The sequence below is a fragment of the Opisthocomus hoazin genome, chromosome Z (assembly GCF_030867145.1).
Source record: "Opisthocomus hoazin isolate bOpiHoa1 chromosome Z, bOpiHoa1.hap1, whole genome shotgun sequence".
NCBI classification, from domain to species: Eukaryota; Metazoa; Chordata; class Aves; order Opisthocomiformes; family Opisthocomidae; genus Opisthocomus; species Opisthocomus hoazin.
Genome location: NC_134454.1, coordinates 32986889 through 33058651, shown reverse-complemented (window position 1 = coordinate 33058651; position 71763 = coordinate 32986889). Strand labels below are relative to the sequence as shown.

At 43.9% G+C, this 71763-nt stretch overlaps 1 protein-coding gene across 1 annotated transcript; it reads left to right on the top strand.

The window, feature by feature from the left end:
- The first annotated feature begins 19175 nt into the window (after nucleotides 1–19175).
- On the top strand, nucleotides 19176–52751 carry UGCG (UDP-glucose ceramide glucosyltransferase). Its single transcript, XM_075411445.1, has 9 exons — nucleotides 19176–19495; nucleotides 38840–38981; nucleotides 44343–44445; nucleotides 46503–46604; nucleotides 47006–47118; nucleotides 49059–49237; nucleotides 49665–49751; nucleotides 50228–50417; nucleotides 51754–52751. Exons 1-9 carry the CDS (start codon nucleotides 19398–19400, stop codon nucleotides 51922–51924), a joined length of 1185 nt encoding a protein of 394 aa, XP_075267560.1. The 5' UTR covers nucleotides 19176–19397; the 3' UTR covers nucleotides 51925–52751.
- Nucleotides 52752–71763: the final 19012 nt, after the last annotated feature.

The window sequence follows — 71763 nt, the reverse complement described above, 5'->3', positions numbered from 1 at the left end:
GTTCGCTGTGCAGGTGCTCCTACTCTCCAGTGTCAGGTGGCTTAAGAAGTCCATCACCAAGGTGATGAATGATAGACAGGAGATGGTTTTACACTGAGTCAAGATTACTGACAGAAGGCTTTGCACTGATACCATGAACTTGTTTTCAAACTAACTTGAAGTAAAGCTTGTCCTGAAAGTTGCTGTTGAGTGCTCCTCTCACAGAGAAGGATGATGGTGTTGGATCTGGAGGGAGACAGCTGGACTGTTAAGTGAAATTTAACCAAGTGCTGATCTCATTGGCTAAAATGAAAAATGTAATTTAGGCTGGGGTCAATGATCTCACTTACAGGTCTATAAAGCAGATTAACGCATTTGAGATGCATTTCTCTGAATGCAACTTTCCAAATTGTTCAAAAAACTGTAAATAAAAATAAGACCTTAATTGTCATATGGCCTTAAACTGTACATTAAACTTTGTATCTCAATTCTCCTTTCAGTAAAATGGTGATAATTGTACATACTTGCCTCACTGAAGGGTTGTGAGAATGAATTATTGTTCATAATCAGCTTGCAAGTTGAAGAATGATGCCTTTTAAACATTCAAAAAGGGAAGGGAACAGTAAATGCTAACATTCACAAAAAAAAAGGAGGGAGGGAGGAAAAAATCACAGTTAAAATTTGCTTCCTCAGGTGCACCTTCTACTGTTTCCTCAACCAGTATGATAATCACTTCAGGACAAAATAAGCCAGGCACGTGAAAACAACACTAAGACACTCCTGGCAGACCTTTCAGCGCAGGCCAGCACTGCAGCAACGTCTGCTCGTGGCTTGTCAGAGTCCCTGTGGGAAATGCATAATTACAGCACTGACAATGCTTGGCTGTTGGTACGGGTGGCGTCGGTCCAAGGCACTTCCATCTGTATGGAAGCATGTATTATTCTCTAAGTTGAGATTGCTTTTTGCATCCATACAGAAAGGTTTTCACTTCCTAAAATGTATGTCTGTTCCTCAAGCTGAGGAGCTCTGGGAATGCTGGGCCTCTGCCTACGATCAAAATCCAATAATGCCAAATAGATGTAGAATAATAGACAGAAGTTAAAATCTTAGTCAGGGCGTCTCATGTCAATGTTTTGCTCATGTACATCAGCCAAACAGTTGTCATTTCATTTTTCCCAGGCACTGAGTTAAACTGCTTGCGTCTAGCATTTCTCCTGCTTTTTTCTCCCCTCTGCTAGAGCCAGGGAATTTAATCCGCTTGTAATCAGCATTCATGGTCTCACTGACCATAAAATTCAGATTGATGTGGTCAAGTTTTGCTTACGCACCACCAAATTTCACACCATTTGGGTTCATATTCTCTGACAGTGATGCAAATTAGCTTTTTTCTAAGATCTAAGATTGCTAAATATGTTGCATAAATATGATCACCTTACTTCTAAGGTTTGTCAGAAATCGACTGTGTATATAGAAGAGCAAGGTGATGGAGTGTTAGCACTAAAATATCACCTACCATCTGGGGTGGGGCTTAGCATGCAGTGAAAAAGTAAGGTCTGGGCATATATTTGGAAGTCTTTCTTAAGATGTTTGAAGGCCTAACTCCAAAGACACACAGACCACATAATTCTAGGACTCAGCTTAATGTCTGTGGCGGGGAAAATCTTCTGTGGGGTGACAGCAGCTACAATCTTGGTGACAGAAAACCAAAGTTCTGCCCCAACAAGAGGACTGGAAACAAAACACTACTGCATTCTGTACTAACTGCAAATCAGTACAACATTTAACTCCTGTCTGTCATGTAAAAATGAGGTTTTCCTAGGTCTGGTACACTTTAAAAAGACATAATCATAGAATCACATAATCACTAAGGTTGGAAAAGACCTCTAAGCTCATCGAGTCCAACCATCCACCCAACACCACCATTCCTACTAAACCATATCCCCAAGTGCTACATCTACACATTTTTTAAACACCTCCAGGGATGGGGACTCCACCACCTCCCGGGGCAGCCCGTTCCAATGCCTGACGACTCTTTCAATAAAGAAACTGTTCCTAATATCCAGTCTAAACCTCCCCTGACACAATTTGAGGCCTTAATTAAAATGAGAAAAACATAAATGGGTATAATTTGGAAGAAAAAGTGAGAAAACCGTGTTGAACCTTGAGGAAGGAGGCAGAGGTTTGTTTTCTGCCCTTTGTATTGCTGAGGACATGGTTGGCACTGCGTGCATCGTAATCACAGCCATTAGAGATACAGAGGTGTATGCTGCAGATATTCTCAGTATATCTCTTAGCCAGTAATGACTCCTAGTGCTGCACTTCATCACATATTAGCAGAAATATGTAACTCTGTGGGCCAAACAGTCCTGCACACTGCTGTGCCAGCAAGCCGCTCATTCATGTCAGTGAGAAATCCAGCTTGCAGAGCAGTGATCAGAATTTCTCTGTTTGGTAAGCTGCACACAGAGTTGTTATTGCAAATCAGACACACACATGGGCTTTGTAAAAATGACAACATGTCCCAAATCTGTACAGTGCATGGCTATATTTCCAAACAATCTTGCCACGTATTTTTCTGAACAACATTCTTACAACACATTCCGGTGACTGTCAATGTTTATGCAGGCCTGCACCTCCCTGACTTGATGCACTTTTCCTGTTGCTTGCTCAAGCTGGTGCTGCAACAAACAAACATTTTTAGCTTCTTTGTACGTGTTTTTGTTTGTTTGGGGTTTCTTTCTGTTTCAAATCATAATATCTGCTTTTTGTTTTCATGCTATACCATCCTTTCATTTCATCTTCTATTTTGGTACAGGATTCCTCTTCTGTTCTCAGCTATATGGGGTGAGATATTGCTCATTTACATCAGATCTTAGGCAAGAGTGATAAAAAAGGGCTTGAAAAGCTCCTGCACCTAGCCAGGAGAGGATTTCTTCCATGCAGACACTTCAGAAGACAGATCTCTGAGCCACAGACCTCCTCAGAAACACTGCCCTGCAGAAGACCAATGCTGGGGATGGTGAGGAAGCTGGGACAAGCTGTATGTGCTGGGGAGGGTCTAAGTGGACCTATAGCAATGTAGGAATATGCTAGGAGGCTTTTTGGATTTCAGCTGGTCCTCCAGGGCTAGGTACCTGGCGAGTTTACAGCTGCTATGACCTTCTTTTTGCCTAGCCCACGCCTACGAGAGATAATCGCAAACCCTGCACTTTAAGTATGACTTATGAGGTGCTTAATTTTACCGTAATTTGTATCACTAAGGCCGGAGTGCCTTGGCTAGCTCTCTTTGAAAATCAAGGGCCTGCAAAGGGATCTCAAAGAGGAAAGAAGAGAGATTAAGCTGGACTGAAATGGAAAAATTTCTGGGTCATATAACTAAGTTTAGCCAGTGCGTGCTCTTGGCCATGGAACAGGAGTGCAGCACAAAGTGACTGGACTGCTGGAAATTTCAGTGTTCAGCTACAGCAAGTAGCAAAAGCACACGAGTCTATGTGCCATGCCAGTAAACACAAAAGTGACTGCTGGCAGCAAGAGAGGTTCTTAGACAGCAGGGTCTGTCGAGAGGTAGGTCTTGAGGTCCTGCAGGCTCTGAAGGTCGTCAGCTCTTTGAAAGCTTTCCTCCTTTTTCTGATATCACTGCTCAAGGTATCTGTATGAAACACATCAAACAAATTACACCAAATCTCTCTCGCTGACTTTTGGAGTACTCAGTCTCATGTTTTAAACCCAGTATCTCCTTCCCTCTTATTTCAAGCTCACTTCTGCCCATTTCTCCAGGAACAGATCTCCTTCAGCTGTGACATGGGAGTGATCTGAGGGCAGAGACAGAGGAGCAGATTCAGAGCACGGTGTCCACTGCAGGGCAGATGTGGGGCAGCATGGCTAAGGGGTAGGAGGGCCCTTGCAAGTCAGATGGGCACCTTCCTCTTATATCCACAAATGAAAGGATTGATGTTCATGCAAAAGAGAATTAGGAGGAGTACACACACAGTATAGCATACAAAAAAGTCTTTGGGGAGCCCTTACTTTGCTCAGGGACATCTCCGATATTAAGGGTAGGGAAGGCAAAAGTTGAATCCATAGACTGTAATCTACGCATGGCACAGAAAAAGGTGTGTTGCATTTGTGATATCAGTATCTCCTTTCATATCGCCTCTCTACTTCGGGGATGTTCTCCTGGTGTCCCTTTGGCACTGAATATGAGGACAGTTCTTGTATGGAAGTTTTTTTTAAATGTTTCCTTTGCAGTTCCAAAGAAGACACATAGGGCCTCTGAATCTCTGTACACTAGATAGATGTGGTGCTTCATGAGAACGGGAAAGCTGGCTGTCATACGGATTCCCATTCAGTAAAATGGGTGATTTAGAAAGGTAAGAGAAGCACGGCAAGTTTCGGGACTAAAGGGGGAAAGCGCTTGAGATCTCATAGGTATATCAGAAAATAACTGCAGTATTTAGATACTAAACTAAGAAGCAGACCTCAATAAAATAGAAGAAAATTATTCTTCATTTTGTTTCTTAAAAAAAGGCTCAGTTCATTGGAGCTGGCAGGTAGGAACCATGCAATGTTAGCAACTTTCTTCGAAAGTATAACAAAGAGATTCTCTTTTAATGAACATATTTTGCAAAACACTCGAATAACCTTCAGAATCAGTAAGCAGCTTAAGTCTGTTGTAACAAATATTTAATATTCCCCATGTCCTGAAACTGTTGTTTTGCTGTTTACAAAGCTCTGAGAAGCTGCTGAGAATCATTTCACTGGTCAACCAATACATCTACTGTAACTGCATTTGCTTTTCAGTTGGGAAAAAACAGAGAGAATCCAATAATGTGCCAAGTGCTAACGAACACAGAGGTTGCTTTCTTAAGAAGGGCATGATTTAAAATTAAGCCCTAATTCAATGGAAAGTGATTTTGTACCTCTAATACAAAAATACTTTTATTGTTTTTTATGGTTTGTATTTCTGAGTACACTGCTACTACTTGCATTCTCATTTGGCTTACTCCAGAACTATCACAAAAAAATATATTCTGCTACTGTGCTTAAACAGGTGTTTTAAGATATGCTCTCGTATTTTATATATGTTACATTGCTGTAGAGAGATTATGAAATGGATTTCTGATGGCACATCTACACTCCACTGTATTAAAACAAACTGTAAGTTAGTGGTAACCTTAATTTCCCCTATTTATCTCCCCCTCTTTGTTTATTGTCTTTGTAGCATCATGGCTAAAATCTAACCAGAAGCTCCTTGAGGAGCAGTCTGGTGTCTCTGCAGTACCACAAAGTATGCAACGTACTTAAGAGTAGAAGCGAAATGAAATGATAATAAATAATCCAGAAGATTTTGCATATAAGTAGCTATGTGAATTATAACATGATTAGATCACATTGCACGTGTATAAATTGTGTTAATTGAAATAGTATCCTTGGGATTGATTTTCCTAGACCTCAGAAATGTGAATAAAAACTAGGAATAGTATATATAAGGAAGGCTGTTGGTGTTCATTGTGTTTAAGGAAATAATAATCTTTTGAGCAAAGGTTTTTTTCCATATGTATAGGTAAAATGGGAAAAGATTACAAACATAAATTAATTCAGCATGATCACATGTGAAACATCCTATATTTCAGATACCACAGTGAGATTCATGGCAGCATAATATGGTTTTGTTCTGTTTCTCTCTTTGCACAAGAAGGTGCGCTGAGGTTTCATTAAAACGTTGGAAAATCTCTAGGACAAATTACGAAAATCTCAGTAACACCTTGGACATGCAGCATGGACTTTAATATCAGGGTTGGTTGTTTTTTTTTAATATTGGTCTAGCTTTAGGCTGGTATAGCTGAACACAGCTTCACTGCAGTCAGGGTTCAATATTCCTCAACAACTGATGGTGCATTGCTATTGTCTGGAATCACCTTTTGGCACACCAATTACAACTGTTGCTGACATGCTGCTTACTCTTTTGGTTTAGTGACACTTGGTCATGTACTACTCTATATTTAATGCATAATAGCACATATGAACTTATAATAGCATCCTATCCACCCCTGAACCCAGGACCTAGTTAACTGTGCTGATATCTGCCCTTTAAATCAGAGGATATTAATAGATATGGTAAAACATACCAGTCATTTATTTTGCTTTTCCCAGAATTAGGTAAATGCTGCAAATGTATTCAGAACCATAACTGAATGTTCCTTGACCAACTGACTTTGACTGTTACCACTTTTTCACACTGTCTTGATATTTAACTGTCCTCATACAAGGCAGAATACCTGCAGGCAACAGATCCAGAAGAATAGTTGGGAGTTCTCTTGCTGCAGCCTTGATTCTAACACAGCTACAACCTGCCGGTCCTTTAGAGGGTAGACTAATACGGCTGTGCCAAACCCTGCCTGTAGGACATCAGCGGCCTCTGCTCTCACCCCTTCCTAACAGGTTTCCTTAACAGTGCTCAGAGAGGTTGCACTCAGACCTTAGGTGGTGTGCCTGCTCCCCATGAATCACGGAATCACAGAATCACAGAAGGGTAGCTGTTGGAAAGGACCTCTAGAGATCATCCAGTCCAACCCCCCTGTCAAAGCAGGGTCACCTACAGCAGGTTGCACAGGACCTTCTCCAGGTGAGTTCTGAATATCTCCAGAGAAGGACACTCCACAACCTCCCTGGGCAGCCTGCTCCAGTGCTCCATCACCCTCAGAGGGAAGAAGTTTTCCTCATGTTCAGATGGAACTTCCTATGCTTCAGTTTGTGCCCATTGCCCCTTGTCCTGTCACTGGGCACCACTGAAAAGAGTCTGGTCCCATCCTCTTGACACCCACCCTTAAGACATTTATGAGCATTTCTAAGGTCCCTTCTCAGCCTTCTCTTCTTCAGGCAAAACAAGCCCAGCTCCCTCAGCCTCTCCTCGTAGGAGAGATGCTCCAGCACCCTCATCACCTTTGTAGTCCTCCACTGGACTCTCTCCAGTAGTTCCTCATCTCTCTTGAACTGGGGAGCCCAGAAACGGACACAGTACTCCAGACGGGGTCTCACTAGGGCAGAGTAGAGGCGGAGGAGAACCTCCCTCGACCTGCTGGTCACAATCCTCCTAATGCAGCCCAGCACACCACTGGCCTTCTTGGCAACCAGGGCACACTGCTAGCTCATGGTCAACTTGTCATCCACCAGCACCCCCAGGTCTCTCTCCCTGCAGAACTGTTCTCCAGCAGGTCCGCCCCAAGCCAGTACTGGTGCATGGGGTTGTTCCTCCCCAGGTGCAGGCCCCTGCACTTGCCCTTGTTGAACTTCATCAGGTTCCTCTGCACCCAAGTCTCCAGCCTGTCCAGGTCTTGCTGAATGGCAGCACAGCCTGCCGGGGTATCAGCCACTCCTCCCAGTTTTGTGTCATCAGCAAACTTACTGAGGGTATACTGTGTCCCTTCACAGAATCACAGAATCACAGAATAATAGGGGTTGGAAGGGACCTTCATCCGGGTCATTGACGAATAAGTACTGCGGTCAATCCATCCCAACTTCTTCAGCCACACAACTCTTTCACCAAAGGGTAAGTTGCCATCTGAATATCTGAACCAGCCAGAGAAGTCTGAGCTTTTCTTCTTGGTTTTGGGAAAACTGATTACTTCGCACCACGCACAGCTTTATTGCCCAATGAGAGTTTGTTTACCAGCTCCACTCTCACAAGTAGGTAACAGTGAAAAGACTCTGTGGTGAGTAAGTTCCTGTTCGAAATAGTCTGGAGTTTCTTTTGAAGCCACACCTGTTCGTATGATATAAGCCTCTTAGGCAAGCCTCCTGCTCTCTCATGGCATTGAGAAACAGAGTATGTCGCACCCCAATGAAAAGCAATGTACGGCTGTATTGAGCACACAAAGACACGTGCAAGAAAACTGATGTCTCTAGATTGCCAAGCAACCTTGTCCATTTAGCCATACCTAATGTTTGCACTCACACACAGACACACAAAATATTTGTTGCCTGAGTAATATTTCTTTTTGCTTGAGATGACAAAAGAAAGAAAGGACAAAAGCAAGGTTTCCAGGAGTGGGTACATAAAATGTTTTTGATTCAACTGTGTTGGAGTCAGATGAAGACAAAATGCCTACTGGTCTCTACAGATGCCCAGGTCCTTAAGGGTGTGATACACAGAAACAGAATATAGTATTTCCATATCCAAACTTACCACAATTACATGCCTGAAGAGAACCTTTAACTGTAATAAAAACCACTGTAAAACCATAAAACTATAATAAAAAGTCACTAAGAAGTGCATAAGACGATACCCCCTTTCGGAGCATGCAGTATTTTGTAGACACTTGCTTTCTACTTATCGAAATTAACTGTCACACCTTACACTGACACCACAGGGTTGGAATACATGACGCAATGCAACCATGACTCATGATGATGAGTACGCATCCTGTATTTCAGGTAATCCACCCAGTTATGATTTACTGGTGAAGGACTGAACCTGTTGTCCTTAGGCAAAGGGCACAGCAGCTGTGTCTCCCAGACACGGAGCCAATGCTTCCATGACATCTCCAAGCTCACTCAAGGGAAGACTCATTCAAGGGCAGTTTTGTCTACCATAGGGCTTTTTGGCACAGACAGGCAAGCAGAAGGACACAATCAAGTGCTACCCCTGTGGCTTTCACTTTCACACTCCGGGCTAAGGTCTCAAATTTAAAAGTGGGGGAAATTGTTCAGCCATCTGTTCATTCACTTTTTTCAATATACAAAACAGATCTTGCTCCTGAACAATTCAAAATTTTGATGGATCCTGCAGCTGTTCACACTGTTTCTTCCTTGATGTCCAGGATGGTATCACCAACATTGACACAGCAGAAACAAGCTGCTTCTACTTCTGTTCCTGGCAAGAGTCTGCTCTTACTAATGTAGGTGTGCCTGATGGCAGACACTGATGGTTGCTAAGGGCAGTTGATTCCATAAGCAGGTAGTATATATTCCATTTCAGGGGCATAATTTTGGACACCATTCTACCATTCATCCATACCAAATCAAAGTCATTCCTGTCTGTACATCTCTATATAACAGTCAATCTCTGCTTCAATGTCAAGAACTTCACTGGGAAAAAAACTCCTGAGTAAAAGCAGAAGTTACTGCATGAAAAGACCACGATGCTAAGAGCTCTGGTAATCCCACCATGTCTTCTAACTAGTACTCCTCAGTATGCACCCAGTTCACACAACATCTAAGAACTTAATATTACAATAAAGAAACAAAAATTTTATAAACTCACTGCTTAAAAGGCAGGAGTTCTCAGACTTTTGTCTGAGCTGTGTCCTTTGTAATACATCAATGCTCAGCCTTGCTTCTCACCTGCTGTGTGCTTAACTATAAGAATATTCTATCGCAACAAAATTTAGAAGAGCATTAAACTGTGGGGCTTTTGTAATGGGCTTAAATGGTAACTGAAACTTGTTAATTTCCCCATGACTTTCTTAAGGACTAACTCATGTCAAGTAGGATGTAATAACACAACTGAGGATGATCTTTCTTTTGCAAAGCACCTAAAAAAGCTATGGAAATGTTGAATATTTTTAGAAACAGAAACTCAGATAGCATCGGTTATCTAGAGAGAAACTGAAAACTCTGGTTTCAAACTGTGCCTGTCTAGACTCAATGTATATTAGTTTTCTGAGCCACTTAACAGCTGCTTCACTGTGAGACTGGTAATTAAATAACCACAGCAGAAATACAAAGGCCCACAAAGACATCACAGGGAACTTGCCAGCTCAGACACGTCAGGTCACTATGTTAATTACCTGTTGTCATTGCTTCTAACTGGATGCTCATCCCTGTGCAAAGCCAGAGGCTGTAACTACTGTGGAAAATGGGCATAGCTCAGAACAGATGATCGCTGTCATCTGGGTGAGCATGGTGAGAACATCTGAGGTGCCGGTCTGAAACTCTTGGCGTGAAGGGCTCCCCACTGTTGCAGCTAGTCTCGGTTCATCACACTCTGTGCACCTCCCAGATGTGCAGGAGTGGCTACTGAGGTCATAACGACCTATTAGTGTTACCCAGTTCAGCACGTAATTGTGAAAATGGCTGTGTAACTGCAAGCCCACAAGAAGAGAGTGGTTGTATCCTTCTGGAAAAAACATTTCTCTGTTTGAAATGAGACTAGCAGGTCTGGACTATGCTATAAACACATTTTGGGGCAGCGGAGCTTCTTAGGTCCAGTGGCCTGTTACTTGCAATTCCTTTAAACAGCAGGTACAGAAATGTAGATGCTGCTTTTGCAGGATGTGTAACCTGTATTTGACGTAGTTAACAACAGGTGCTCCTGAGAGAGAGTCAGGAAAACTTGCTCAGGGCTGTGGTGAAATCTTATTTGCACAGCAGTTTTTATCATGTTCCTGTGAGTAGAGGTTTATTTTTGAGCTTGGTTTCACAAAATAAGGAAATTGGGATGTCAGAAAGCAAAATGATAAGATGGAGAAGCAGCAGTAAAAGCTAAGTGAGCAATTGTGGAATCATTCATATTCGATTGATTGAAATACTGTGTTAACAACTATTTAGAATCAACTTCTTTTAAAACACTTATGTCACAGGTACTAAAATAGTTTTTTAGAAAGCAGTCTGAAAAGCCAGGTGAGTTTTCCTCTAACAATTTTAGGAGCGTATTTTCACCCTCAGGCTACGCTGTCCTCAGCTTCTTTCAGCAGCACCGAGGTAGAGACTGGACAAGAGAAGCTGTCCCTTTCAGTCACTGCTATGGTTGTGTGACTCTCTGCAATGAGAACCAAACATACGGTAGAACGGATGTCTCGGGGAGTTCTGGATACTCGTACACAACCTTTCTCTCTATCTGCAGTCTGCACCTCCACTCAAATTCTGGGAGACTGCATGCAAATACTGGCAGACATCAGGAAGATCTCAGCGCTCCACACAGGAGTGCAGAGTGATTCCTTCACACTTGGCAACTGTGCAGCGGCTGGGAAAGATACAAATAGACCTCACTTCTTCACAGGCACTTGAGAAAGCGACATTCCTTAGTGTTGCCTCTGACGAAGCTAGTGGAGCATGCTGTAATTCTAGCCCTTGAGACATGAGTAGGAAATGCTGTGAGATACCGTGATGACTATATTCAATCACAGGAGATATCTTGTAATCAATGTGCTAACTGTGGACTTCAGAAATTGCCAGGCTCTCTGCTTCAAGGCAGGGCTGAACCTGATTTCTAAGCTAGATTATCTTTCTAAAGCATATTTCCTCCACTCCCCTAATACGGGGGTGCATTGATAAGTAAGGACCAAAACACGTTTATGATTTTGCTCACCTACCTGATCAAGGCGGTTTTGCTTCCAGGATCTCATGGCTGTAGCAGTGAGAAAGGTCTGGAGGCTTTCCAACCAAAACATGGAATCACAGAATGCTTCAGGTTGGAAGGCACCTTTAGAGGCCACCTAGCCCAACCCCCCTGCAGTGAGCAGGGACAACTTCACCTAGACCAGGTTGGTCAGAGCCCTGCCCAATCTGACCTTGAATGTTTCCAGGGATGGGGCATTGACCACCTCTCTGGGCAACCTCTTCCAGCGCCTCACCACCCTCACTGTAAAGATTTTCTTCCTTATATCCAGTCTAAATCTACCCTCCCTCAGTTTAAAACCATTTCCCCTTGTCCTATCACAACAGGCCCTGCTAAAACAATTGTCCTTGTCTTTCTCTTAAGGTCCCCTTCAGGTACTAGTAGGCCACAGTAAGGTCTACCCACAGCCTTCTCTTCTCCAGGCTGAACAGTCCCAACTCTCTCAGCCTTCACTCATAGCAGAGGTGCTCCAGCCCTCGGATCATCTTTGTGGCCCTCCTCTGGATCTGCTCCAACAAGTCCAGGTCTGCCCTGTGCTGAGGGCTCCAGAGCTGGACACGTTACTCCAGGTGGGGGTCTTACCAGAGCAGCGGGGCAGAATCCCCTCCTTCTGCCTGCTGGCCACAGTGCTTGGGATGCAGCGCAGGATGTGGTTGGCCGTCTGGGCATTAAGCCCACATTGGTGGTCATGCTGAGCTTCCTGTCAGCTAGCACCCCAGGTCCTTCTTGGCAGGGCTGCTCTCAGTCCCTTCATCCCCCAGCCTGTATTGATAGCGGGTGTTGCCCTGACCCAGATGCAGGACCTTGCACTTGGCACTGTTGAACCTCATGAGGTTCATACAGGCCCATTTCTTGAGCTTGTCCAGGTCCCTCTGGATGGCATCCCATCTTTTTGTCAACTGCACCACTCAGCTTGGTGTCATCTGCAAACTTGCTGAGAGTACACTCAATGCTGCTATGTCATTGATGAAAATATTAAACAGCACTGGTCCCAGTACGGACCCCTGAAGGACACCACTTGTCACCAATCTCCATCTGGACACTGAGCCATTGACCACTACACTCTGGATGCGACCATCAAACTAATTCCTTAGCCACAGAACAGTCACCCATCAAATTCATCTCTCCTCAATTTAGAGAGAAGGATGTTATGGGGTACTATGTCAAAGCCCTGACAGAAGTCCAGATAGATCACATCCATTTCTTTTCCCTTGTCCACTGATGCAGTCATTCCATCATAGAAGGCTACTAGGTTGGTCAGGCAGGACTTGCCCTTGGTGAAGCCATGCTGGCTGTCTCGAATCACCTTTCCGTCCCCCGTGTGCCTTAGCACAGCTTCTAGGAGGATCTGTTCCATGATCTTCCCAGGCACAGAGATGAGGCTGACAGGTCGGTAGTTCCCAGCATCCTCCTTCCTACCCAGTTTCAAAATGGGCAGAATGTTTTCCTTCTTCCAGTCACCAGGACCTTCACCTGACTGCCATGACTGTTCAAATGTCATGGAGAGCGGCTTGGCAACAGCATCAGCCAGTTCCCTCAGGACTGTGGGATGCATCTTGTCAGGTCCCACAGACTTATGTACATTCATGTTTCTCACATGGGAGGGACTTTATTCCTCTGGTCCCCATCTTGTGGTCCATCAGCTTGGGAGGGGAGAGAGGTTGCCAGTGAAGACTGAGGCAAAAAAGTTTTTGAGTACCTCAGTGTTCTCCAAAAAGAGAGAGAGTGTCATGGAAAAGCAGTAAAGAAAGGGTAGATATTCAGAGCGTATGAAGGAAAAAGGTTGAAAGGGCCTGTATGGATGAGCAAGGTCTTCTGGCCAAAATCAAACATAAAAAGGAATCTTAAAAGAGGTGGGAGCAGGACGGCAACCCAGGAGGAATACAGACACACTCTTTGAGCATGTAGGGAAAGCCACAGTCCATCTGGAGTTGAATATTATGAGGAATGTGAAGAACATTGCGAAAGATGCCAGAAGTACCTTGTTGCAAAAGGAAGACAATAGAAAATGTGGGACCACTGCTGAAAGTGGGAGAGTACCAGGTGACAAAGGACATGGAGAAGACTGAAGTACTCAGTGCCCACCTTCAGTGGAGGGGGACCAGGTCAGGGAACATTGAACCGAACTGGACACACACAAGACCACTGGATCTGATGGGATGCACACACACACTGATGGAGCTCGCCAACGTCATGATGGGACCACTTTTGATTGTCTCTGAAAGGTCAGACAGAACGTTCCTGAGGGCTAGGTGAAAGCAAATGGCCTTCCTGTTTTCCAAAAGAGCAAGAAATTAGAGTCAGGGAACGACAGGCTGATTAGCCTCACCTCAGTCCCTGGGAAGGTTATGGATCATCTAATCCTGGAAACAATTTCTAAATGCATGAAGAACAAAAAGGTGGTTGGGAGAACTCAGCATGGATTTGTGCAGGAGGAATCCTGTTTAACCAGCCTGATAGCCTTCTAAGATCGGGTGACTGGTTTGGTGAACAAGGGGTGATATCTGGGTGTTGTGAATCTGAACTTCACACAGGCTTTCAACACTGTCTCCCGTAATATCATCTTAGATAAACTGACAAGGAATGAGCTAGATAAGGGTATGGTGACAGAAAGTTGGCTGAACAGCCAAGCTCCAAGCCTTGTGATCAGTGGCAAGAAGTCCAGCTGGAGTCCAGTCACTACAGGAGAGCATCAGGGGTCAATGGTGGGGCCAATGTTGTTTGACGCCTTCATTAATGTTATGGTGAACCCTCAGAAAGTCTGCCAATGATACAAAACTGGGAGAAGTGGCTGATACCACACACAGGTGGACTGGCATTCAGAGGATCTTCAACAGGCTGGAGAAACGGGCTGACAGTAGCCACATGAGGTTCAAGAAGGGAAATGCCAAGTCCTGCATCCAGGGATGAAAAATCCCAAGCACTAGTACACATAGAAGGGATAACTATCTGGAAGGCAGCTTTGCACAGAAGAACCCGAGGGTGCTGGCAGACACAAAGTTGACCATAAGCAGAAACATGCCCTTATGGCAAAGGTGGCAAACAGGCTGCTGGTTTGCAGTAGTATGTGCGTTGCCACTACAGGAGAGGCATGGACACAGTGCGGTGAGTCCACCTTAGGGCCACAAAGATGATGGAGGAGCTGGAGCGTCTGATACGAGGAGAGGCTGAGAGTGCTGGGATTGTTCAGCCTGGAGAAGGCTCAAGGGAATGTCACCAATGTGCACCTCACTGGGGGGAGTAAAGCAGGTGGAGACAGCTTCCAGACTGGGCAAACTGCTCTAGTTGACCCTAACTGAGCACTAGGTTGGAATAGGTGATTTCCAGGGGTCTCTTCCAAACTCAACCATTCTGTGACTCTGAAATTATTTACTCTGGTTTCCTAAATGTTTTTCAAGTATTCCACAGTTTAACGCTGACTGCATGAGGACAACTGTTTTCAGCAGCAATACTTGGGAGAAGGTTTCTAGGTTAGTGTAGACCTGTATCAGTTTCTCAAAAAAAATACTATGGAACTGAAACATTGGCACAAACCTTACAACACTGTTTGAGACTTTTTTTTTAAAGTGCTTTCACATTCTCTTACAAAAAGATTTCTGAAGGTCAAAAAGCAGTGAAGCCTCATTCCTCGCAGATTTGTACTTTGAAGTTCCACTGCAAGCTGTAGGCTTCACTTTTTCCATTCTTGGACATTTGTAAGAGCTCTGGTGTTTAATTTTTCTGGTGTTTCACTTGTTGAGACACTCTGTCAGACAAGAGACAGGCTGCGCTTTGGCTAGGCTAGAAGGGCATTTGTTAAACCTCATGGGCCACTTCACATGTGCTGATTAGACAGCTTGTTACTGCCAAATAAAGAGGATACTGGCAGAGCTGTCCGGTAAGTGGGGTCTCTCTCTCCCCACTACTAGACAGACTTTTCCTCAATGTTTACAAGTTTGCGAGCACTGAACTCAGACAGACTAACAAGCAGAGAGCAATTGCATACATTTCTATATCAAATCCAACTAATGGGCATATACTTTTTTCATAACCAAAGTGAAGGAGATTTAAACAAGAGGAAGCTGCAAGATAGAATATTTGTGTAATAACAAACATGCTGAGCAGCAATTTATACATTTCTTTGATTTTATTCAAAGAAAAGGAACAAAAATGTATTTTAATAGAAGGTTACTTATACATATCCAACATCCTGCTTGGCCTTAGAGGCAGACTTCAGAATTTAAATTATTAAAACTTAAAACTTCGTTTCAGAGACACACAATTCCTACCATTGCATATTCCCTTTATAATAAGATATTTTAAAAAGCAGTTTCAGAGTGAAAATGCGTGAATGGATGTAATCATTATGCACAGGGAAAATTTACACTGTCTGTCTCCTTATTTCCATACTTTTCATACAGAAAAATGCACATAAGCAAAAGTGAATTTGTTCTTGCCTTCTATTTGCTCAGAACCTCAGTGATATCATTCTGAACAGAAACAGTAATAGTACAGTGAACTGGGGAGTGTGTACTTGGAAATACTAACAATGGCACACACAAGCTGTGAAACAGCATTTCAGTAGATTTTAAATACATTTTTAACTGGAGTTCAGGTGACAAACTGTTTCGCTAACTGAAGATGGAGAACCAAATCATAATCTTTTTCTCTCCAAAGCTTATATAAATTTTTTTCTCTCCAAAGCTTATATAATAGAAACCCTGATGTTTTAGGAGAAAACTGAAAGTCTGTGTAGGGGGTGAAAGCTTTTACAGATATAATAGTAAGAGAAACTTTTGTGGTTTTGGTTTCCACGGTCTTCTCAGAAATAGTACCAGTATCACTACAGGTTAACAAACTAATGTTCTTTTGCTAACGATCTAAATATCCACATGCCTTTTCATCTGTTCAGAATTACACAAAAGGGTTTATATTGCTTCATTTTTGCTGTCAGAGCAACAAGTCTCATACCTAGGCCATTTAGGACCTTTAGGAAGATTTCTATTAAATTAACCTTCTTCAGTCTGCAACAAAGGTACATTCAAACACCGTTAACTACATTTATCAATATTTTGGCAAAATGATGAAAGAACCAAGAACAGCAGCTCTATAACACATGGGTTTGTTTTTTGTTTGTTTATTTTAACACAGTACACATTAGCGTAAGTCCAAAGCATTTGATTAAAACACCAGGGTGTCCCATGCTTCCGAGGCACAATGAAGCATCTTTGAGGGGAAGGCAGATTTGCAGTACCTGAAGAACACTGCTCTCTGTGAATCGCTGCACTCCCCACTAACCGAGGGGAGACCAGGAGCACGTCCTCCACCACTCAACTGCAACAGCTCCGTATGAGTTCCAGGGAACCTTTACTCTTTTCTTTGCTCCCCCATTGAGCTTTATATACCTGCTTAAAGAATCCATGTGGCAGAGTTTCACTACAGAAGTTACTCAGATCGAAGGCCGTACCCTACCTGACTTTCCTGCACCATGGTCCCGAAGGATCTCCAGAAAGCATATTGGAGCTTCCTATTTTAAACCAGACATCGACTCGAGTGTTGGGTGCTGCAGCTTTTTACCTTAAACCCCTCATGAAAGGAAAGTTCTTTCTCCCCATACAACAAAGCCAGAAGGGCAGAATGCTGTCCCAGAGAGGATCGCAGAAAGATGAGTCCTTTGCTAAACCAAAGTTACTTAGGCCAGCTTGGTATTTTCCTGCGCAATATTGTTTAAGCACTGCTCATTCATCGCTGTGGTCTGCCAAAACATAGGAGTCAGTAGCAGGTTAAATAACCTTTATTCATTTTATTTATGTGTTCCTTTGCATGGAGCCATTGTCCCCAGCTATTGCAAAATAAGCAGCCTGTCAACAGTCTCCCAGGCAAACACCTTCTAGGACAAAGAATGAGCTTTACTGCCTCAGTTCTGTATGTCTTGAAGACCAGAAAAAGTTTAATATTTGCTGAACTGACTACTGAAGACAGGCCCTCAATCTTCCTAAATAGACTGTACTGTCATATTTTAATGTAAGGTACTGTTTTGCACAGGCTGTTTCTGCCTTGGAAGAGAGATGCAGTCCAACCAGATAAGGGTTATATCAGCTATGTTCTAACAATTCATACACATCAGCTCATAATTCTCTGGCTAGACCAGTCTTGTGACAGTGCCAAAAAGGAGCGTGACAGCTCAAATCATGGCTAAAAAACGTATGTAAAGCTCATTGAGGCAATCTTATGTCAATATAAATGTGATCATTAGACTGTAACTGCAGGAACAAATAGAAAAATGAAAAACTGCCTGCCACTTTCGGTTACAAATGAGATATGGACACAACCTGTGATAGTGGAATTTGAAAATTAAGGTTGTTTATTTTACTTGGAAACTTAACTTTAAGGAAGTGTTACTAATAAAACACTGAAAGCCAGTATAAAGGTATGTTGGTGGCCACCATGATTTATGTGGGAACCAACATTCAGCAGGATCTAACAGACTATGCAGGCAGTGTTGGCTCTAGGATGGACTGATACCCTCACCTGTTCTTACCAGAGCTATCAGCAGCTTTTCACTTTCAATTTTAAATTGTCCTTTCAATTTAAATTCAGACAATTTCCTGCCACACCATGTGCGATCCTAGCTTTTCTTACTGTAAGTTGCCTTCAAATCTCTACATATTAACTTCTCATATGCAACTAGAGCTACCTTGAAACATAGCTATTCTACAGTTTCAAAGCATTACGGTGACCAGAACGTTTTAAAAAAAAACATGACTGAGTTATCAAGCAGAATTTATGAACACTCCTTCATCTGCATTGAGAGCTGCGGAAGAAAAAATATTCTGTTAGAGAGTGTGCACGCCCTGCAATGTCCAGCTTGTGCTACTGGTCAAGGGTCCCGAGGGAAGAGCACACCTCCTCACACGCAGGTAACTTTAATGTCTGGTGTATGGCCACGCTTCTTCCAGACTGGAACTAATGTGCATCTGGCACGCTCAGTACACAGGCACAGGCTCTTGGCAATTCCGCCTTTCCACAGCATACCCTAGATCAACGGGGCTGAATTCAAAGCAGCCAGTGCAACGCATGTTTGCCTATTACACAACCAACAGGAAAGGCAAACCCGCGTTTGTGACCACGGGCCCAAAACACTAGTGGAAACTGTAAAAGCCAAACACAAGTTTGGCTGGGAGGTTCCTTCACACGAACCCCACCAAAAACAGGTGGGCAAAACCAGTGCTTTTAACACTGTAATGAAACAAAGGCGATTCTGGAGCGCTGAGGCGAGGACGAAGCAGCAACACGCCCTTCCACCCGCCGGGCGCCAGCCCAAGCCCAGCCAGGGCTGCCTCTGGCCGGCTGCCCCGCCACAGCTCCGCCGGCACCTCCCGGCCGCTCCCACCCAGGCGGGACCGGCACCCGCAGCGGCTTCCAGCCCCATCAGCCCACCCGTGCTGGGCCAGCCCCATCAGCCCCGGGCCCGCTCCTGCGGACGAAGGGCTGTGGTCTCCTGCTGCGGGGACAAGGCCACCGCGGCGGAGGGAGCCAGCAAAGCCCGAGGACCAGGAGCGAGCGCCGCTGTCTCTGCTCAGCGGCCGCCAGGCCAGGCCAGGCCAGACCAGGCCGGACCCCGCGCCTTGCTCCCGCCCGCCGCCTGCCGCCGCCTGGTGCCGCCGGCCCGGCCCGGCCCGGGCGGAGGGAGACGGCCCCAAGGTCACCGCGCCGGGACGAGGCTATGCGCGGTCAACGGCTGTTACCGCCCTCCCCGCCGCCGTCGGCCCCGTGACTCACCGCCCCGCCTCTCCGGGGACGGCCGCCAGCGGGGGGTGGGCGGGGCCTGCGCCTGACAGAAAGGCGGGGGCGGGCGGCGGCGGCCGGGCCGGGCCGGGCCGGTCAGTCAGCGCGCGGGCGGCTGGCAGCGCGGAGGCTGGGCGAGCCGCAGCGGCGACAAGAGCAGCAGCAGCAGCAGGAGCTGCAGCAGCTCCTCCTCCTCGTCGTCCTCCTCCTTGGGAGCGCGGCCGCCGCCGCTCCTCACGCCGACAGGCCGCCGAGCGACCGCCGCCCCCCTCGCTTCTCTCCCGCTCCGCCGCCGGGCCGCCGCGCCCCGGGGATGGAGGTGCTGGCCCTGGCCCTGGCGGGACTTGCCGTCTTCGGGCTCATCCTCTTCGTCGTGCTCTGGCTCATGCATTTCATGTCCATCATCTACACGTAAGCGCGGGCCGCGGCGGAGTGGCGCCGGCGTTGCTCCCTCAGCCCCTTCCACCCCTCCCGCCCGCCATCGCAGCGGGCCTCGCCTCCCCCGCGGGCCAGCGGCGCCGCTTCTCCCCCTCTCCCCGCCGGTGTCGGGCCCGGGGAGCCTCCCGCTTCCCCTCCTCGGCCGCGGGGCCGGCGCCGGGGCCGGGAGCGCCCTCGTCCCGCATCCCCCGGCGGGCGTGAGGCCCGGCGCGGTGCTGCGCGGGCGCCGCCGGTACCCGGCCGTCGGCCTGCGGGTGCGTCCCGGTCTCGGCAGGTTTCCGCCGCCAGGAGCTTTGCTCCGTTGCCTTTGGCGCTGCCGGGGGAGGCTTGGGGTTTGTTTTTTGGGGGTACACCTGTAAAGTGACGCTTTTCCGCGGGCGGTGGGAGACCAGCGTGCACAGCGGTGGTGAGGTGCGTGCTATTTGCCTGTGCGGCGAGGGTACGGAACAGCAGAACTAGCACAGTATCCTGTGCTGACCGGACAGGGTTTTAGTTAAAAGGACGTTTTTTTGAGAAGTAATTGCAGTACTAGTAGAAAGAATTATGTGCAGTGTGTCCTTGAATATCTCTGAGGAAAAACGCGTTTGTGAGGAGTGCTGGCACTGGTGACAAACAAAGCAGATTCCTGCCTGAGCTCGGCAGAGGATAAAGAATGCACCTCTCTTTTGTGGAAGACCATGATTTAACTCTCTTGAATAAAAGGCTGTGGCTGCATCACTACAGGGAGTAGAAAGTACCTAAATTTCTGTTTGCTTTGCTTGTGCTTATCTGTTCTCCTTTCTTGCTGTTCCGCATGCATCTGATAGACGTGTGTGATAAACCCCCGGCCCTTGTTGAAGGCAAAGCTTCTTGTGAATTCGTGGATGCTAGAGACTTGCTTCTGCTGCCCTTGGTCATGGTTGCCTTACTATTATTTATGTGAAATCGCTTATAAGCTCTAATTTTTCTGCACTGTAGTTCAGTTGCCTTGAGATCTTATATTTACTTGAATAATTAACTTCGTTTTTGAAAACTGGCTGTATGGGTTGTCTCGGGCACAAATGGCAGGATTTCAATACTGAGGAGCTGCAAGGGTGCCTGGTGGTAGAAGAGACCATGGACTACCATGAACACAGAGCTGATTCTGGACAGCTTTGAAGCTCATGAAAACAGCCCACTGTGTGTTAAAACCTCAGCTGATCAGATGAGCATCTGTAATGCTGCTGCTCATAATCTTTAAGAAAGAGTGGCAGCTGCGAGGGGCAGGAGGCACAAATGGAGATATGGGGGAGGACATGGGGGAGGACATACGAGAGGATAAACAGAAGGGAAAAGGTTGAGATACACTAGGAGACATGAGGAGGGAATAGAGGAGAACCAGGGAAAGGGTAGGTTGTCAGGCGGTCCATGCCACAGGAGCTATACCCTCAAAGGGACTGCCTCCTGTGGAGGCCACACAGTGGAGAGGGAACACTGCTGAGTGGATGATGGGCTGCAGGTAATCCACGCCAGAGCAAGTAACTGGCTAACAGGGGAGGTCCTAGGTGACTTGAGGATCACCAGTGTAACACCCATCTACAAGAAGGGCTGGGAGGAGGATCGTGGGAACTGCAGGCCTGTCAGCCTGACCTTGGTGCCAGGCAAGATTATGGAGCGATTCATCCTGAGTGCGCTCACCGGGCATGTGGAGGACAATGAGGGGATCAGGCCCAGCTAGCATGAGTTCATGAAAGGCACGTCCTGCTTGACCAACCTGATCTCCTTCTATGAACAGGTGACCTGCCTAGTGGATGAGGGAAAGGCTGTGGATGTTGTCTACCTGGACTTTAGTAAGGCCTTTGGCACTATTCCCCACAGCATCCTCCTGGAGAAACCAGCTGCCCATGGTCTGGATGGGTGTACTCGCTGCTGGATAAAGAACTGGCTGAATGGCTGAGCCCAGAGAATGGTGGTAAATGGAGTTAAATCCAGCTGGCAGCTGGTCACGAGTGTGTCCCCAGGGCTCAGTGTTGGGTCTGGTCTTGTTTAACATCTTTATCAATGACCTGGATGAGGGGACTGAGTGCTCCCTCAGTAAGTTTGCAGATGACACCAAGCTGGGCGGGAGTGTCAATCAGCTTGAGGGTAGGAAGGTTCTGCAGAGGGATCTGGACAGGCTGGGTTGATGGGCTGAGGCCAGCTGTATGAGGTTTAACAAGGCCAAATGCCGTGTCATGCACTTAGATCACAACAACGCCATGCAATGCCACAGGCTTGGGGAGGAGTGGCTGGAAAGCTGCCTGGCGGAAAAGGACCTTGGGGTGTTGGTCGACAGCCAGCAGTGTGCCCAGGTGGCCAAGAAAGCCAAGGGTGTCCTGGCTTATATCAGGAATAGTGTGGCCAGCAGGAGTAGGGAGGTGATCGTGCCCCTGTACTCAGCACTGGTGAAGCCGCACCTGGAGTTCAGTTTTGGGCCCCTCACTGCAAGAAGGACATTGAGGTGCTGGAGCGTGTCCAGAGAAGGGCAATGAGGCTGGTGAGGGGTCTAGAGAACAAGTCTTACGAGGAGCGGCTGAGGGAGCTGGGGCTGTTTAGTCTGGAGAAGAGGAGGCTGAGAGGGGACCTTATTGCTCTCTATAACTACCAAAAGGAGGTTGTAGTGAAGTGGGTGTTGGTCTCTTCTCCCAAGTAACTGTCAATAGGACGAGAGGCAATGGCCTCGAGTTGCATCAGGGGAGGTTTAGATTGCATGTTAGGAAAGATTTCTTTACTGAAAGAGTGGTCAGGCATTGGAACAGGCTGCCCAGGGAGCTGGTGGAGTCACCGTCCCTGGAGTGTTCAAAAAGCATGTAGATGTGGCACTTTGGGATATGATTTAGCAGGCATGGTGGTGTTGGGTGGATGGTTGGACTTGATGATCTTAGTGGTCTTTTCCAACCTATGATTCTATGATAAGTACATGTACCCCTGAAGGGACTGCGACCTGTGGGCAATCCGTGCTGGGGTGGGGATACCCCGAGGGACTGCAGCCTGTGGGTGACCCACCCCTGAGGAGACTGCAGCCCATGGCAGACCCATACTGGGGCATAGACTCTGCCAAAGGGATTGCAGCCCATAGGTAGGTCGCTCCAGAGCGGGTACATGTGCTGGAGCAGAGTAACAGTTAGGAAGCAACCAGCAGTGGAAGAAAATGAGTAAGAAGCCAGGCGTGGCAGAGAAACCATTACACACTGACTCTTGTCTCCTGTGTTGTCTCACTGAAGGACTTGGGAGGGACTGAGTGTAAGGAGCAGTAAAAACAAGAGCAGTTCAGATGAAAAGTTTGGGAGGCAAGGTCTCTGACTGAAGGTGAACCTGGGGAAGGAGGACAAAATGTACTTCCCTAGAAGGCTGTTTGTCTTTTTTTTTTTCTCAATACCCAAAGTAATTAATTGCCTGTTAGTTGGCAATAATTTAAAGTCAGTAGAATTCCTTGAATTGAGACTGTTTAGACTGTGACAGTAATTGGTGGGGAATGCACATGGCAGCTGGACCTGGTGTGGCTTGGGGCTGGAGTATTTGCAGTGGTGTGAAGCTTGGGAGGAGTTTGGGGGTTTGTTATTTGGAATTTGTGTTGCGAGTATATGTATTGTCTATGGGGAATTAATGCAGATGGTTTGTTAACGGATGGAAAACTTGGCAGCTGCAAAGTGGATGGGTAAGAATTGGAGTGGTCTTTTCCCAAACTGAGACACCCCTGGAGAACTATGTGCTTCCAGTAGGGCTCTCGAGATACCATCTCATCAGGTCCAGAGCCAGGAGCTGATTGTCAGAGTAATGGGCTGGTGGTAACAAGGGTATTTGGTGTTCATTGTGAAAATGTGGCCCTTGACGGGAGTTGAGTTCTGGGCTCCCCAGTTCAAGAAAGATGAAGAGCTACTGGAGAGAGTCTAGCGGAGGGCTACGAGGATGATGAGGGGACTGGAACATCTCCCCTACGAGGAGAGGTTGAGGGAACTGGGCTTGTTCAGCCTGAAGAAGAGAAGGCTGCGAGGGGACTTTAGAAATGCTTACAAATATCTGAAGGGTGGGTGTCAGGAGGATGGGGCCAAGCTCTTTTCAGTGGTGCCCAGTGACAGGACAAGGGGCAATGGGCACAAACTGAGGCACAGGAAGTTCCGTCTGAACGTGAGGAAGAACTTCTTCCCTCTGAGGGTGACGGAGCTCTGGAACAGGCTGCCCAGGGAGGTTGTGGAGTCTCCTTCTCTGGAGATATTCAAGACCCGCCTGGACGCAGTCCTGTGCAGCTTTCTCTAGGTGACCCTGCTTCGGCAGGAGGGTTGGACTAGATGACCCACAGAGGTCCCTTCCAACCCCTACTATTCTGTGATTCTGTGAGCAGCTGGTAGCACTGAAGTGACCGAATTGCAAGCTGTGCTGGATTGGCAAGCCGTTAGGAAGGAGCTGCCCCGGTTATGGTGACTTGGCAGATCTGTGGAAGCAGGACTACTGGTCCCCATAATGTGACCACACAGCAGCCCTTTGCTTCCAGTGAAATTAAGTAGATGCTGGACACCTACTGCAGCCATCCCTGGGAGATGGGAGATGTTCTTGCAGTGTCTGCGGTGGTGCTGGGAAACTGCAGCTGGTGGGATAGAGCTGATGGCTGGAGAAAGCACTGCTCTGGTGAGTTTGGAGCCTGTGCGACCTGTGAGCACTGCCCTGTGCAAGGGAGGAGGGCTGCAGGGTTGTCTGGTGGAATGTTATGTGGAGGAATGGCCTGGTCCTGCAAGCGAGAGACGTGTGTCAAGGGAATTAGCAGAAGGAGGTGATCGACTGTGTTTGCTTCGGCTGCTGGAGTGCAGTTGTGGGGACCGTACTTTATGCTTGCAGGCCATGGTCTGGAAACTGTGGTGGCTGGACACTGTTATTAGTGCCTCTCATGCCACAGAGACTGTTTTGTCCTGAATAGAGGGCACAGCAGACCACACTGTTTCCCAGACCACAGAGGTGTGAGGAGGTCTTCACTTATAGATGGAAACTCTTCTTGACATCAGTGGGACGGTGTAGTATTAGAGTAGAATTGTGATATGTGTAATTACTGAAAACTACTTATATTGTACCTGTTACAGGAAGTGAAAAAGAAGCATTAAACTAATCAGTCTTCCTGTTTTTCTCTTTATGGGCAGTATTGTTGGTTTAACATTTTTGAAAGTCATTGGGGCAGCGGCTGTTTGTCCCCTCTCTGCACTGCGTCTCGTGGTGCTGAACTGGTGAGTTGGAAGAGCTGATCTGTGCCGCTGAAGCACTAAGATAATGTTCAAACGTGTCAGCAAAGCTGCTGTGGCCTAGGCAGTCGTCCTCCTCGGGTTCCCTGTTGGTATTTTACTTGTTTGATTTAGCAAAACACTTAGAACATGTTCTGAATTAAGTAGATAAATGGGATTATTCCAGAAAGCAAGCTTTTTTGTCTTGAAGTGCTGTCAGCAGTTGTCAAGGTTAAGGTCATGACAGCAGTTCAGCTGTGTTGGTATGTGCTGTAATTGCCTAAAAAGATGTAGGTTTTGGGTATCTAAGGTACTGTACAAGGTTTCAGTTGAGCAAGAATGTCTGTTCTTCCATACTGCATTTGCAATGTCTGGTTCTTGCCACCTCTTTCCCCTACTGCCCTTCCCCACTTTGAATGGTTTTGATTTGTAAATAAGTATAGGAGGGTGGTTGGTTTCATAGTCCTTTAAAATAGACAGGTGGGCTGAAGCAATGAAATGCAAATAGCCACACTGTTAAGTCAAAAGGCCAATCTTTATAAATTGCCTAATGTATGTGATCATGAAATGGTCTTAGTTTGGTGTTCTCTAAATAATATCGAGTCAGTGAAGTAAATGCAGTAAACGTGGACCAAATAGCAGGTTTTTATAGCTAGCAATTAGATAAAGTGAGGTTTGCATATACTGCTCTGTATTGTTAGGCTGTAATATTTGACCTGTTTGAGTGCTATCCTTCATATCCAACTCGGGACCTCAGTTAAGATCCTTCCTTGCTTGCATATAGGCTCTTCATGGAATCAATCAAGAATGTTCAGGGTTGGAAGGGCCCTCTGTGGGTCATCCAGTCCAACCCCCCTGCCGAAGCAGGGTCACCTACAGCAGGCTGCACAGGACCTTGTCCAGGCGGGTCTTGAATATCTCCAGAGAAGGAGACTCCACAACCTCCCTGGGCAGCCTGTTCCAGGAGTTGAGCCACCGACTGATCCAGTAGGAAGAATTCAGTGTTGGAGATTATCTGATATACTGACTTGGAAACTATCTGAAGTTGTGGAAATTAAAAGGAATTTTCAGAACTAAAACCATATGTATAGCTATATCTGAAATGGAAGACCATGTGTGTGATGTGCTAATAAGGAAAAAAGACTTACAGTATTGGCTAAAGTGTTGTTCAGGAAACCGAGGAGTAATTTTTGGTATTTTAGCAGTTTATTAAAATAGTTATTTAATGATTCTTTCTAACTTCCATTTTAAGGATGTGCAAAGAGCAGAACAGAAGTCTCGTGAAATCAGGGGGAAAAAAGCAAAGAAAAAATGAAACTAAAGCCATTTTCTTGGGGTTTATGGCACTCTGATGCATCTTGTAATTCTGTGGCAGCGTATTTGCTGTTTTAACTGTATTTCAGAATAGAACTTTCTAGTTTAATAACAATAGGAGCTTTCTGAACATGGTGTGCTTCTTTCTAAAATAAAGCTGACAAGCAAAGCCTGCAGAACCTAGAAAATGGTTTATTTAAGCATAATCAGTCTGATCTCAGTTTCCTCGTTATGTCTTTAGACTTTAGTCTAAAAATGAAGGAAAGGTGTTACATATTTGTCTCTGAATCACTTGTTTACTTGTTGTTGTTGTTGATGATTAGTTCAGCCTGAACACCAAGCAGAGGTGTGTATTGTAAAGCTGTTCTGGGACTGAGGAGAGGTAGTGGAACGGCTTTTAAGTTAAGGAAGTCAAATTCAATCTTGGGTGACTTGCATGCAACATTGCCTCTGCCACAGAGTTCCTAGAAAATGGTTGGTAAATCTCTGAAGCTGTTTATATCTTGTTGCTTTATTTGCCTTATCCACAAAACTGAACTCATGGAGTTGTGTTCTGGTTTTGAGTCTCCGTTGTGCTTGTAACAGTTGTCAGTGGCAATTCTAATTATTGCACTTAATGTAAATCACTTTACGGCATCCACAGTCAGTTGATAATTAGGTTGTTCATCGTCTTGATTCACGGGTGTAAGTGGGAAGAGTAGTGCATGTCATTTAAGTGATAAACATTGCTGGTTTTAGCTTTTAAAAATAATGTAATTGTCTAGAAGTTACGGTAGTCAATGAAGAAATCTGTGTTCATGTGGTGTTTGAATGTCACTGGGCCCATTGTGCCTTGTCTGCTGAGTGACACCCAAGACTTCCAGAAACGTAAACGTAATAAGCCACCTGAATGTAGCTAAAAGTAATTAATAGCCTTAATGTAATGCATATGCACACAAGGAGGATTCAGTTTGCACAGATGCATAGAACTCAAGTTCGAGCTGAAGTACTTCTGCAGTGTTGAAGAGCTTTCTAAAACTGGCTTCCAAACCTAAACAAAAATCTCCACATAGCTGATGTTGGACTTCTTTTTTTTGTTGTTGTGTGAAGTCATTTTGATTGTTCGGTTAATAATCTATTGCTGTATAGTAATTGTGCCATTTTATTCTTAAGAAAACAACAAGTTTATATTTCTCTTGGCCCCATTTGATTTTCTTGTCACCATGTTTTTCTTTTCGTCCCTCCCTTGCTGCTCAGTCCGTGATTTGTGTCCAGGCTTACCTTGCTCTATTCTGTGACTTCTCTGCTTGTCTTCTGTCATCTATTTTTGATCTTTTTGCTTATTGATGGGGCTGTCTCTCTTCCTTGGAGCTGTCTTATATTTTCCACTGTCAGTGGCAGTAGATTCGCTAGAGTAGCTGTTAAGAGCAGAACTAGTTATTCACTGTGCCACCATAGGGTTGCATTTTCTTTGGTTTGTGGAAGTGCTTCAGAGGCAATCTTATCACAGATAGGAGCTGGGAGGGGATGTAGTGTAGATCTAACTTAAAAGGCAATCTTTAGAGAACTCGCGTGTTACTATCAGGTGTTACCAGGTATAAGTGAACTAACATTTTGATAGACTTTGATGGAGATAATGCCAATACTCATTTCTGTGATTAGAGGTACCCTTCGTTCTTGTTGATGGTCAAACTCAAACAGAAAACTGAGAAGTGTGATTGTACTGGAGCTTCTCTGGGAAGTGGCTGGAAGATGTCTAGCACAAGCAGAATGTCATGTCTGTTCTTGGGTTTGTCTTCATTCCTTAGCTGAATCTTTATTGAACTTGAACCACTTAACGCTGGAATTTTTCATGCAGGTTGTCTACCTCAGGGTAAATAGTTTTTCTAGTTATGTAGCTGATAAGCTTGATGTAAAATGTTGGTAACTTTAACAATAGATTGTTGTCTGTGATCTTGTACATGTACAACAGGAATGGAGCAAGTTCATGATCTGTGTTAGCAATCTCTTTCTGCAAAAATTCTTAGAGGGTTAAAAGCAAGCAAAGAAGAACTTGGATGTTTGACCACAAACTGGGACATTGGAGAAGCATGAAAAGCTGGAAAGTTATCTGAGGCTTCTGTTTGGTCTTTGGTAACACTTGCATCTTGCTGCTCTTTCTCTCAGTAACCCCATCTCCTATAATCTGTGTATTGAGGATGGACCCTAGTTTATGCAGAAACCTTAAGGTGCTTGCTGCGTTACATCCATACAACTTGATGAGTTGCTTTTACTCAGCAAGTGAATGACAGCGATGGAGCAGAGGCAAATCTGAAGGATAGCAATGCAAAGATACGGAGCTAAGTACAGTTACTGCAGAGGAACACAGGAAAGTGACAGGGTACAGGAACGCACAAGTGGCTGAGACTTACTGCTAACAAGTTTGAGGCAAAGGTGGGAGTCAGTTTTTCAGCACTGTGAAGGAAATCTGAGTGCTTAAGGCTGGAAATGCCCCTTGAAGGCTCAGTTCCAATCCCCTGCTCAGAGCTGGACCAAATGTCAGCAGTTTGCTCTATGCACAGTGCGTAAATGGGATAGTGATATTTTGTGATAGAAGATGGAAACCACTGAAGGGATGTTAAGTCTGAGAAGCACAAAATCATCAGGGGTCAGTGCTGGGCCAATAGTGTTTGACAACTTCATTAATGACCTGGGGGGTGGGGCATATCAGCAAATTTGCTGATGACACAGAATGGGGAGGAATGGCTGATACACCAGGTAGATGTGCTGCCATTCAGAGGGACCTGGACAGGGTGGTGAAATGGTCTGACAGGAACCTCATGAAGCTCAACCAAGGGAATTGCCAAGTCCTGCACCTGGCGGGAAGAACTCCCTGCATCAGCACAGTCTGGGGGCTGATAGGCTAGGAAGCAGCTAGGTGGGAAAAGGCCTGGGAGTGCTGGTAGATGCCAGTCTGGCTGTGAAGGGCAGTGTGCCTGTGGTGGCAAAGAAATCCAACAACGTCCTGGGCGGTGTTGCGGGCAGGTTTAGGGAGGTGATCCTTCCCCTCTACACAGCACCAGTAAAGTTTTGTCTGGAATGCAGTGCACAGTGTTGGGCTCTCCAGCGTGAGAGATGTGGATACACTGAAGTAAGTCTGGCTTAGGGCTGGAACAGCAGCATCTGACATACAAGGAGGGGCTGAGAGCAAGGACTGTTAAGCCTGGAGAAGGCTTGGGGGGATTCCATCAATGTGTGTAAATAGCTGATTTTGGGGAGGTGGAGGGGTGTGAGGAAGATGGGACAAGACTCTTATCAGTGGTGCCCTGTGACAGGAGCAGAGGCAAGCACAAATCATGTGAAAGACTCTCGTTTTAAGCAAAAGACGACTTTCATGGTTGAACACTGGAACAGGCTTTCCAGAGAGGTGGTGGAGGCTCCATCCTTGGAGACAGCACAGGCTGACTGGATGTTCCTGAGCAACCTGCTCAAGTTAATCCACTTTGAGCGAGAGGGTTGGAGTTGCTGATCTCCAGAGGTGCCTTCCAACCTCTGTTCTGTGATTTTGTGAAAGATGACACCCAGGCTGCTGCCTGGACTATGCCAGAGTGATAGACTGAGAAGGAAGTTGTGTGGAGGAAGTAAGTTGTCTTATGTTGCTTATAATGAACAAGGTAACATTTAACTGACACTGTGTAGTCACTAGACTTAAATTCAGGTAACCCTTAGGGGAAGACAGATCTGGAGAAAGCAGGAATTATTTTCTGAGTTATTTATACTAAGGTTGTGGTTGAATGAGGTTTTTGTTTTACAAGATTAATAATTAGGAAAAACAAAACAGTGCAGAAGCAGAATTCTGAGAGTAATAACAATGTGGGAGAAGACCCTTAATGTTGGAGGCAGTTAGGGAAGGCAAATTTTTTAACAGTGTGAGTCAGGAGGATAAGACATAGACTATAAACTTTGGGTGACAGTATGGTATTAGCAGCTCTGAACGTGAATGATTTAACAGAATGCAAGGAACCAAAGCCTAGTAATGACTGTCTAGGGTAGATTTAAAGGAGAGGAATTGTGACAGACTGGATAATATGCTTATGTTGGTAGGAGGGAAGATGGTGTAATAGGTGTGACAAGTGGGCTTTATAAACAAATCACATCTGTTTCAGCGGTTTGTGAGGAAGGGGAAGATAGAAGATTGCAGGGTTTAGATTATGTAAGGTGAAAATGAAATGAGTTGAGTTACTGGAGCATGTGGAGCTCTTGGAGGCCAAAAAAGCATTCAGCCTTGTATGTCAGCTGGAGTGGAAGAAGCTGAACAGTGGGATGAGGAAGAGTATAATCTTTTTGTTGGCTTTTGTCAGGATGTGAAGATTTCAAAGAAGTCTAAAGAAGCTGAGGCTTTACATGAACTGTGTTTCAGTAAAGGCACAGCTTTTCAGTAACATGGTCAAGTAGACTGGTAGATAAGTAGATAAGTGACTTTAAAAATTAATTTGTGAAATTTCTGTCAGAACTGTTCTTTGGCATTCTAAGTATATATTTCGTTTTACTGGTTTAGTAGAACACCCTTCAGTATTTGTGTCCATCACTCCCTGGGAATTGCAGAATGTCAAGTAGCAGTGTCAGAGTTCGCTGGGATTTTTACATTTTAACTGAAATGAGGTTCAGTGGTTTTAACACATTTAATATTGGTTTTGCATTTTACTGAAGACTGTTTTAAAAGAAATGATTAATTATGTTATTGTAATAAATGTTTTGCTATAGATCAAAAAAAGCTTTTCATTTTGCTAATTGCAAGGTGAATAGTCTTGCACTTGCTTAAATATGTTGCTTTTAATAATAGTTGATCACGACCTAGGCTAGACTATACCTTCTCATCATTGGCCTGAGTGAAGTCATGACTTGAATCAAATTATTGAAGTTGTAGCATGCATAAAGGCAGTCTTACACTGTCCTTTCGACAAGTAAGGTAAAAACATGTTTACGAATGTAGACAAAGATAGAAAGCCAAAGTGAAGCATTGTACTAAGTTTAAGATCAGGACTATCTTGGCAGTGCTACTTGTAACTTTTTTCTTTGGAATTGTTCTGTTTCGTAAGGCTATTTTTGAACACTTGATAGGTCTAGTATACCAATTGTTTCATTAAATTCTTTCATTAAACCAATGGGATAAGTAATAATGTATCTTTGTTGCCAGTCTGTGCTGGTAGTTTGTTTACTCTGTTTTAGACCATTTTATTGTTGCTTTCTGCAGAAACACCTCTTTGTAAACCGAAGACTGTTTTGGGTTGGGTTTTGAAGTTAAACATTCATTTCTACATTGTTTGCAAGTGTCCTAGTTTTATTAAGTGCTTGTCTTGAGGTTTTGGTTCAATATGTCTGTGGTAGTGACTTCCAAGGTGACTGCTGCTTTGGTTTGATAATGGATGGCACTTCGTTATGAAGCAGGAAAAAATACTTGTCATACGCACGCCTTGTTAGATATAAAATAATCAAGCTGCTGAAAATCAGATTTTGGTCAATGTACTTGGCTGTTATTGAGAAGATATCCCAAACAGTTTCTACTGAAATAGTTTTTCAGCTTAAATCAACATACATTTTTTTCTTACAAGCATTGCTGAAGTAAGATTCTGGGTTAAAAAGACATAGAAAACTTGCAGACTCATCTGCTTCATGAGAACATATATTTAGAATTGTTGAATGTTAATAATAACAGGAGCAGCAACAAGGAAGTGAGAAATTTTTCCTGTCTTCATCTTGCAGATCTCATATAATGGGCTAGGGGAGAGGGGGGAGTAGACAGGATTTTCAGGCTGCTGGGGTCTGTGGGGTTTATTTGCTGATTTTTCCCCTGCCTGCTGAGCTGACTGCAGAGTATGAGGTGGTACAGTGGGTGGCTGAAATAGAGAGTCAAGGGTGGTACCTGTTAATCTTTTGAAATACTAATGAGATGTTTCAAAATTAAGATATTCCACACTTCCTTTTTTAAACATCTTTGAGAGGTGACACATATGTTTCGTAACAGCATTTCCAAGCAGATTGTTCTATGTAGATTGTGTAGTGGTGAGAGGGGTAAATGTTTTTTAAATTGCTCTTCTGAAATGCTGTCAAATATGGTGTTGAGTGTAGAAGTGAAACTTAACATTGTCTTTTGGAGGTTTTTTATAATTGCTTTATTCAGTTCCTGATGTTCCTTATAGGAGACTTACTCAAGCTCTCCAAGGCATTTGCAGTGTGAGGGCAGTGACACTGTCGTGCTGACAATTGTGTAGTGCAGACAAGATTTACAGATTTTTCTTTTTATTCCCCCAACTGGTGGTAATAGGGCCTGGCACTGTGTGTTCAAACTTGTGTGGATTGGTGTTCAAGTAAGGTTTCTGCTTCAGTGGTATGCTGTTTTGTACTCTGGAAACACAGCTGAGTTAATTGAATTTAAAATGCCCTGTTATCTGCTGAAAATTAAGAGAAAATATTGGCCTGGTACTTGCTTTATGATTCGTTAATATAGTTTGTGTTTAGTTATTAACACAATTCTGTTACTGGCAGTTAACTGTTTTGGAAGCTTTGAGGGAGAAGAAACTAGAAAGTGTTGATGGGTGGCAGGGATATTTGGCACAAAGGGAGTAACTTGGGGTCTGTAGGAAGCACATTATCCAATGTTTAGCAAATGGTATAATTTAAACTTATGCCTTATGAAATGAATAGGGATGAGCTATTGTAATCATACAGATTTTCAAAATGAAATTTAGAAAACCCAATTGAATAGTCTCACGGTACAAATATTCTAAAGCTTTGTTTTGTAAAAGATCCTGTACTTAGCATTGAGGGGTTGATCCTGTACTAAAAGCTCTGCTGTGGGTGGTTGATCTGGCCGAGTTACTGCTATCCCCTGGAGATGCTTTCATAAATAAAACATAAATCATGCTGGATACAGTTCTCTGAAGTTGCATAATGTTTGTTGCGAGGAGTCTGTAGCAAAAAAGCATTTCTATTTCTGTGCCTCAGTGGCTCTTGATTTGATGCTCAAAGGGATAATCCAAAACCCGTCCAGCCCCTACACCTTTCTAAACATTTCTGCCGTTCTAATCTGCCTTTAGTGAGCATGTGGCTACATGGTGACTCGGATCAGCAAGCTAGCTTTTTCTGTGGGATAGTTCTCTGTTTGATTAGCAGGCTGATCCAATTCACCTTGTGGCACTGACTGTTTTGTAGCCACCGGTAGGCTGAGGATGTGGGAAAGAGAAACGGAATGAATTGCCGTTTTGATGGCAGCCTGCAGATAGACTACAAGGGAAAAGTGTGTGTTCATTTTAATGCTTAGTATGGTCCGGTAATGGCTGTATTGTAGGCAACTTGCTGTGTTTTTGTTAAGCAAGTTTCATTTCAGCTTGCTGAATTGGAAATTGTCTAGGATTCGGACAGTAAAAGGATTGCCACTACTTCAGGTTTAACTACAGTCTCTTGTATGGGATTCTGTTTATTTCTTTTGTCCTGCAGGTGTGGGGGCAGGGAGAGGAGTAGGAGAGGAATTTCTAGATTTAAAGAAAAGGGAGTGTTTGCTGTTTTTAAGTTGAGATCTGTACTGTTTGCTCTTTCTTCTTCCTGAAATAGAAGGGATTTTTCTACTTAAAACTCCAAAACATGTTTGAAAGAAGTTTAAAGTTCCCCCTCTCCCCACCCCTTTAAAAATAGACTGTATGAAGTTGTAGATTGCATCTACTGAACGTGACTTTTGTGATAGCATTTGGAAGATGCTTCTTAAAGAATTTCAGCTGTGTGTGAAGACTTCAAATTCAAAATGTCAAATAGCACTAGATGGATTTCTGATGTTTTGCATTGTATGATTTTGTTTGTCTTTATTACTAGTCACTGGCTGAACCACTGCTTCCCAAAACTGGAAGAGCAAATTGATTTGGAGAATATTTACCATCTGAAAAATTACAATGATCACAGTCTATGTGCTTTCTCACTCAGTTCTGTCTCAAGACTTTTAATTTGACTTTCATTTTTTGGTGGAAAAGCTTTGACTCTTGCTATTTTGGAGCTTGTTTTAAGGTTGCTTTTTTAAAAATCATTCCCCTTCCTCTCCACTACCCTTTGTGATTTCAGTGCATTACATTCTAAGATCTTTTTTTTTTTTCCTGTGGGGTGTGTGTAGTACAGGAGAAAACCACATTGAAAGTGAATGAAATGTTTGGTCCGCCTTCTATCCTCAGCTGGCATGTAATGAAGCACTAACCAGTTGCAGCATGCTTTTCAGTGTAAAGTTCTAGTATGCAAACAGTAGGATTGCATTTTTGTTTTCAGTTTTTTTGCAGGCAGGCACAAACCTATGACTGTTTCTCTGCTGGCAGACAGCCACAAGAAGTCTGTACTACAAAGTGGGCACCTGAATCTTATCCACCGTTTCCTTCTTTCAGACTTGTCTTCTTCCCTCTACCTCTGAGCATTTTCTCAAGGCCAAGTGACATGTTAATTGTTTTTAATTACAACTGCTGCCATACTAGGGTTTCCTCTTATGTCCTTTGCATTTGTCCCCAGCCGTGCAGTTCTGCTCCTCCCTGTTGTTGGATCTGAGTCAGTGGCTGCGTGGATTGACTTGCCGTGTGTGTGTGTGGCTGTGGAATCAGATGTGTGCAAGTGCAAGAGTGGAGGATGGGGCAGAAAGCCCACCTGAGAACAGTTCGGTTGGCTGGTGGGATGGGTTGACCCCAGCCAGCAGCCAAGCAAAGGTGTCCTGAACTGGCACCGGCACATTTCTATGGGGCAAAGTCTTCCTTTCAGCCAAGAGAGCTAGAAGGGTGGCATGCCTTAAGTATTACTTCAAGAGTCACTTGTGAATGCTAGCAGAGTTTTCTACTAGTAATTAATTCTGGCTAGCTGTTTCTGGTGGGCAAATGTGGGCAGGAGCAAGCTGTCAGGGAGTGAATGCTGTAAAGGAAAACTGTGGTGCAGAGTTGGTTGTGGAATAGTTTTCAGGGGACTGGCCCTAATCTGAGTGTATGTTTCTGGAGGAGGGTGCTGGGCCCCTGATGCTTCCTTTGTGCTGACACTGGTGCTCCTCTGACTCTGATAAGTGGACTTATGCTGCTCATCCATGGGCAGCTCAGCTCTTCTGGAAGCCCACTGAAGCCTGAGGAGGAAGGGCACCCTATTCCTCCTCTTCTGCTGTGATCTTGGCAGCGTATTCTCAGCCACCTTCTTGAACACACTCTGCAGCTTCTTGCAGCCTTCCTTAAGGTGCCCTAACTCTAATTTGGCAGAAGACAACCTGATGTGGAAGGATAAAACACAGATTTAATTTTCTGTCAAGTGAGTGAGTTGAAACAGGATTGTATGGGCATGAGAAATAGCATGGTGTCTTGTTTGGCTGGTGTTGATGGCAGCACAGAGAAGGAGCACTGGGGGATCTTTGCTAGCGAAGCTGCCTGATCATCTTGCCACATCCTATCAAACTGTGTACTTGCTGAGTTAAACTAACAAAATGTGAACATTACAAATGGGGTAATATTTATGTGGTGGTTTAAGTATTTCAGCTAGGTCACTGTGGGATCAGACAAGTGTCACCACAACTGAGAAGCACAGCACATCTTAAAAAAAGAGGGGAAAGGAGGAAAGATAGAGTGCCCCCATGGAGGGAGGGAGGAAGTATAGTCTTAGCCTTTAAAGAACAAAAGTTTTGTTGCTACATTTGATACAGGTTAGCAAGAATTCGTCATGCAGTATACCGGGCAGTGATAACTCAGTAGCTTGGATTTTGTCTTTGGAAATCCTTTTTTTTCTTCTGCTGAAAGAAGATATCTAGATTACAGTTGCTTCTGGGGGTTAAATATTATCATGTTAAGGAAATAAGTTTGAGAATATTTTGCAGATGCCTCTTACGTGATGCAGGATAGTTGAACTATGACTCCTGACACCATTATGCGTCCTGCTGCTTTTTTCTTTCCCCACCTACGTACAGTGGCACTGGGCTGGTTAGACAGAATTTCACAGTTTTACTGCCTAGGGATTGCAGGCTGATCCATTTAATATATGTAGTTTGCAAAAGTGCTTATAGATAACCTGGCTAGTGGTCTTTCACGCACAGAATCTGAAAGTGCCTTTAAATAGTACTCTGGCAGCATCTGTTTGATAGCTCAAAGTTGTTATACATTCCTTGGTGTAGTGTTTTTCTGCTGCTTAATGCATTAGGCAGAGGTAGAAAAAAATGCATTAAGCAAGTACATCTGTATAGTTAGTGTTTTTGACTGCTTTGGCTAGTTGTAATGCAAGATTATGTATATAATGTTCTATACATGATAGAAACTTTGTGAAAGGATTGCTTTCCTTTGTAGTTTTGAACTGTATGTGTCATACACACTGCATGGTAATGAAGACCACTGTGATCGCAGCACCTTTTAGAGAGAACTGAACTAGCATAAGCACAGGCTTGTACTCAGAAACACCAGCTTACTGCTTCATCCATTTTACCTCTGCTTTGGAGACTTTGGTGCATATTCTGTAACACACAACTTAATTTAGAAAATACCTGCATGAACAGTGTTAGCATTGTTTAAATTTAGTCTGTTATTTTTACTTTCATGTTAAATGCTAGCCTTAATTGAATATTGTAACTTGTTTTTTATGATGGTTGGTCTGTTTCTCTGTTGGTGGTAGGTTTTCACTTGTGACTTTTAAATTCTTCTTCAGAATATACCACTTCACAAACAGCCTTCCTCAGTGTAAAATGATCTGGTTTACTGTTAATTTGCCTCTTGCTCCATAGAGTCTAGCAGAGCATTGCAATTACTGGTGTGGAAATTGCTTTACCTTAGTATCAAAATACCACAGTGCTTTCAGGATGTCAGGCTGCCACTTTTGTGCAGCGTTATGAATAGAACATGAACTGAAGTCTTATTTTTGAGATAGCATGTTAGAGGCAGGTTTACCATACTGAACCGTATTCCGTCAAAAGTCTCAGTGTATGGTGTTTCATAGCTGAATAGATCCTGAAAACGCTGTGTGCCTCTTTTGCATGTTTTCCAAGGTTTCCCTATCTTACAATTCAATCACCTGCGTAATCCTATGTCCCGGCATGGTTTGTAATACAATGCTTTGCAAGATTCTGCAGTTTTATCGCTTGGTGCTGCTTCTTTACCACAGTCCTGCCTCAAGTCTGTCTTCATCCTTTCCCTCCTTACCTTTTTCCATTTTCTCTGCCACTTCCTTGTCTTTCCTCTTCATCAAGGTTTTTGGCTCTGTACAAAGCTATGTGCATTACTATGGTCTGTTTTAAATGGAGTGCTTTTGTTTTTCCCTTGCATTATCTGCCTTTTGTACCTCCTGGTCAAAGCTGCATTCTTGAGACTCTCCCTGCTTATTGGCACTCAAGCCCTTGTTTGCTGTTACGTTTGTGAAAACTGGTGAGGATATTTTTCTATGCATGCTTTTCTTACTTTGCTCTGACTGTCCCCTGGCTGTTAGTTGCTCAGCAAGACTATTTCAGTTTACCTCTGCAGTGTCCAGGCTGGGACTCAATAACAGTACAAGGACACCATCTACTTTGTCCTTATGTCTTTTTAGCAAGCCCATAGTTTATCCTCTGCAACAGCATTATGCCCTTGGTGTCCAGCTGCAAACCTGCCTGAAATGAGCATTCTGGGGGGGTGGGGATGCGTGAGGTAACACATATAAGGATGTCACTTCCATTTCAGGAAAAAAAATTCTGGAGAACTACTGGAATCTCTGCTTAATGGAGCTTCTTCATAGTTCAGTGATTTCACTTGGTCAGACACATTCTTCAGGAGCATACTTCCAGGGACTTTTTTTTTTCTATTTAACCAGGACGAAGCACTCCATGAAGCAACTGTATTCCCATTTTTGGAGTTTTTTTTTGAGGCAGCATCCTGTGAATTTTAAAGTGTGAAAGTTTTTTTTTTAAGTTAAGAATTGATACCATTAGGTACATGCTGCAATAAAATATTCTTTCAATCTGACTGCTATGTGTGTTGGAGAACCACAGTATGCAGTATGTACACTAATCTGCAAATGCTAAGTTTCACCAAATTACTTTTCTCCAGTTATTTTAAATTATATATATATTGATACAGATTTGATTATATGCTGGCCCATCAAGCTTTCAGAATTTAATTTTGCATTTGTTCACACCAGGCGTATAGGATTAAACGTTCATGGTAGTGAGTTGACATCATCCTTGATTTACTTTGTGTAGTCATTGCTGAAATACTAGTGATTGTTGGGAACCGTGTTCTTGTTATGTTTCTGCTTCTGACAAAGCCTGATGTCCGGTTTCTAGGATTCTTATACTACAGTTGATTCATCCTTATCCTTTTCTTACAGGTGTTTGTTAGCAAACTGATCAGTAGGATCAACTGTTTCCCCTGTGCTTGCATTTTACTATAAGTTTGGCATAACTTAATGCAGGCAAAAGCACCTGACTTCTCCTTTTTTGCCTTGTTTACATTAAGTTGTTTTTTCTGATTATCCTGTTATAATACTATGAGTTTTAATGCTATGGAGGAAGGCAGAAAAATCTTGTCTTCTGTGTAGTCTGAAAAAAGTGATACTCCTGTTGTTCAAAATGTGTAGTGCAAAATGCATTAATCTGAAATGTCTAATAAGTTGAGTAAGGTTGAATTTAACCTACATACAATGCTAAGGTTTTTTTAGGCATTCTCTCTAACACGTCAGCTGTCAGATATAAAAATAGTTGTTGTCTCCACAATCAAAACTAACTTTTTTGCAGCAATTTTAACTTCCAAGCTTAGTTCTGGCTTTATTCTGAATGGAGTTCTTTAGCCTATTTGTCTTATGCGGTGGCATATGTTATTTCTCCTTACAGACGCCTTCACCTCAATAAGAAAGCTACAGATAAACAGCCATATAGCAAGCTTCCTGGTGTTTCACTTCTAAAGCCGCTAAAAGGTGTGGATCCTAACCTGATCAACAACTTGGAAACCTTCTTTGAACTGGATTATCCAAAAGTACGTATACTATTTAATGTCTTTTTTTTTTCTCCCACGCCTCCAAAAGTCATATTGGTAGCTTGGGCTAGAACTACACAACCTGATTATGTCTTGATTATTGTTCTTCCTTCCACAGGAAGTGCATAATTACACATTTTACTTGTTGCAAACAAAACTCACTACTTTGACCAAGGCCTAGGGATGAAACATTCTCTACACTTCGCTAAGACTTGTTTAATCATTATTCCAATATTGTGGTGTTTATAGCAGTATGAAACCTTTCAGTCTTTAAAAGATCATTTCAAAGGCCAGACACCTTCCCCAGTTAACTACTTCCATGTAACAGATTCTCTAAAAGGGAATAAAAGAGAATCTAAAAGATTCTCTTAACTGATAGCCTGAAACTTTCTGGTGGTTCTTACTGATGGCTCACCTAATGAAGAGTTAAGGTGGTGTACTTCACCAGTTGTTGGTCGGTAGGATAGTCTCCAAGCCCAAATCACCTATTGGTGTTGGGGAAAAAAATAGTTAATAAAAGCTTACATTTGCTCTTGAGCACTGGTTGACTTTGAGATAAGTGATAAGTAGTATAAGTGATAACTGTGTCAGATGCTGTCCTTGCTCTAAGGAGCTTATAACTTAAGAGAAATCTGCAAATGTTTACTGCATTGTTCATTACTTCGTGAATTCTTCTGTGGATGGAAAAAGGACTACATTTTCTACTGCATACCTCATGAATTCTAAAAGTTGTAACTTTTAATAAAAAACTATTTTCTTAATTTTTTTCGAAACTGCTTCTGACACTGAAGCTTCAGTTGTAGAAGGTCAAAGGTATGTGTAAGCTGTACAGCGAGTTTCCTTTGTGTATTCTGACCGAGAGCTTTAAACTTACTCCTAAGTAGGCAGGGTAAAACAAACCAAAAAAACCACTCACAATCTGAAACTTGTTAGAAGTTGGATAGTTTTTCTGCAGTGAAGCTTGGGGCCTTTTGAAACGCTTCAGGCGTGGATGTTTGAATCCTTTCAACTCAACAAAAGTGCAATAAGTGTGGCCAAGATAAGTTTGAAGCATGCTAGAGGCATGCTGTGTATGCCAATATGGCAAACAGTGCAAAGAAACTACAATAGCATCTTAAGCTATTTTATGACTACAACGAGCATCAAAACATTGTGCAGCTGAAACGTTTAACTACAAATACAATTGGTTTGAGAATTTAGAAAAAGAGTTATGCTGGATCTTACTTTATGAGATAGTCTTGACCCGTACTTTTGATAACTTATACATATGATTGGCAGTCTTAAAAGATTGCCACTCCACACAAATCTGAATTTCAGATAATAAATGACATCATATTTTTCCTAAGGAGAGTTAAAATGGAGGTACGAATGCTTCATTTTACTGGGACACAGGTTACACAATACAAGCAAGATCTCAAAACTGTTTGAAAACACTTTTGTATAGTAACTACAAAAATAATTCGAGAGATTGACATTTTTGACCACAACAGTATTGCCTGGCATTCAAAGTTCAGCTGTCTAGGGAAAAAAAATTATTAGAAAAGAATAATCTTAAACTTGTTCCAGTGAAGCTGAGTTCAGCCTGCAGTGGTACCGATTTTCTAATACTCTTCTGTGATACCCCATATGTGAAATAATCTTGTCTTGCATGGAAGTCATCATGCAGCTTCTAAACAGCAGGACTTAAATGTATTTTTATCAGTTAACAACCTTACCTACAGTGCATATTGTAACTTTGGCAGAAATCTTTCTATTCATATTGTGTCCAAATGAACTTGATTGTAATGTTTATGTAGAATCATAGAATCATAGAAAGTTTTGGGTTGGAAGGGACCCCTAGAGGTCATCTAGTCCAACCCCCCCGCAGCGAGCAGGGACACCACTAACTAGATCAGGTTGCTCAGAGCCCTGTCCAACCTGGTCTTGAATGTTTCCAGGGATGGGGCCTCCACTGCCTCTCTGGGCAACCCGTTCCAGTGTTTCACAACCCTCATTGTAAAGAATTTCTTCCTTATATCCAGCCTAAACCTACCCTGTTTTAGTTTAAAACCATTACCCCTCGTCCTGTCACTGCTGTCTCTACTAAAAAGATTGTCCCCATCTTTCCTAAAGGCTCCCTTTAAGTACTGAAAGGCTGCAACCAGGTCTCCCCGCAGCCTTCTCTTCTCCAGGCTGAACAAGCCCAACTCTCTCAGCCTGTCCTCATAGGAGAGGTGCTCCAGCCCTCGCATCATTTTTATAGCCCTGCTTTGGACCCGCTCCAACAGTTCCATGTCCTTCTTGTGCTGAGGGCTCCAGAGCTGAACACAGTACTCCAGGTGAGGTCTCACCAGAGCAGAGTAGAGGGGCAGAATCACCTCTCTCGACCTGCTGGCCATGCTTCTCTTGATGCAGCCCAGGACACGGTTGGCCCTCTGGGCTGCCAGCACACATTGCCGGCTCATGTCCAGCCTTTCGTCTATCAGTACCCCCAAGTCCCTCTCAGCAGGGCTGCTCTCGATCCTTTCATCCCCAGCCTGTATTGATAGCGGGGATTACCCCGACCCAGGTGTAGGACCTTGCACTTGGCCTTGTTGAACCTCATGAGGTTCACACAGGCCCCCCTCTCCAGCTTGTCCAGGTCCCTCTGGATGGCATCCCGTCCCTCTGGTGTCTCGACCATACCACTCAGCTTGGTGTCACCTGCAAACTTGCTGAGGGTACACTTGATGTCGCTGTCCATGTCATTGATAAATATATTGAACAGCACCGGTCCCAGTATGGACCCCTGAGGGACTCCACTCGTCACTGGTCTCCATCTGGACATTGAGCCATTGACCACTACCCTTTGGCTGCGACCATCCAACCAATTCCTTATCCACCGAACGGCCCACCCATCAAATCCATGGCTCTCCAATTTAGAGAGAAGGATGTTGTGGGGGACTGTGTCAAAGGCTTTACAAAAATCCAGGTAGATGGCATCCATGGGTTTTCCCTTGTCCACCCTTGTTGTTACACCATCATAGAAAGCCACTAGGTTGGTGAGGCAGGACTTGCCCTTGGTGAAGCCATGCTGGCTGCCTCGAATCACCTCCCTGGCCTCCATGTGCCTTAGCATATCTTCTAGGAGGATCTGTTCCATGATCTTCCCAGGCACAGAGGTGAGGCTGACAGGTCGGTAGTTCCCAGGGTCTTCCTTTCTACCCTTTTTGAAAAGGGGCACAACGTTTCCCTTTTTCCAGTCACTGGGAACTTCTCCTGACTGCCATGACTTTTCAAATATCATGGAGAGCGACTTGGCAACTACGTCAGCCAGTTCCCTCAGGACTCTGGGATGCATCTCATCAGGTCCCATGGACTTCTGTACATTTAGGTTCTGCAGGAGGTCCCGAACCTGGTCTTCACTTAGAGCTGGAGGGAATTTACCTTCCTGGTCTCCTTCATGCCATTCATCGACTCGGGAGGGGCGAGGAGAGAGGTTGCCAGTGAAGACTGAGGCAAAAAAGTTGTTGAGTACCTCAGCTTTCTCCTCATCTGCTGTTGCCAGTTCGTCGGTCTTGCTCATGAGCGGGGGTATGCTTTCTTTGACCATCTTTTTCCTATGTAGATAGGCATCTTTGTATTTCTTCTGCTTTAGTCATGCATTTTGTAGTCCTTTGCTTTGTTACTGCATACAAAGGCCATTTACTGTGAAATTTCCTGTCTTCAAATAATGGAGTGTCAAAGTTTTTTATTTCTGGTTGAATTTCGTGGAGAATATGGATATAGAAGTATCATTGCTACTGTGGATTGAAGATTAGTTATTTAATTACTAGCAAAAATAGTTGTTTTTACACATTTATTGGCTGAACAGTGAAGAACTGATTTCTTCAGCTGGTAATTTCTATGGTGTTCATGCTGTCAGGATTGTTCTGTTGTGGTGGAAGGATCTGTCTCCTTAATGAGACAGATCTTTTAGCCTTTAAATACCATTTTCCATGCCGATAAAATGATAGGAATCAAATACTGCTTGCTCTTTAGGCAAATCGGCTTTGAGTTTGCATTCGAGAAGTAGAGATGTGTTTGTCTAATAGCTTGTACTGCTAGACCAAGTACTACCAACTCCCGCTTAGTGGTTGAGGATTTTAAGTTTCTACAATATTCTGAGCGCACTTAGTGGTTGGTTTTTTATATTTAGCAATACCATTTCTTTATTGAAAGAATGTATTTATTTAACTTCACGTCTTCTTTTGTATGAAATACTTCTTACTGAACAAGAATATCAGAGACTCTCATCACTGAGCCCACAGGCAGCTTTTGAAGTTCAGATTAATTTTTGCTATAGTAGTTTACTGAAAATGAAGCTCATTGAGGTGACATAATAGTATAAGGGAGAAGAAGAACTGTTTTGATCACTAGTAGGGACTCTTATTTACAACTGCTATATCAAATGTGGTGCAAGAAAATTATTTTTAATGAGAATGAATTTTTAAATCTTGGACTGTAAAAATGGCTTCTAGGTATCTTAGTCAAATTTGCATTTTCTGAATTCTATTCTTTGGGTTTCAGCTCTAATACATTGTTGTAATAGTTCAGTAATTTGAATGGGGAGAGTGGAAGATTATGGCAAGTAAGGAGCATTCAAGGAATTTGCTGTTAATGTGGAAACAGAAAAACCTCCATTGAGGCTTGCAAAGCTGTCTCAAAATGTTGGGTGATTCTTAATGCTATTTCCTCACCTACTGTCTGTACCTCATGTAACAAGCATGTACCTTGACTGCTGAAATAGCCACAGTTTTCTCTTATGTCTTGTTGATTTTTTTAACTGTTATTCTATTAAGGAGGAAAATACAGATACATTACATATGCGTATGTGTTCCTGAGCTTGGCTTCATTATACAAGGAAGTGTATGTCTACTGGTCTCTATGGGTTGTCTTCCAACTCTATTCTGCATATGTGTCTACAAAGTAAAGGAAAAGTTGTAGTTCATAAGTATGCAGTTGAGTGTATCATGACATCATTCCTTTGATATTTTGTGTGCTGTAATTTTATTGAATATAAGTTTGGATTTAAGATTCATATGTGAACACAAATGGAAGTGGAAATAAAAATTTTACCTTGTATGCCAGGATGTCTTGCTTCATGCCTAATAGAAACCCTTCCGATAACAAAAAAATTAATGTTCCTCAGTGCAGAAGTTTATTGGAATACAGGCTTGGTTCTTCTTTCACAAGTACTTGATTGTGCATTAGAAAAAAGTCGTCTTCAGCTGTAAAACAACTTCTTTGTTTTTATTTTTAATGCTATAACAATGCTCTTTATTTCAGTTTGGTACACCATTAAACTTTATTCCCTAGACCATACTGATGTTAAGTGTGTGTATATGTTTTTGTTTTTACTAGTATGAAGTACTACTCTGTGTACAAGATCATGGTGATCCAGCTATTGACGTGTGCAAAAAGCTCCTTGGCAAATACCCCAATGTTGATGCTAGACTGTTCATAGGTAAGCAGTGTAACTCAAAGGTGAGACTCTTCTAAAATGTTTTTAGGTCATCCAGCTACGTATACAGTATTCTAAAATTGTAGTTATCTTGTTCAGCCACTTTGGTTCTATGGCTTAATTAACAGGTTGGGGTAAAGAAGTAAGTTTGTAGTCACAATCTGTGACATAAGTCCAAAAAAACTCCAGGAAGAATGATTTATGCAACCCCTGCAACTTTTTCCTTCTAAATCTGAAACAGCAGATAAAGTCCAGTCTTTGCACTGAACTACATGTGCAGGAAGTGACATGAAGCTGCATTTGTATTTGAGCTTGAGGTCCTGCAGCAGTGCTTTTTCATCAGTTTAGGCTGTAGGGCTCTTCCTTCAATTTACATTTGAATTAGAGGAGGGAAGGGATACAAGAACTAGATAGTAGAATGTAATTGTTTTTTCTCTAACATGAAACAAACTAGTCAAGGGAAAAGCAACAGATGTGATGTGGACTTCTGTAAAGCCTTCAACATGGTTCCGCACAACATCCTTCTCTCTAAATTGGGGAGATAGGAATTTGATTTTGGATTTGTTCATTGGGTAAGGAATTGGTTGAATGGTCACATCCAGAGGGTAGTAGTCAATGGCTCGGTGTCCAAATGGAGATTGGTGACAAGTGGTGTCCCTCAGGAGGCTGTACTGGGACCAGTGCTGTTTAATATTTTCATCAATGACATAGCAGGATCAAGTGCACCCTCAGCAAGTTTGTGGATCACATCAAGCTGAGTGGGTGCAATTGATACACCAGAAGGACAGGATGCCATTCAGAGGGACCTGGACAGGCTGGAGAAGCGGGCCTGTGCGAGTCTGGTGAGGTTTAACAAGGCCAAGTGCAAGGTTGTGCACCTGGATTGGGGCAGCCCCCACTATCAATACAGGCTGGGGGATGAGGGGACTGAGAGTAGCCCTGCTGAGAAGGACCTGGGAGTGCTGGTTGACCAGAAGCTCAGCATGACACACCAATGTGCGCTCACAGCCCAGAAGGCCAACCACATCCTGGGCTGCATCCCAAGCACTGTGGCCAGCAGGGAGAGGGAGGTGATTCTGCCTCTCTGGAGAGACCCCACCTGGAGTAATGTGTCCAGCTCTGGAGCCCTCAGCACAGGGCAGATCTGGACTTGTTGGAGCAGATCCAGAGGAGGCCACAGCAATGATCCAAGGGCTGGAGCACCTCTGCTATGAGTGAAGGCTGAGAGAGTTGGGACTGTTCAGCCTGGAGAAGAGAAGGCTGTGGGTAGACCTTACTGTGGCCTACTAGTACCTGAAGGGGACCTTAAGAGAAAGACAAGGACAATTGTTTTAGCAGGGGCTGTTGCGACAGGACAAGGGGAAATGGTTTTAAACTGAGGGAGGGTAGATTTAGACTGAATATAAGGAAGAAAATCTTTACAGTGAGGGTGGTGAAACACTGGAAGAGGTTGCCCAGAGAGGTGGTCGATGCCCCATACCTGGAAACATTCAGTGTCAGATTGGATGGAGCTCTGACCAACCTGGTCTAGTTGAAGTTGTCCCTGTCCACTGCAGGGGGGTTGGGCTGGATGGCCTCTAAAGGTCCCTTCCAACCAAGAGCATTCTATGATCATTCTGTGTCTGTCAGTTGGACATGCAAGAGTGCGTCTTACTTTATTTTGCTCCCTTTTCATTTTTCTGCTAAAATTACTGTAGAGTATAATGGTCACAATCAGCAGTGTTAAGAAATAAGAGGAAGAGAATATTTACCTGACAACATAGTACTGAAATTTGTAGTTCTGCTGCCCTTTTAATTACATTAACTTTGTTACTCTGCCATTTTAAGAAAACATTTGATATTTTTTTTGCATTTTAATTCACTGCATCATTGTAGTAAATCTAAAATATAGAAGTGAAGGAATATGTAACATTTAAATCCTTTTCGTAGAAGTGTACTTTAAAAATTGATGGGCAAACTTTTACTGTTCTTTAGTAAGTGTATCTAAATATTTTGGATCTTGAATCTGAGTTCTAAAAATGCCCCATATATTTCTTTTGTATGATGTTTGTATTTTTTAGGTGGCAAGAAGGTTGGCATCAACCCCAAGATTAACAACTTAATGCCTGGCTATGAAGTTGCCAAATATGACCTCATATGGATTTGTGACAGTGGAATCAGAGGTAGGTTTGTATTCTGATGTGCTGACTGTTACATTGCTCTTATTCCCTGTAGGTGAACAGTTGTTGGAGATTATTTTGTCTGAGAATACAAGTAGAAATGAAAGTTAAAAATCTGGAAGCAATATTTGCATGATATAAAAATGTTTAATCTCTAAGGTGGAAATCCTAGTCCCATTTAAGAAAATACTGTTCTAACTGTTTCCATTGTATTTGTTGTTGATCATAACAATGATGTTAATCACTATTATTATTTTTGTGAAACTTTGTCCCTCCAAAATAATGCACATCAGAGTATATGCGTTCTTGATACTGGTAATAGAATGATAAGTAGTGTCGCCATACAGTAGTCTGCTAATGACAGAATTGCTCAATGAACTGTCTTTGTTTCGTCTGTCACTTAGTAACGCCAGACACACTGACAGATATGGCGAATCAAATGACTGAAAAAGTAGGCTTGGTCCATGGGCTTCCCTATGTTGCAGACAGACAGGGTTTTGCTGCTACCCTTGAACAGGTGAGTGCAATGTTGCGGTATTTTCTGGGGTGTTTTCTTTGGTGTGTGTTTGGGTTTTGTTTTTTTTTTTCTCCCAAGGCCTTGCTGACTGAAAGTTGTATAGTGCCTCTTACACCTTTTGAGTGAAGAAATGTTTATTTTCAGCTGCAGTCACACTCAGAACTACCTGGGATAACTTTCAAATGCTACAAAATTCTACTGTGGTGCTCTGAACATTGATTCAGTATTTAAGTTTACAATACAAACAATAAAGATTACAGGATGAAAATGATAAATTTTATTTAAAGATTTATTAAAAACTAAAAACTCTTTCTAGTGCTTATTCAGAAAGGGCCATTAATTCTATTTTGATGTCTGAAAAGGAACACAGAAATGGCCATGACAAGTTAGAGCAAAGTCCAGCTCACACAGTATCTTATTTCCAGCAGGGGTTATAAGAAGAGCCTTTGAGGAGAGTAGAACACAAGCAAGGCTTATATCCTGTAATAGTGTCTTGACTACTTTCTGCAATTTTCAGCTGAGAGGCTTCCTGAGCAGGAAGTAGACTTGCATATTTACTAATCCTGAATATGTTAGCATTTTAGTAAGAACAGATTTCTTACATGAACTTTTCCATTCTTTCTTTGAGTCCCCTTAGGTTTTGAACATCTGTAACTGTCTTTACCAGGAAGTTCCGTAGATCTACTATCTGTTACAGGAACCACCACCTTGTTCACTCTGGCCTTTGTTCTTCTATAGTGCTATTTTGTCTCCTAATACTTGTTTTGGAAGAGAAAGTGAACAGTTGATTCCTATCCACCATCTTCATATCACTCATTCTGTCCTATTCTCCCCTCTCTTCTTTCTCAGTAAGTTGTCTTTTGTAGAATGAAGAGGTTGAGCTTTCTTGTTTGTCCCTTGTGTCTCAAGGCATGTAATTTAATCAACTATCTTTTATTCTAAGCTGGCATGTATAAGGCATTTTAGCCCCAAGGCTAACTAATGTGTGTCAAGGGCAGAAATGTGAGAGGTGGAAGTGCAATGAAATTCAGTGCTCCTTCATTGCATGGAGAGAGGGCAGCTTGTGTGATTTTTTTTTTTTTTTTTTTTTTCGCGTGTGTCTCACAAAGTCTGAATTTCCTCTTACGAGAGAAGAGCAAGGAGCTGTAGCACAAAGCTCTTGGTACTGCTACATGCTAAAGTAGCAAGAATTACAACTCTTGCTTCTACATTCCTGGAAGAGCTTTTTGATTCCAGATCCAGTATACTGCAAGATAAGCATGCCTTTACTTGAATGAGTTACTGTATTAGTAAGACCAATGTGAAGGCCATCTGTATGAAAAATGGTAGTGAGAAGAGCTACACTCATTCCCACTGTCTCTTTATAAGACATTCCTAGTTTTAAGTTGTTAAATCTTGCAGAAAGATTTGCTCACAATCTGAGTTTTTTCTTTGCTATTTCTGTTTGCAAGTACATTAAGTAAATAAAATTCCCCTGCTTCTGTAGAACCATATAGTGAGTTTCTAAGAACATGTATGCAGTAATGCAGTTAGTATTTACAAGAGCAAGGAGACAGCATGTCTGTCAACTATCACCAAATAATGTATTAATCCTAGTGATTAGTAAGTTACTTAGTAGATTTTTAATAAATGTATTGCCTGAGAAAAACCTCAGTAAGTTAGAAATTAAATACCAAATTAAATATGGTAGTTTCGTATGTGGATTTTAAACCTGCTTATAGATTTGTAAAAACACAGCCAATATCACTATTAGATTTCTCAGATTTGGTGGTAGACTAGATTTCTTAGATTGGTGGTAAAGATCTTTCCAAATATACTGTCATGATGGGCAACATCTGGCACTTCTTTTACCTCCAAACATTTTTGGAGAAAAAATTGTCAGTGAGTAGTATTCACACACACACATACAGAGTTTTGAAAGTCTTACCTTGTTTTGGCAGGTTTATTTTGGAACTTCACATCCAAGGTCATATATTTCAGCCAACTTAACCGGCTTTAAGTGTGTAACAGGAATGTCATGCTTGATGAGGAAGGATGTCTTGGACCAAGCTGGAGGCCTGATAGCTTTTGCACAGTACATTGCTGAAGATTACTTTATGGCCAAAGCTATCGCTGACCGGTAAGATGACTGAAGTATGCTTATTGTTTTAAGTGCAGTTTAAATCTTTTTTTTTAAGCCCATAGTACATACTGTAGGTATAGGTGTTCAGGTCAGCTTCACGTGTATGCAGCAAACATGCTTATGACATGTGCTTTGTCCTATCAATATAATCTTTTAGAAATAATTAAGCCATATCATTGTTAATTCCTTTAGAAAAAAACTTTCTGAGAACGTGGTTTAAGTATTAATCAAGTGATATTTGCTCTTTTCCAATGAAGAGACTTGATAAAATACACTGAATTTTTTTGTCTATACCTATTGTAATAATATGGCACATATGCTAAAGAAACTTATCAAGTTTAATAAAATTCTTGGGTGTTTGTTCTAATTGTTTTTTGCATCTCTTATTTGCATGTTTTTTTATAATAGTAAATTAATCTTTCAGGGGCTGGAAATTTGCGATGGCCACACAAGTTGCAATGCAAAATTCTGGTTCATATTCTATTTCTCAGTTTCAGTCCAGAATGATCAGGTAAAATTTTAATCTTTCTTTCGTCTCCTGCCCACCTGTGTCACCTCCTTCTGATGTGGATAACCTGATAATGACAGGGAATACATTTTCCAAGCTAATTTGATCTGATGTCCAGAATGCTGAAGTTCTAGTGCACAGCTTGATGCACACTACTTGTTAGTGTTGGGAGAGAGGCACTGGCTTTCCACACAAGTATGGCTGATATAAGTGTTAAAAAAAAACAAACACAAAAAACAAAACAAAACAAAAAAAACCACACAAAAAAAAACCCCTAAAAAACCCCTCCATAGTACCTTTTAAATGCTGTGTGCAGGATCTTTGAAAGGGAGAATTTTTGGAGTCTTTCATTTGGAGGTGTAAATTGAATGAGATTAACATTGTCAGAAAAGACCATGGTGGTTCATCATTTGGTGAGGTGAGGAAAGCGGACATAAGGAATAATGCATAGTCAGAACTGATTTGTTTGTCTTTTCTAGGTGGGCCAAACTGCGAATTAATATGCTGCCTGCCACAATAATTTGTGAGCCCATCTCAGAGTGCTTTGTTGCCAGTCTAGTTATTGGATGGGCAGCTCATTACGTGTTTAGATGGGATATAATGGTATTTTTCATGTGTCACTGTTTGGCGTGGTTTATATTTGACTACATTCAACTAAAAGGTGTTCAGGTACGTAGCTTCATTTTCTCTGGAGCTTATTAAAATTAATAGTGCCATCTACTTCATCAAAAAGCTAAGCCTAATTATAACAACAAAATAATTCTCTTGACCTCAAAGAAATAACAGGTCAAATGCTGTTACTTCTCAGTCTTCCAGCTTCAGTTGTAGTGGCACAAAAAGGATTAAGTGTGCTTGGTTGTAATTTTGTTTTCTGTATCCACCTGCCTCTGCTTAGGCTCTGGAAGTTTGTGTATCTGTCCCCTCAATCTTCATGTTTCCAGTCTGTTCTGCCTAGGCATATCCAGAAATTTTAAGCTTTGTTTTAACAGTACAAGAACAGCAGCTTTGTGAGATTTTGGTTTTCTTTTATCTTAGGTGTCACTTTGTCTTGTATTTATTGAGGTGTGTATGTACTCTTAAGTACATTTTTCACTCTATTTTGGTAATAATGGACTAGCCTACATCTAAAGTAAAATCTTCCCATCACTAGAAGTCAGGTGTCAGAAAACTTCTAATATAGGAAGACGTCACAAATCAGAACAGCGTTTGTTCTTCTAATGCTGTAGGAAGTATTTAGACTGCTTTCTGCTGTGACCATATTCCATCCAAATCTGACCTGTAATTACTTGTGTATTCAAAATTATCAGATAGTTCTCATACTGCAAAATAGTCTTTTGGCAGTCTTAAAATGCTGGAAATAAAAAAAGTTAGGCCTTGTGTTGATTCTGTAGGACTTGAGAAGGTCAGTTTAACAGTCACTTTTATGATTACTCTGCTCACCATGTGCAGTGTGTAAAGGAGCTTTGTGCCTGCTCTTCCTCTTCTGAAGGCTCTTCTATTTTCAGCTGTGCAAGTAGCTGGAAGTTCTCAAAGGAGCAGAAAACATAGAGAGGCTATAAGCTGTTTTCTTAGTCCCCCTTTTCCAGTGCAATAGGCCAAAGGCTTATTTATGTGACTTTCACTCCTCTAGGAATGTGCAGGAGTGTTCTGTCTACACGCTGTTGTTCTAGGGTCTGTGGCAAAAACCCAGTGTCTGCTTGAACCAAGTTTTACAAAGCTTCAAAAGAAAAAACTGAAATTGTCACACTTTTCCTTGCCTTTTACTCTGCATGCAAGTCTCTCTTCAAACCTTCTGGGTCATTCTGCCAAGCTTCTTGTGTTTAGTATGGGTAATTATATCTTGGACAGGAAAATGTTCTTGGTATGTAGAAAAAATATTATACAGATTTACTTATCAACAGCATAAGCTGGAGAATAGATTTATTGAACACAAATGTTTTAAATTACTTGAAAATTTCTTTTAAATAATTAAGTGTGTTTAAATACTTGTTTTTTATATTCCTAGGGTGGTGCTCTGTGTTTTTCAAAACTTGATTATGCAGTCGCTTGGTTCATCAGAGAATCAATGACGATTTATATTTTCCTATCTGCTTTGTGGGACCCCACTATTAGCTGGAGGACAGGACGCTACAGATTACGTTGTGGAGGCACTGCAGAAGAAATTCTTGATGTATAGCCACAGCTTTGTTACCGTGAATGTCAAAAAGAGAAGGGGGGGAAAGAAAAGTATTATAAATTGTTTATATAAATACTTCTAAGAAAATCTACCTTCAGTAGTTTTACTACTTGTATGTTTTGGTATCTGTTCTTTAATTTATTTTTGCATGGCACTTGCATCTGTGAAAATACATCTGTAGTCTTGGCCAAATGATACCTTGCTCCTGTGTATAAATAGAAACGGAGAGAATTAGTCCTGACATCTACTTTCTATAGGAATGCTCTGCAGTAAACTATTTAAAAAAAATAAGTATCCTCCTGGATATTGAACAGCTTCTTACTCCATGGTGTGCTAGCCCAGGCAGTCCAGGGTTGACATAGTTGTTTTCCAGCTGGATTGTGCAAGGCTGTACCTAGTAAAATCAGAGGTACAGCTGATCTCTGTTTTATCCTGCTAAATTGAGCTAGTAACAGGATCTCGGGAAAGAAGCTCTTAAATGCTTTATGCCTACCTCTTGTAGTTGCTGCAGAACAAAACAAATGGAAAAGTAAAAATGCTTTGCAAAAACAAACTAAAGTAAGGATGGAGTCTTGTATTTATATGTAAATATGAAATATTTTAGTCGTTGCAATGAACCAAAAGTGGACTGAGTTTGATAGAATGAGTTGGGAGGAATTGCTGGTCTGGCATGTGTTATGGGCATCTTTTGGCCAACTCTGATCTGGTTCTGTCTTGAACCTTGTTAAGCACTGTGCTGTAACTAGCCAAGCTGGTCGCCTTCAATATTTCCATCCTTTTTTAAGGGGTGTTTGTTTTTCCCTGTGAGTGAATGCTTTGATGGGGGTGGGGGGGTGCGTGTGTCTGGGGGACGTAGTAGGGGTAGAAGGGAGCAGAAATACATTTCAGAAACATTTCACACATGAGCTATTTTCTTACACAATGTCTTAAGAATGTAATTTCATGATGCAGGTATTTAATATCTTTTTAAAGTGAATAAACAAACCTATACTAGTCATAATTAAGTATTCAATTGCAGTAGATATTGTGAATATATTAAAGGACCGGGTGAGTTTGCTGTTACTGATTAAAACTGTAATCTTAATTTAAATATCAAATTAAGTCTACTCTTGGCTTTTTGCCTTCTACTGTTAGTCTAGCCTTTAAATTGGACTCTTGTATTCCAATGGTGTGACTAAAAGGACTAGATTATAATGCATGCCGTGTTTTTCCCCCTTTCTGCTCCCTGTAGCTTGGTTTCCAACCTTGTGGTAAGACTTTCTAATTTGTGGTGAACTGGACTTGTTTTCTTTGAACGCTTTTTAATTAAAAAACACAGCAAAGCTTGAGAGGGATGCTGCATAAGCCTTTTGTTTTCATCACTCTATTTATGCTGCTTTACTTCTTTTCATACCGAATAGCATATTGTCCCCATGAATGTGAGCTGCGAATTACAAGGCTAATGCCAACAAAGCAGCTTTAAAAGTTGGATGATAATGTGTAGCATGTTAGCAATAATGACATGTATTTATAAACATGGACATTTTTACCTTACTGAGCCAGTCCCTTACCTGTCATATGCTACACAAGTGTAATGTGTATATATGTGTCATAAAACATACTCTGGGCCAAAATGCTTCATCCACCTTAATATCTCTTTTGCCTCATGATACCATGGAACTCTTTTAATGGGCATTTATGTAAGAACAAAGGCTTTTGATGCATGCTTCATTCTTTTCATGTGAATCAGGAAGAAGCACTTCTGAGGAAAGCTGCACACACCGAAAACTAGTCTAGTTGTGACCCACAAAAACATTCTGGTTTTAATACTGTTTTCTACATAGCTGAATTTTACTGACAATGTTTGTATCTTCATTTGTGTCATGAAGTTTGATGCCATTCATTACACTGCTAAAGTGAAGCTTAGCTTGCAACTTAGCTTTGTGCTGATTTCTATGCAGGCAATGGAACAGAACCAAAAAAAAGGCTGAACAGACTTTGTTTTAAAAAAAATAAGTGGGGATAATTGTTTAACAGGTGCTTTTGTATTAGTAGAGCCATCTTTGGTCATGAAAAATAAAGCTTCACTTAAGCAAATAGTTTTATTTGGGTGTTTGATTATGAAGTGGGAACCAACACTGTCAAATGTTGTAGAAGATGCTGCAACAGAACTTCTGAAAGTTAAAAATGGCTAATGTAAAGTTGTGTTGATCTATAGATGTGTAGAATATACCATGTTTATTTAAAATCATTGTCTTGTTTTTTCTTTTATTTAAAAATAAATTTTTAATACAATGTGTTTGGAATGCAGGGGATTTTTGCCCGTTGTTCAATGATGCTGTAACATCACAGCTTGAAGTATTTATGGCAGTTTTGATAGATTTGATTTCTAGTTAATCTTCACAGAAATAGCTGGATGCACCTTTCTTCTGAGTTTTTTTTGACACCTGGACCGTCTGTTTTGGATTTTATATTTTGCTGCAATTAATTCATGTGTGCCTGAATCTGATTTTGAGTTATCCTTAGGTGTTTGTGATAACTTCAGTGTACAAGAACTTCACAACTGAACAGATAGTTCCCTACCTATTGCAACTAGTCAGCCTAGGTTCAGGTTTTAGAGATGAGTATCTTTGCCACAATACACGCTGAAATTGAGGAGTAGTGTTGCTGCTTTGCTTTGAGGTATAGTTTGTGGATTGCTGCTTGTTTCTGCCTCATCCCTCCACACATCCCCCCAGCTCTTCTTCCCTGTCGCTGACGGGAAAGAAGGGCCTTAGCCAAACCCATGTGCCAGCTCGAATTTGTGGCCATTTTGTGTGCAGCCAACTGGTGGGTGAATGGGAGAGGTCAGGCTCGTGTGCCTGTGTAGGAAGCCAGTAAGCTCACTGGGAACATCAAACAGGAGCCGTCAAAAGAAATCTCTTCACTGGGCATTGACATGAAGAGAGTTATTGTTCTTGACTTGGGCTGTGCATCCTCTGGGCCTGTGTTAAACTTGGATCTGCTCACAGGGCTGCAGTGAGCTCAAGTGAATCTAAAGCTCTGCTAGTCTTCCCTCTCGTCCTTATTGTATAGTGAGTGGCTTTTCCTATTTTAAGGCTTGCATGTTGCCTGGAGGAGTGTATTTTTTACATATTCAACAGTAATTTCTTTTTCGTGGCAGTGGCTCCTTCCTTTCTCAGATACCAAAATACTGGGAGAGGTGCTGAGACAACAGAAGGCTCGTACAATACATGGGTAAAGTGCAGTAACATGTTCAAAAGTGACCCCATAATCCCGTGGAAATGAGAAAATATGGAGAAACTATGAAGCCTTTGAGGGATTCTGTTGGTATATATAATTATTCTTCTATTTGCACATACATAAAATTATACATAAAACCTTGCATGTGCATACGCGTTTATGTATGAACTTTTATATATAATTATATGTGTACTAATACCAAAATAAAACCCTGCAAGAAGCCTTGAATTTGACAAGTCTGTTCCTTTCTGTAGGACCAGACAGGTAAAATAATGTTTTTCTAATACAAAAATTCAGCAGCTCCAAGTTAAATAAGTCATGAGCAATTTGGACTAGTATCCAGTTTCATTTCAGCTCTCAGTAAGCAAGAGGGAGGCTCAAAAAAACGTTGGAGGCTTTTTTGCTGGACTCTTTACTTATAAACTGGAACAATATTTTATTCGTCTAGCCTTTTGGGTCATCTCAGTCACTCCCCTCTAAGGGAGAATTCTGACTCTGCTTCCTTATCTGGCAGCCCCTCAAAATCTGAGCAGGGCAAGGCATGCACTCTTGTCATTTGCGTGCTTTCTGTTCAGTTTCACTGGCTTCTCTTCCCTCTTGGAACAACTGTTTTGTCCCTGGAAGTCTTTATAAAAGATTTCCCCTAGGACAGAAACATACAGGAAGGAGAAAGAGCAGAAAGAGGGAGAGAACTAGTGAACGCAGTGTTAAATTTGTGACTAATGCTCTAGAGTGAAGGAGTATGGGCAAATTTGGGCACTTTTGCAACATGTTGGGTAATAAGGAAGAGTAACACCAAGGTGAAACATTAGAAATGTTTTTAAGGGCTCTGGCTTAGAAAGAGGCTGAGACCTCTGAGGTGTTCCTCAAGGCTCTCTAGAATAAGCCTGTGTCTGAACTGTATGGGACTTTCAGCAAGCTCAGTTTTAGGGTTGTGTCATGTGGCTGGTCGAGGAGGAAGGCACACCAGCAGCAGTTGCTGGCCACTCTGCAGCTGAGTACAAGACATGAGAGCTTGCAGCTGTTGTCTCCTGGTTACAGACCACCTGGAGGCCTTCTCATTTGGGCTCCCTATGTCTTGGAGCATTCAGTCAAATGCATGCTCCCGCCGGTGGCTTGTAGCATAAGGATGGCTTGTCATTGTTGGACCTTTGTCTGAGGAGGGAGGGAGTGACAGCTGGAGCAGACAGATCTGGACCTTCTCCGAGTTCGGGAGTGTCTTCAGCTGTGGTCTTTGAGATAACAAAGTTTAGTCTTGAAATTGCTGCCAGAGGATTTCCCATCCGGGAAGGGTCCCTGCTGATGCTGTGGGACCTGGCGAGTCCACTTTTCTAAAGCAGACAGTGTATCAGGGAGGGAGAAGGGAGAGGGGAGATGTTAGAAGCAGTGCTGTCCTGTGAGTACAACCTGTCCACCCCTGCTCGTATGGACCAGGAGCCCTCTTCCTCTTGGTTACTAGAACAGCACACACTTAAAATGTTGGTGTGTTTCAGGCACCCTCCTGCAATTGTGATGACAGTTAAGCAGAGTTGTGCAGCACGTGGTCAATGATGACTGCATTAAATATAAAGTGAGTCTTGTCTGTGTGCAGATGGACACAAACAATGATCTCACCATAGTGCATCAGCAATATGCTAACTCTGCTAGGAGCAAACAGTCGTGTTTGACATCCAGTGGCACTTTCATAAAGACAGTCTTTGTGCAGCTGGAATACAACTGTGTGGTATTTTCATGCTTTGCCTGTCAAACAGATTGCTTTTGTATGCAGCAGGTGATGGCTAAAGAGATTGTTTCATTTCACTTAGAGACACAGCTGAAATGAGCACCAGAAGTGAAATCTGGCATTTCCGGCCCTCTGTTCTGTGATTAACAGAGAAGCTGGTGCATTTCTGCCACAGGCAGCCTGTTGCTGTATTGAACAGTGGACCTATTCCTATTGACATATAAAGTAATAAAGCCAAGTCTGTAAAGCAGGAAATACTGCGCTGGAGCGTGGGGTCTGCCACAAGGCTGGTTTTCAGAGTCTCGCCGTAGTAGCCTCAGCTAAGCAGAGCTATGCCCAGAGGCCATGTGCCCACAGAGCTGTTCAAAGTAAAAGTGCTACAGCCCTCCCAGGGGAAATCGCCCTTCAGATGGCCAGCACCGTGGTGGTAGATGTTTTGCAGGAGTGGTATTTCCTGCGGTTGCTTTAAGTCTAAACATAGATCACATCCTAAAGGAAAGTATCTTACAGACTGAAGAAGGCCATTTTTCCTAGCTACTTTCCTCCACCTCCAAACCCATGTAGCTTTCCCCTCTTAAAAACCATTGTGGATTTAGTCAATTTATTACTCCCAGCATCACATTGTTGTTTTTCTCCCTCCTCTTGGCTGTGAATTGTTTTGAGCTTCTCACTCACCAGGAAGTTGATGATGTGATCATAAATATTCTGGACACATTTTTCCCTCTCATTTTTGGGCTGCTGGAGGTGGCAAGGTGTCTGAAGGGAGTGAAGCTCTGCCATTTCATCACTCCACACTAGAACTTTCCTGCTGTGTGCCATCACCTGGTTTGCACTGCAGGCACTTCTGATGTCTGCTGCATCCCTTACAGCCGTTTGCTCCCATTGCAAGACTGCAATTGATGGATTAATGTCTTTCACCTTAGCAAAGGAAAAGGTCCACCTCCTCCCTGCTGTTAGCAATGGATGAAAATCAGAGGACACACTCCTGGTTGGTGAATGTGTTGTCTCCATGTACCACAGTGTGCAGATGACGTAATTCCAACACAGCTGACACTTGCTGGGAACTGATTCCCTCCAAGATGGCAAAAGAATAAGAAAAAAAAGGTAAGCAGCCTTCACTTAGCATTTATCCAGAGATAAATAGTTGTTTCGAGAGTCCTGCTGTAGTATTTCGGTGAAAGGCAGTCCTTGCTACCCATCTCCTTAGCAATGTTTCAGGTTTCCAGACTTTTCTCTATACTTAGCTGAAACCTATTGTTTTTTGGGGGAAAAAAGGTGTGTCACTGATCACGTGATTTGGGTCAGATGATTGACTAAATCACAGCCGCTCTTTTTCCCCTCTGTCTGCCCAATTGATAGATCTTTAAATTTTTTTCATGGATGGTCTGCTGAAGGCTTTTTGTGACAGGCTCACTTTACCTAGTTATTTTGTGTCCCTTAGAAGTACTCTGTAGATGTCCACAAGTCTACAGGCAATGAATCAGAAGACACCAGTCTAAGAAAAATTTGTGTGACAAAGGAATTTCTACTCCCTACCAGAGAGGATCCATGCTGCTTTAGGGATCCTCTTAGTAAAACTGAGAATTGCATGCTTCAGTGAAAGATAGGTAATCATCACTGCTGCTGCAAACAGTGCCAGACACCTCACCGTGAGCATCCCTGTAGCACAGGACCTTCTTGCTGCCTTGTCCATCCAACAGCAGACGTACGTGCTGCTGGCAGGGAGCTGCAGTGAAGTCCTCCCCACAAAGAATTAGGCATGAATCTTGGGCTTGCAGAATAGCTGAGGCTGGAAGGGAGCTCTGGAGATCTAGTCCATCCCCTCTGCTCAAAGTAGGGTTACTTAGAGCAGGTTGCTCAGGACTTTGTCCAGTTAAGTTTTGAGCATCTCCAAGGATGGAGACTCTACAAATTCTCCGGGCAACCTGTTCAGCCACTCTTATAGCAAAAGTATTTCCTGATGTTTAGAGGCAACCTCCTGTGTTTCAGTTTGTGCCTGTTGCCTCTGGTCCTGTCACTGGGTACCACTGAGAGCAGTCTAGCTCCATCTCCTTTACTCCATGCCACTCATGTGTTTATGCACATGGATAAGATCCCCTTGAGCTTTCTCTTCTGCAGGCTGAGCAGCCCCAGCTTTCTCAGCTTCTCCTCATATGTCACACTCTCCAGTTCATTCACCGTCTTTGTGACATTTCCATGGACTTGCTGGAGGGGTGGCCTCACCAGTGCTGAGCAGCGGTGAAGGATCACTTCCCTTGACCTGCTGGCATCGCTCCTTCCTGGGAAGCCCAGGACACCATTAGCCTTCTTTGCAGCAAGGGCACGATGCTGGCTCGTGTTCAACTTGGTGTCCACCAGCACCACCAGATCCTTTTCTGCCAAGCTGCTTTCTTGCAAGTCCTCTTCAAGGCAAGTCTTAGTCGTACCAATCAAATAATTTTCTTGGCTCCTTCAAAGTCCCCCTATTTTCCTTCGTACTGGCTAGGTGCATGACTGCTGTCTCAGTTATGTTTCTTTAACCTTTGTGCGTTACATCTGCCTAACTGGCAAGCTATCACAAGCTGCTATTTAAAGCATCTGAATATTCGGGCTTTTGCTTTTAGGAAGATAGTTAATTAAATGTAGGTAAAATTAGCTACAGGAGAAACAGTGTTTTCTGGTACTTCCTACTAGCAGGAATCGATGACTGTGCAAGATCTCATTTTTGCCCCAGATGTAAAAAAACACAAACCAAAACACCAAACCACAGAAGAACACCAAGTCTGGGTTTACACTTAGTTTCTGGCTACTGTATACTGTTTGAGGGTCTAACTGGACTCGGGCTTTTGAAGACTTTCGACTTCTGTGGATGAGAACTGGCACTGAAAGTACCCTAGGCATCACTAGGATGCCCTAATAAGGCTCTCCTGCCTACACCCAGACTTCAAGTAAAGAATACGTTCATTTCAGGAGTGTGACACAGGCAGTTAGGGCTGCCAGATCTTCACATCTGCATTACGTGTTAATGAACATATAGGTGTACTCAGCCAGGGAGCAGCATTTGAGCTTCTCTGCAAGCATTCGGATGACGAATCTGAAATTATTTTACTACAGTGTAAATAGGGGAAAAAGCACTCTAATACTCTGAACCAAAAGCAAATTATCTCCTTCTCGGTCTGAAACGGAAACAATACAAATGGAATGCTGATTGTAATCATTGGCTGTGACTGCTGGCTCCATCACTCATTCCTGAAATAACTGGGTGGAAAAAGAAAATAAGTGGGTTTTATATATCCCTGATGTATGCATCTGGGCACAGATTCTGAGTGCATTCATTGCGTTTTGCAAGAGAGCCAGATTTCCTGGGTGAGGGAATCAACAAACTGTCCTTCACATCAAGCATTCCTCTTTGCCTCGGTGAACCCTGTCTCTCTGCCAGGCTTCCCCCTTCACCTGCCCAGTCTTCCACTGTCACCATCTTGCCCCTAGGTTTGCTCTCTCCCCTCTCACTTCCCACTTCTTCCCTGCAAGCCAAGTGCAGACGCAGGCTACTGCTCCCTGCCCAACAGCATGCCTATGGGAACGAGTTGTGTGTCCTCCTCTGTGTGCCTGGTGCTGTTGTCCAGCAGTTCACACAGAAGACAGCCATGCATGTGCTGCTGGTTTGCACCCACCTGGAGGACTTCCATGTGGGAAGAACCTGCTGCTCGCTGGAGCACAAATGCAGAGGCAGCCGCGGTGGCTTGATGGCCACCATCACGCTGACCACCAGCTGGTCCTGCTGCTCCTGTGCCTAGTGGGCCAGTGAGTGGTGGGAACAGGCAGCACATGTGGTGGGTATAGCATGACCTGCTGCTGGGTGCAGGGTATGTCCAGCCCATGCGCCTGAGCCCACTGCCTGAAACCTGGTAAGTGGAGCCAAGGCCAGGAATGGGGTGCTGGGTGCTCTGGAAATGCTTTGAAGCAGTGACAAAAGCAAGCTGGGGACTAAAACAGGAGGGTTCAGCTGCTGTCTGGGTGCCTCACTACAAGACCCTAGGCCCCTTACTACAAGAAAGACATGGAGTTGCTGGAGCGTGTCCAGAGAAGAGCAACGAGGCTGGTGAGGGGTCTAGAGAACAAGTCTAATGAGGAGTGGCTAAGAGAGCTGGGGCTGTTCAGTCTGGAGAAGAGAAGGCTGAGGGGGAACCTTATTGCTCTCTACAACCACCTGAAAGGAGGTTGTAGTGAGGTGGGTGTTGGTCTCTTTGCCCAAGTAACTAGTGATAGGACAAGAGGCAATGGCCTCAAGTTGTGTCAGGGGAGGTTTAGATTGGGTATTAGGAAAAATTTCTTTACTGAGTGGTCAGGCATTAGAACGGGCTGCTTAGGGAGGTGGATGAGTCACCGTCCCTGGAGGTGTTTAAAAAATGTGTAGACGTGGCACTTTGGGATATGGTTTAGTAGACATGGTGATGTTGGGTGGATGGTTGGACTTCATGATCTTAGAGGTCTTTTCCAACCTATGATTGATTCTACTGCCTTGTGCTTTTATCTGGCTATCCTGGCTTTCAGAAAGCTGGTGCTGCTATGTGTCCGGCACCTATCATGTGTCCATGAGAAGTGCAGCTCTCCAGGCTTATAGTGTTGCCTGCTGGTCCTCCAGTGGGCTGAGGCACGGGCTGCAGGCTCCTGAGCTTGACAAGACTGTGCAAGTTGTAGGCATGCCTTGGAACAGACCCTTGGCAGAAAATTTAAGCACCTGCCAGCTTCAAGGCATGGGCGCAGATGGGCAGAGACCATGGAGGTTGGATGGTTTCTGAATGCTTCTCGTTTGCACTGGCTGCAGTGATCGGTAGACCCTTTGCAAAGCTGTTTCAGCAAACTAAATCCACCTGCAAATCAGGGGAAGTAGTCAAGGTTGGGTCTGGAGGATTTTGTGGGGGGAGAGGATGTTTGTTTGTTTGTTTGTTGCTTTGGGGGTGGAAGAGCTCAGTGAAGGTTCTGGTGGCTGGCAGAAGGAAGGGGACCATAGAAGCCAGTGCCAACACAGGTCTCGCACCCTCAGACAGTGATGCCTTTAACGGCTTAGCCCCAGTTTCAGTGCACATGCTGGTTTTTCAGTGTTGGGCTGTTGATTAAGGTTTTATGAATGGCCATTAAATCATGCAGCTTAGTCATAAAATGTATTAAGCTGTGGGAGTTGGAGTTGCATATTGGATTAGGTTTAGCTTTAAGCTAGCTAAGCAAAATTAACCATGTCCATATTGTATTTATATGCAATACATGAGCTTTCAAACTAAACATATTAACTTTCATATTAAGTACTAATTTTTTTCTTTAGGAGACTATTTTATATAATTTTGAATAAACATAAGGCATTGTTTTTGCATAAGTTTATGCATGTAAACAGAAAAATCCAGAAATGTGCTGTTAATAAACCTCCTCCCCTTTGTTTTCTATTAAATATACAAAATTTCTATTTAAGTAAATGAAAAAACTTTTTGATTTTCACACTTGCCTGTCAGCTGTCTGGAGGTGTTTGCATTCCTACTTGCCAAAAAGATCTTTTGTTCAAACACAGTATTCTTTCGGCAAGGTACCAGATATGGCAGAAATACAAGCAAAATGAGATCTCAGCCTTGATTTTTTCCAAAAGGTGGTACATCTTATTCCTCGGAATCTTTATTATTTATCCGGCAGCCACAGGGCTGGATCCCTCACCATCTTCATTTGTTTCAGTGCAGAACAGAGGGGGAAAGTATAAAATGCTGCCAGTTTAAAATCTAGTATCTTCCACCCTCTTTATTTTGGTTTGACTCGCATAATGATGCAGAAGGTAGTGGATGTGTCCTCCCTGTGTCTCTTTTGGATGGTTATACTGGTATTTGCCAGCAGTGTTATTTGGAATTAGTCATTTTTAGCTGTTTCCTAGCCAATCCCTTTATTGAGATTAGCATTTCTCAGGTCTCTGTGTTTGCAAATGTCCCCTCCAGATTTAAGTTATTGTGTGTGTACCTTGGACTTGCTCTTTCAGGCCGCGTTGCTTGCGCAGGGAGGACAACAAAGTTTTATGGGTGCCCTCCCACCAAAATAATGCACAAAAAGTGCCATATGCTGGTGAGTGGGATAAAGCCCCTGGACACTGCCACGGGGAAAGATGAACATTTTTTTTCCTTGGAAACACACGTGGCAAATGCTTGCACACCTACTGCAGCACTGCACTCATCCCTGGCACAAGAGATAGAGAGAAAACCACGCGGTGGTATTTGCTGTGCTCCCACGGAAGTGGATGCACCGTGTGAGAGCAGGGACCAGGCTCAGGACCTTCAGGCTTCATGGACTCAAAAGTAAATGCCATGAAGATCCAGAGCCTCCACTGTGCATTATTGCGACCCGTGGGGCGTAACTTACTCCTAACAACTTCAAGGCTGTGACTGGGGCAGAGGCAGACCGAAACCAAGTGCTTATAACCAGTGTCACATAGCATGTTGTTTTTCTGCTAGGCTATCTTTAGTATTATCTTTTTCCTGGGTGTTTACTGATAATCTCCATAAAAGGATTTTGAATTGGCTTTTGGACCTTGATGAGCTTTGTGGAGAGTGCTATTCCCTCGTCTGTTTCTTGCATTGTTTCTTTGACAGCTGAACAGCCATTTGCTGCCGGAAGGTTTTCTGAAAGCCTGCTCTAGTAACACTGCACGCCATTGTTTCTTTCATTACCAGCCCCTTCCCCGTTCAGCTGAGAGCACAGCCCCATCGCTGGGTCTGTGGTTTTGCTATGAGCCGAGTTTGGGTGGGCAAAAGCTGGCCCAGGGGAGCAGAGCCTGTGGGACACACAATGCCGTGGCCAGTGCAGTGCTGGGGATGTGGTCCCTGCTGGCCAGGCAGCAGGGTGCCCGGCTTCCACAGCCCCAGCAAACAGCCGCTCCTTGAGGTGCACCGCTTCCTTGTTGCACTGTGTTGTAAGCCTTGTGTAACCTGGAAAGTGAGATACCATGGGGAGAGGCTGGGCAAACCTGTTGACAGTGCAAGTTAGACTGAGCCGGGGGTAGGTCTGAGGATGCCTTCTGCGGTTTGAAGTTATTCATCCTGCCCTGTTTTGGAACAAAGGAGACTGCTCTCCATGAGTGTGGGTCCCACTGCGGCCAGTGGGGACTGGGTCTCTGCTGGGGAGATAACTCCTTTGCTTAGGCGTGGTGCAGATGTTCGGCCCAGTTCTGAGCGAGCCAGGATGGGTGGCACAACACCGTACGCACAGCAAGCTGCAGACGTCCTGCTGCGACAGCCAGGTAGCACCTGCAGGCAGAACCCGGGGGAAAGGGGTTTACAGCACATTCAGAGAAGGGCAGTGAGGGTGGATGGAGCCAGGAGGGCCATTTTCTCACCTGTAAAAGCACGTGTGCCTCTTCCCCTTCCTGGGTCTGGGAGGAAGTAATTTGTTAGGGTATCCTGTTGAGTCCTCTCTCAGTCCTGCCTGAGTTATCGCTGCGTGGGGAAACAGAGGTGAGCCACTCCTCGCATCGCCTCTCTATGTCAGCAATGCAACGGAAAGCGAGCCGTCATCATAGCACATTTTCTCTCATGGTGCTGCACAGGTGGAGCTTCTGTGGTAGTCCACGGCGTGGATTTTGATGCTGGGCTCTCATGCTGGAGGAGAGAGTACAAAGTGGCAGAAGTAAGTGGCAGAGTTGGCATGGTCCTGCAGTGCGGCTGGTGCTGCCCACCCAAGAGGTGCTGCTGTCCCCGTGGTGCCCTCGGGATCCCCAGGGAAGGATTGTTTAGTTGGGTTTCTGTTTCTCCAAGAAGCTGCTGCTGCCAGAGTTTCTTCGCCACACAAGAGGTGCCTGGGCAGCACTGACCCTTCGCGATGCCGCAGGGGGTCCTGGTGTCCCTGTCTTCACCAGGCATCAGCTTCGGGAGGTGTGGAGCAGCCTGTGCAAGGTGCAGGCAACCTTTGTGAGACAAGGTGCTTCCTAAAATCTTTGCTAAATCTGGGCAGATTCATACAGGGGGCAGGATCCTGGGGCTAAATGTCAGGAGCAGCCTGTACCCCTGTATCAGAGAGTGCCCTGCTCCTTATTCTCTGCCCACAGCCACCCTTTTGCTACCTCTGATCATTCGGAGATATGAAACAGGGACCTCTGCAGCCTTTGCAGTGCTGCACTGCCCGGGGGCCCCATTTGTGGTGCAGCATGCTCCGCAAACCAGCTGCCCGCTCTCTGGGGGTCTTGGCAGACAGGCAACCTCCTAGCAAGGGGAGTAAGTCCGTTTGTTAGTCATCCTTATCAAAGCACTCTTTATTTTTTCATGCTCTTAGACATCTCTCCTGTGAGGCCAGGCAGGGGCAAAAGGTGACCCCTCCTCATGATGTGATGTTGCACAGCCTTTGCCACAACTGCTTCATTTCAGAGAAATCACAGCAATGCTAGATATTCAGTTGGCACTTGCTGAAAACCAGAAAGGTCTGTTTTGCTTTCTCTTGTTTTTCAAAAAGGAAGAAGGTGATGCCATTTCCAGAAAACGGGGCTTTCCAAAGCATACTGAAGAGAGTGAGGTTTATGGCAGTAACACAAGACCTGGCAGTGCTGCCGTTTAGGGGAAGCACATGAACAACATTCTACATCCTCTGCCCAGCTGCTTCTGTTGTGCACACATTGCTCATCTCCTTCTTGCAGTCTGGACAGGAAACAGCAGTTCTCAGCAGAGTTTCTCCAACTGCTAGAGAGCAGAGCTGTTTTGTTTGAGCCCAGTTCCTCCAAAATTCTGTGTACCTCCAGAGAAGTGCCTCAAGCCTTTAATCCCGGTGGCTAGGGAGAAGGTTCACACCCCTACAGAGCTGCTGAGCAGCTTGCAAGGTTTGTTGGACATTACAGGCTTGCATTTCGGAGCATGAAAACTATTTGCAAATGCCAGAGGAAATAGGATGTTATCAGCACTAAGAGAGGTCACAACTGACCACAGCCCGGAGGTCAGGTATAGCTGTGTGAAGCAAACTTCTTCCAGGTGTGGTTTCCCAGGATGTCTATTGGACTGGCACCTGGAGGGCAAAGCCTCAAGTCCCGGGAAGCTGCCGACTACCAGGAGAGAGGTGAAGGCTAGCATGCTCATGGGCACATGAGCATCGTCCTGCAGCCAGCTGCGCTCGCTGGCTGAGTACTGCCCTGGTAGCAACGTTGTGACACAGCCCTTCTGCCGGTGGGCAAATGGGTTGCTGGCCCATCCCTGACGTTACCTTCTGAACACTAGCAATAGCGGCTAGGAACACAGTAATAAGCTGTCCGACCCTCAGCATAGTCAGCCAGGGCAAACAGGCCAGTATCTTCTCACTAGCAGAGCTTTCTATGGGCTTTTTACTTCCACGGAGCTGCTCTCCTGCTTTAGCCGCACAGAAACGCAAAACGGCTAAGCTCAGATCCTTGCAAATGCCTGAGAGAGGAGGAGGAGCTCAGAGCCGAGGCTCCCGTAGAAAGTAAAGTGGCTCTCTAAGCAGTGAGCCTGGCTGATGTAGACTGATCCAAGTCCATGGCCGGTCATCGTTGTTGCCTGCTGCATATCTGTTTCTCTGTCAGCACTGGTTGATTTCACCTTGCTGAACAGAGTAGAAAGGAAAAGAAAAGGCAAAAAAGAGAAAAGCAACAACACAGCCTGCCTGAGAAAGGAGGCAACCTGTGTGTCTATATCTTTAGTGCCATTTGTCTTGAAACACTCCTTGGCCTCGTCCTACTGCAGTTTCACAGTGCGGTGAGGCATAAATGACAGCTTTGTGCAAGGGGTGAAAGTAGGAAGTATGTGGGATATACAGGCATGGATGATACCAGCAGCATGATTCCTCAAGATGAGATAATCTTACAAGGAAATAGTTTCAAATAAATGTTTCTAGCAATGTATAAAAAAGCACAAAAATCTGCAGAATCCTGGAACTTCTGCATGAAATCAGATCTGTCAAAAACCTTTAGATTGCAGCCCAAAAGGAAACTCCTGCTTATTGAAGCACGGGTATGACATGGGACGAGCCTATGGAACAATGCTGAGCATTTCCATGTGGTAGAGGGACATTTCATAAAAAACTTTCTGAGAAGAACCATGGGTTGACCCAAAATGTGGTTATGCTGTGGATTTTGTTCAGCATTTACTACCAGGAAAACCCGAGCACGCTGCCAGCAGATCTTGGGTCTTCTTGCTCCCACCTCTCCTGCACTGTAAAGATCACACTGTTTATAGTTTTAGCTGCTCTATCACCCATGTGGAAATTGGCCCTTTATTTTGTGCTGCAAATGGTGTTGAAGGGTTGTTTCACTTGACACCTCGCCACAGACAAGATCACTTCAGGCAGGCAGAAGCCAGGCTGCATCAAAGAGCCTAGTTTTGATTTGCAGGAAGCTTTTGCAACACCGGATGGGCTGTAAGGGGACAGGCAGGCAGCCTGCCCTTTGCTACATTGGCATATCTTTGCAAACCACTCAGACAGATTCATTCCACGTGTTACAGTTTGCTTGTATGCTATGGCTACAGAAAGATTTGTAGGTGGTCCAATTTTCTAACGATGATGCCTTGAGATGGCTGAGTATAGAAGTGGAGTATTAGTGTTTTTACCTGTGCGTTGAAGCACAAATGGGGTTTTGCTGGTTTGTAAAAGAGGTGCCATGAATTCAGCGGGGATAGGGTTAATTTTCACAAGAAGCCAGGAGGGGAAACAAACAGGGTAATCGATACCATGCCGTCATGCTTCATGCTTGGAGTTTCAGTGAAGGAGCTGGCCAGGGGCAGGTGAATCTCAGCTTGGGAGCGTGCTGTTCATTGCGTGGTGAGAGAGTTGCTCTGTGTATTCCTTTGTTCCTATCAATATTATTGTTGTTACTGTTCATTTCATTTGCTGTTCTGTTAAGCTGCCCTTATCCCAACCCACAAGTTTTGCCTTTTTGTTCTGATTCTCCTCCCCACCTCACCGGGGGAGAGGTGACAGAGCGGTGGCGTGGTTCTTTGTTGCCATCTGGGGCTACATCACGACAAGACGATATACCTTAGACTCTTTGTGGTTTTTCTTCCCAGGACTTCTTCCTGTGAAGTAAACACCACACCTAAAATTCACTACGGTGAGTAATTTAACAAATGGTTTCACTTGAAAAGAGAAACAAAAGCATACTTATTTTGGAGAGGAGTTGGTAAAGTTGCTATTTTCCAGAAGTCTTGAAATTCCCTATTTCCCCTGCCTCCGTCCAAAGGTTCAAGCAAAGGCAAAGCACTTAGGGTTACTTTCTGGCCCTGAGGAGTTAAAAAAAGCATAGCTGGAAAGATCTAGGTAGATATAGTCAGAAGTTTCACTGAACAAAGCAGAGAAAATTGCAGCTCAAGAAACACAATGGAGACCTGCTGGCTGGGATCTGAAGATGACTGGTACGAAGGGTTGGAGTGATGTGCAGAGGAGGGATCTCGCAGGATGGGCAAAGCTGGCATGGGAAGTACTTCCCGCAGTGCAGCCCTGCACAACGCTTTGCAGAGGAGGAGGAGGGAGAAGTGGGCTGCAGCCCTCAAACCCAGCATGCAAAGACCCTTGGGCCCTTTTAGTACCGACTTCCAGACCTCCTGCCTTGGTGTCATCATGGTTTCTGGTAAATGCTGAGAAAAAACACTTTTTTTTTTTTTCTTTCTGGATGAGGCTTTCTAAGGGTGCTCAGAGGCCTCTGTGCCCTGGGACTGGGTGGGCAGGATGGCTGGAAGTCACTTTGCTCAGTGGGGGCCAGGGTCCTGTCTCTGCCCTATGGGACTGGGGGCACCACATGTGGCAGCAGGTACTGACCTTCCTGCAGGAGACAACGGAAGAGCTACCAACTTTGGCACCGTAGCCCGTCGCCCAGCTCACGTGGAGGTCCAAGGTCTGTGATACCATATGTTGTCACACGTCGTCACATGGCTTGTGCTAGAGGAAGGTTATTAGGACACGTGCATTTGACTCTCTGAACTGCTGCTTCGTATTTCAGATCTACTGGGAGCTTATGCTGTGGTTTCACAGTTTTGGTGGAATAAAACACCTGAGGTATGGGCAAGCTACAAATCACTTGGTGTTTGGTAATTACAAACAGTGTGAGCTGGTTGTCCCCTGGTCTGGCCTTCATAGGTTGGTCCTTGCATGTGTCCAGGGTGGTCTCAGAGTTATTGATTCATCTGCACAGAGGTGCTAGAAGTGCCTAAAAATGCAACGGGACTTCAGAGCGCTCACCACTGACATCTCTTACTGAGAGCTTGACCCCAGCTTGACAGTCCAAGAGATACATTCTGGTTTCTGACAGGACCTGCCTAGTCTTGTGCTGGGTTTATCACTTTTCTCTGACATTTAAATTTTCTTTATATTTCTTCTTACTGTGTTAAAATGCTTATTCTGAATCATAGAGTCACAGAATGGTAGGGGTTGGAAGGGACCTCTGTGGGTCATCGAGTCCAACCCCCACTGCCGAAGCAGGGTCACCTAGAGTAGGCTGCACAGGACCTTGTGCAGGCAGGTCTTGAATATCTCCAGAGAAGCAGAAGGGAATTTTAAGACTGCTTCAAGTGATCTGACACTTTAACATCTTAAAATTCTGGAGTGAATATACTTTCTAACCTTATGTAAAGCCAAATTCATGTGTATACCTATATTTAGGTATTTAATTTTGGATATTCTAAGCACAGATAAAGCACTATTCATATAAAACACATCTCTAAAAAGAGCTCCATCTCTTCTTAGTGCTCCAAATTATCTGACAAAGCAGTCCCTGTGATGAGTGGGTGATGTAAAAGGATAGTCAGATTTTTGCCAGGTTCTCTCACCTTTTTCCCTTCAAAAGCTTAGCACCAAGTTCAAGTGGAGGCTCAGTAGCTGTGTGTGGTGTTTACACAGCAGGCATTGTGAAGGTGTGTATTTGCTCACGTCAGTATGCATGTGTGTACATGAGCCAAAGCAATTGTGCAGGCAAATATTCATAGGATTATGAACCAGGTGTGCTCAGGGTTATTTTCCTTCCTTCTTCCCCCCTATGCAAAGTGAGGAGACTGCTGTCCACTGATGCTCCTGTAGTATCAGCAGAGGAAAGGGTAAAAGTCTTGATGGGCCTTTTTTTTCCTCTTTCTTGCAGGGATTTAAGGAGCAGTGGTAGCTGGGGTGATGCTGCCCTGTGAGCAACCCTGCAAGTACCCCTGCCACACTGGTTCTCATCCTCCCACCTGTGGGTAACCCACCCTGGTGAGACTGCTCAAAGACAGGGTGCAGAACAGTGCTCAACAGTTATTCTGTCACCTACCTAAAACAAGACTATGCTCTAATTCTGTACTGGGGCTCCCAGGAGAATCTCCCCTGTCCTCCTGTAGCTCAGGCTCTAGTGCTGCCTGTAAAGAACAGTGGGAGAGAGGGGAGGAAATAAAAGTTGAAAGCTGACTCTGGTTTCCTTCAAGTAGCTTGCACAGCTCCTGTGCACTTGTTTGAATACATCACTGAGCACTGATTTCCACCCCTTTTAACTTCCCTTTCTTCCCCCTCTTTCTGTTTTCCTTGATCTTCGCAGATGTACTCTCTCTTCCACAGGTACAGGAGCAGTTCAGAGATGATTTATTCCCCATAAAGCACCGCCTGACTGCAGAGGAGAGTGGGACTTCTGTTCATTTTGTCCTTGGGCTACCCATGTAGTAGAAATCCTGCCTTACGAGCATGCCAGTTCAGGTAGGTGAAGGTTGTGGCGGCCGGTGAGCTCCCAGGTTCCCTTAGCATCACCTCTTTCAACACTTCTTTTTGCCTTGTTTCACAGCATCTCACCTGCCCTGTGGTCTAAGTGAGGCCCAGATACACTCTTAAGCCCTTATCTGCCCTGCTTATTCCAGAGGGACTAACGTGTCCTCAGGGCGTGGAGTTAGTGGACCAGTTAATTCTTGCACAGTCCCATTCCGGTATAGCTTGACTCCCGTGGTCTGGCGGTCAGCGAGGTGGCCAGGACCTGAGATCACTCAGCACAGCTATGTTGTACGTACTTGTCCTCTCCAGCAATGGAGCCTTTTTCAGGTTCATCTCTGCTTTGGCAGGTCATATATCTGTGATTCATCAAGGCGTGAGAAAGAGTTTGGACAGATGAAAACATACACTTTTTGTAAAGCCAGCAGCCCATCCTCTCAGTGATGAAGTTTGCTGAGTATGGACAATGTCACATGATTGTCCAGGCACCCGAGCTTTAGCATCTTCCTCCGTAATGAGTGTTCACAGAGAATGGTTGAGCTTGGAAGGGACCTCTGGCCGAAGCAGGGCCACCTAGAGCCTATTGCCGAGAACCATGGCTTTTGTATATCTCCAAGGATGGAGGCTGCACCACCTCTCTGGGCAACCTGTGCCAGTCCTCAATCACTATCACAGTGAAAAGGTGTTACCTGATGTTCAGGCTGAACGTCCTGTCTTTCAGTTTGTGCTCATAGCCTCTTGTTCTGTCACTGGGCACTGCTGGAAAAAGCCTTGCTCTGTCCTCTTTGCACCCCTCTGAAGGTATTTGTACACATTGATAAGATCCCTCCTGAGCCCGCTCTTCTCCAGGATGAACAATCCCAGCTCTTTCAGCCCTTCTTCACAGATGAGATGCTTCAGGCCCTGCATTATCTTGCTGGACTCCCTCCAGTACGTCCACATCTCTCTCGTACTGGGAGCCCGGAAAGGAAAAAAAGCCTGCGTGGGAAACTACCAAAAGCATGAACCGAGACAGTAGTTGTGACCTTTTCTCTGTCCAGTCTAATGAAGGGGATTCAGCAGTGTGATCTTTTGGGTTTAATTTCAACCTGCCTCTCCGGCGAATTCAGTTAAACCTTGCATGCTTGGAGAGTTTCACTCTCGATGCATTTTCACCGTTCCATTTGCCAGTGAATTTCAGGTTGTGGTTTCTGTGTCACTCTACACAGAGTGCTGGTGGGTTTTTTTATTTTTTCCAT

Coding starts and splice junctions, on each gene's coding strand:
- UGCG (XM_075411445.1), top strand. CDS start 19,398: ATGGAGGTGCTGGCCCTGGCCCTGGCGGGACTTGCCGTCTTCGGGCTC. Junction 38,982..44,342: donor TTGAACTGGATTATCCAAAA/GTACGTATACTA, acceptor TGTTTTTACTAG/TATGAAGTACTACTCTGTGT. Junction 49,752..50,227: donor TTTCAGTCCAGAATGATCAG/GTAAAATTTTAA, acceptor TGTCTTTTCTAG/GTGGGCCAAACTGCGAATTA.